Source organism: Nycticebus coucang, chromosome 18, assembly GCF_027406575.1.
Source record: "Nycticebus coucang isolate mNycCou1 chromosome 18, mNycCou1.pri, whole genome shotgun sequence".
NCBI lineage: Eukaryota > Metazoa > Chordata > Mammalia > Primates > Lorisidae > Nycticebus > Nycticebus coucang.
Window position 1 is genome coordinate 5,438,682 of NC_069797.1, and position 72,089 is coordinate 5,510,770.

General features: G+C 43.9%; 1 pseudogene; it reads left to right on the plus strand.

Moving 5' to 3' along the window:
- Positions 1 to 9,360: 9,360 nt before the first annotated feature.
- LOC128570250 (laminin subunit alpha-1-like) lies at positions 9,361 to 40,812 on the plus strand (annotated as a pseudogene).
- The last annotated feature ends 31,277 nt before the right edge of the window (positions 40,813 to 72,089 follow it).

Below are 72,089 nucleotides of genomic sequence, written 5' to 3' on the forward strand. Positions count from 1 at the left end.
CTTTTAGTGACCTAAAAACAAATCTCTTTTGCGGATGAGGAGGGAAGGACAATTTTTCACTTATGAATCATGTGTGTACACATGCATATGCACATTTTTGTGTATAAAATGCGATAGTGTATCTGTGTAAACGGATACACATGGGTGTATCTGGTCCGTCTCTCAGCGCGCGCACACACACATACACACATACACACACACACACTACCACCTGCCGTAAAAAGTACTAGCTTGCCTCCTGTTAATTCAGAATTACTGATGCTTTGGAAAATGGCTGAGGGTTTAAGTGTGGACTTTAAGCAGCTTATCAAGTAAACATTTGGTAGGAGTGATAAGCTGATTAAAACATATTCTGTTTATTAAAGGAGATTCTCTTTGGTCTTAAACTAGAAAACCAGGAGTGAGCTACCACACCTGGCCCTATTTTCCTTTTTTTTAATGACAGTTTCAAGGAAAGAAAAATGTTTTCTGTGATGCAAAAAGAAAACAATTTTAGACCCTATCTCAATTACTTTACATTCTTGGAAATTACAAACAATCTTTGTTTCAACCAATTATAAAATTCCTAATAAAAGTAACGGCTGAGGGCAGCTAAGCCCCAGCTTCTACACATCATCTCACTGAGTTCTCATGATGGCCCCAGGAGGCAAGTGTTACTGTCACCCCAGTGTTACACATAGAGCTTGGTGATAACCCAGGTCCTCGGCCTGGCAGAATCAGGTCTAACTTCTACCTTGCCTGACTCCATGTTCTTAATCCCTTAGAGACTATAGTCTCATAGGCCATACAAATTAGTAAAATTTGCTTTCTGTATTCTGCATAGTTGGGTCCTAAAGTGAATAGAGGGTCTTCTCAGTATAGACTCTGGAAAAATCTGTGGTTTGACAGCCAATTCCACTGCTTTTAAAAATACAGCATCAGGCCTGGCATGGTGGCTCATGCCTGTAATCCTATCACTCTGGGAGGCCAAGGCAGGTCATTCGCTTGAGCTCAAGCAACTTGAAACTCTTGCGCTCAAGCGGTCTCCTTGCCTCAGCCTTCCCAGTAGCTGGGACTACGGGTGCCCACTACAACGTCCAGCTATTTTTAGAGATGAGGCCTCACTCAGGCCTTACTCAGGCGACTGTGAGCTACGACACCACAGCACTCTACCAAGAGAGACAAAGTAAGACTCTGTCTCAAGAAAAATAAGTAAAATTGCCGCACCCTCGGCATCAAGCCGCAGCGAGGTGGCGCTGTCCGCGTTGTAAAACGCATGGGTAGGTGGTCTGTGCTCCCCGGAGCGAAGCCCCCAGCACCCCTAGTATGCGACAGCAGCGCAGAAGTTGCCTAGCATGCTGTTTGTTGAACGTAATTGCTTAAGGTGCGGCATAAAAGCCTAAGAAACCTTTGCTCTGAAACCTGTCTGTTCAGTTGAATGCCTGATTGTCTTGAGAGACTAAGAATAAACATAATGACTTACTGATCCATAATTAAACATAGCAAAGAATGCCTGTGAAGACTCAATGTCTCCAGGGGGGAACGATGTAAGAGCACGTTCCTATCATAAATGTCAGTGAATTGAGACAGTGCATTGAGACAATGCAGGAGCAGCAAACAAGATGTTCCATCAGCTCAAAGCAACCTCCAACCTCCAACTTTTGGGCTTAAGTGATTCTCTTGCCACAGCCTCCCAAGTAGTTGGGACTACAGGAGCCCGCCACAATGCCCCGCTTTTTTTTTTTTTTTCCATTGTAGTTGTCATTGCTGTTTTTTTTAGCTGACCAGGGCTGGGCTTGAACCTACCATCTTGGTATTTGGGGCCAGCACCCTACCCGCTGAGCCACAGGGACTAGAAATGGGGTCTTGCTCTAGCTCAGGCTAGTCTCAAACTCCTGAGCTCAGGCAATCGACCTGATTTGGCCTTCCACAGTGCTAAGATTACTAGCACAGTGAGTCACTGTGCCCTGTACCAGTATATATTTATTTTTTTGGACAGTCTTAACTCTGTTGACCTGGATTGAGTGACATGACAACTGGATCAAAAAAATAGCCAGGCATTGTGGCAGGCACCTGTAGTCCCAGCTACCTGGGAAGCAAGAGAATCGCTAAGCCCAAGAGTTTGAGTTTGCTGTGAGCTGTGATGTTATAACACTCTACTGAGGGCAACATAGTGAGACTCTGTTTCCAAAGAAAAAAAAAAAAGAAAGAAATTACATTAACCTTGTGTTCAAAATGTAAATGCGATTGTATATTATGAACAGAAATTTTAAAAGTGGCAGCGCCTGTGGCTCAAGGAGTAGAGCGCCGGTCCCATATGCCGTAGGTGGCGGGTTCAAACCCAGCCCCGGCCAAAAACCACAAGAAAAAAAAAAAAAAGAAGAAATTTTAAAAGTAAAATCTTTTACCAAACTTGAGAAGGAGGTTGAGTTGAGTCCTAGTTGGGTGTCCGGAAGGGACAGCGGGATGGCCAGGGAAGTAGAGGGAGGACAAGGAGCTCCCGATAGAATCCCATGTTTGGGGTTCATAGCCCAGAGGAGAAAGGTGACCATGATAAAGTGTGAACAGGGAGCTGGTGAGTCTGGTTAACACTGCGTGATTTAAACACAGTTCTTCATTTTATTAGCTCAAAACTGGGGATGAAATTTAAGAAGAAATGTCAGTGAGAAAGTGCAATAAGCAAAGTGGAAAAAAAGACCAAGCTGGCTAAAAACACACTCTTACTCTCCATCATGGATGGTGCTAAGTCTTGCTGGAAAACTTTCCATATTGCGATTCTCCATATTAAGCTATTGATTCAGTAGATGGGTCAGAAGTGATAAAGAAAGCTGTTTCCTAGGCAACTTTTTAGTAGGCTAACCTAAAAGAGAACATTTCCACCCCCTTCTCTTTAAATAGGTATTGCATCGGAACTGAGTAAGTTGAGAAATACAGCAAACATTTCAAAAGAACGCTGATAAAATTACCAGGCAGACCAATGAATCACTCTCGATACATAGAGCAATTCCTGAAGGTAAGTAGAAAGGAGTTTATGGATCTAACAATGTCTTCTCCTTGTAAGAGCACCACACAGGAGCACAGGCAGGCCTGCCTCAGGCAGTCCAACCAGAGTCCCCACTGGAAAATCAGACCAAGACTGATAAAGGTTTTATCTGTAAAGGAATATGATTGAGAAGTGAAGATCACCGGGTCTTTCTTTTTAAATAACTTCAGAACATTTACACTGACATAGTAGAATATTAGAACAGAGACTTTATAGAGCCATCTTAATTGATTATTTTTGAAATGAGCTTGACATAGTACTTCGATAAAAGAAGAGGCATCCAAAAACATGAGTAAGGAAGGAAGCCAGATTGCCCTTTACCTGCCTGAAGAGAAAATGCCAGATTTATTATACATGTAGTAAGTGGAAGAATTCTGACTTGGTCATCTTCCTTCATGAGGCAATCAAACATTCTGAAATAGGCCCACCCATCACCTTCATATTGATGGTTTGGTAATGCAGTATTCATTAGCATTTTAAGTAGAATAGTTTTTTAAGTGTAATACGAATGATTTGTGCTGCAGTTCATTATTTATACCACTTCAAACTTCTCCTTGGTTCTTCCTACGCATTTTTTGAAAGTCTTAACAAGGTGCAGAAGCTCTGCTCCCAGGTGTGCCTGCTAAGTTTCTGACATAGTCTGAGCGTGTCCAGCAGAGATGTGCTGGGAGCCCTGGAATTATCTCTTACTTTGAATCAATAGAGGATTTTCTGATCTGGAAGTGCATTTTTCCTTTCCTTTTTTTTTAAAGGATAATATGGTGTAGATCTCTATATATTTTTGAGATAGAGCCTCACTCTGTTGCCTCAGGCTAGAGTGCTGTGGTATCGTAGCTCACAGCAACCTCAAACTCTTGGGCTCAAGCAGTCATTTTACCTCAGCCTCCCAAATAGCTGCATCTACAGAATCCTGCCATGATACTCAGCTAAGTTTTCTATTTTTAGTAGAGATGGGGTCTTTCTCTTTGGCTCGTCTTGAACTCCTGAGTTCAAGCAATCCACCTGCCTCAGCCTCCCAGAATGCTAGGATTACAGGTGTGAGCCAGTGTGCCTGACCTAATATTTTAATTAAACAATTTAATTACTTTTCATTTGGAGATAATTTCACACTTTAAGAAAAATTGCAAGGAGGATAAAAAGGCCATTTTGTATACCCTTTATCTGGCTTCTTCTATTGTTAATGTTTCACCTTATTTGTGATAAAACACTTTAAAAATTAATAGTGCTTTAAAAAAAATCCTTACCCAGATTTTTTTAGTACAGCTGATTCCAGTTTACCTTGAATGGGTATTTAGTCTTTGTTCTGCTATTATTTCTGCATCCAGTTGATGCTGTGGGCAAAGGCCAGTCCTCTATCCTAAGTCCTTCTTGACTGCAGACTTTCTTACAAAGCTTTCTTAACCAAATATGAATTGAGGTGGAGAATGTGTTTAATTGTGGCAACAAGGGGTGATAAAAGAAAACAAGTAAAGAAATTTAGCTTATTAATATATAAGACACCAAGCGTGGGGTTATTAGCCCATACTTTTCATGATCTCATTGTATATTGAAATCATATTCCAAAGAATTGGGATCAAAAATTATTTAATTTAGGCCAAGTGTGGTGGCTCACTCCTGTAATTCCAACACTCTGGGAGGCTGAGACGGGTGTATGGCCTGAGCTCACAAGTTCAAGACCAGCCTGAGCCAGAGCAAGACCCCGTCTCTAAAAATAGCCGGGCATTGTGGTGGCCATGTCCCAGCTACTTGGGAGGCTGAGGCAAGAGAATCACTTGAGCCCAGGAATCTGAGGTTACTGTGAGCTAAGATGCCCCAGCACTCTACCAAGGATGACAAAGTAAGACTTGGTCTTCAAAAAACAAAAAAAAAAAATATATATATATATATATATATTTAATTTGTCCCTGAAAGAGTATTGAATCCAAATAAGTGACTGAAGCACAAATCCCAATCAATGGAGGCTTTTCAAGCCCAAGTTGAAGACATGCCTGGGACAAACACAGACCACCTCTAGATTTGTGGCTATTTTTCCAAAGTGGAATTTGGAGTTTTCAGGATTTAAAGGGGAGTAGGGCATTAAAAAAAAGTGGGGAGGGGGCAGCTGTAGTGAGACAAAGTAGTCACATTCTTGTGACACCCAGGAATATGTACCTTTTACACAGGACAAGGGAGCTATGAGAAGAGGGAGGGAGTGAAGGAAGCCTCGGTTCCACACATGTCCTTGCTCTAGAGCAGGCCGGTTTTGAGAATGATTTCTCCAGACAAAGATCAGGATAGAAAGAAGAAAAAGTTTATTTTACTTTATGTAGACAGGAAAAATAGCCAACACAGTGAAAGACAGAGAGATATTGTTGGCTGAGATAACCAGGAATTCTGGCTTTTTCTTCAGTTGTTGTAAAGCGGGTGAAGAAGATTTATGGCTGTAGCTGAATCCGCAGGCTGCTGTGGACCCAGCATCGGCTCCGTCCCTCTTCCTAGTGGCAGGCCCCCAGCAGAGGGAAGGACAGGTTTGTCAGTGGTGGTTGTGATCTTAGTAATTCTGCCCCAGAGGTAGTGGTAGGGGGTTTTTGGTGGGTTTTTTTGTTTGTTTTTTTGAGTAGGAGCTCACAGCTAAGCTGTCTGTCCAGGAGCTGTTTGAAGCTGTAAAACAGAATTTCTAAAGTAGTTTCAAGTCAGTAGGTCTAAAAATGCACATTTCTTTTCTTTCTGTTTAGCTCTTCCCAGATGTTGTGAAAACAGAGACAACCCCCCCACCCTGTGCCTGTCAGCAAGGGAGAGCGGGAGGGGCATGGGTAATATGATTGATCCCTTACTGAGAAACTATGAGTTAGATAATTTTCTGTTATTGATATTTTTCTGTTAATTTTAGTAAGAATGTTAATTTCAGGAAGCAAGTCTGATCCTTCTTCTCTCTGGTCTTCTCCCTGTGCAGATAAACTTGTAATTCATTTTTAGCACAGAATCAAACAGACTTTAGTTGTAGGGGCTGGTGGGGAGGTGACATTGAGGTTTTTATTTTCTTTTACAAAGAAGTAGTAGAGCGTGTTATATGCAGGTGTATTTCCATGGAAAACAAGAAGCTCTGTAGACCATTGACCACTGCCCAAAAGAAAAAAAAGCAAAGAAGGCTCAGTTTGTATTCAACAATCAGTAAACTACCATAACATATTTTTCTGTAAAGTTGTATTTGTCACATTTTTATTCTTTTCCCTGTGTGTAATCAGCAGAGTGCTCACGTATATATTTATTTTAGATGTGGGACACCAAGGAGCCAGAACTAAAGAGCTGGCCACATCTGTAAACAGGAGCGCTGTGAGCACGCTGGCAGATGTGGCAGGGGGTTGAGCTGGAAGCTGCTCGACACGTCGACTGGCCTGTCCCGGGGTCAACGCCACATTGCGAGAGACAAACAAGCTCCTGCATGACTCGAACCTGACCAGTACGTCAGTGTCCTTCCTTGGAGGGTCTTTTGGGGGTTTTTATTGAGACAGAGTCTCGCTGTGTCACCATGGGTGTTAGAATGCTGTGGGGTCATAGTTCATGACAACCTCAAACTCCTGGGCTTAAGCGATCCTCTAACCTCAGATTCCTGAGTAGTTGAACTACAGGTGCCCACCATATCTCCTGTCTAATTTTTCTGGTTTTGGTAGCTAGGTCTCAACTCTTGCTCAGGCTGCTCTTGAACTCCTGAGCTCTAGCCATCCACCCGCCTCTACAGTGCTGGGATTACAGGCATGAGCCACCACGGCACCTGGCCCTTCCTCGCAGTTTTTAAATCTGCATCGCGCTCACTCAACATGCAACGGGGCCTTGCTCATAACCGTCCTTAAAAGGAAAAATGTGCTAACATATGATTAGCATTTATAAAGAAGAGCCTTGGGTAAATGCATGCTACTGGTGCATTTTTCAAATATTTACCAATAATTCACAGAATGATTATTAGGATATTCTGTTTTCCTGGTGCATTAGTGATGAACAGTTCACTATCTTGTTTCTCCCCCTCTCCTCCTTCCCTTTCACCCCTTGCCCTGTTGCATTTGCCAGCTCTGTTAGTGGAAAGAAAAAAGATGTGGAAACACAAGCCAACCTTCTATTTGATCAGTTGAAACCTTTGAATATTTTAGAAGAGAATCTGAACAGAAACCTTTCCGAAATTAAACTGCTGATCAGCCAGGCCCGGAAACAAACAGCTTCTGTGAGTCGGGGCCCCGGGCTCTCTGTATCCCTGGCTCTTGGCAGCCTGGCTGGGTCGCGCCCCATCCCCAGAATTCCTGCACACCAGGTCCTAGTAACCCCAGGTCCTCACAGCCTCATCTTGGTGTATTTAAACCAGTGACCCAACTCATTTTCTTTGAGATTTGCTTTTTATTAGCATGTTTCCAAACATCATCAGCCAAGACACCTCCATGTCTTTATGGAGAGCTATTGGTAGGCCTAGATTTACGGCTACATCAGCCTCGAGGGAACAGAACGCGGTGATACAAGTGTTACCGACCCTCTGAGTTTCATTGGTTTTATATGGTGCTGCTTCTTCATTCTACCAACTTAGTTTTAATAATCACAATACTCTTCAGAACGTCTGTGCGGCTTTGGCCTCGTCCTCTAAAGGAGTCTGAGGAGACAGTTTGTAGACCCACAAATGTCGTACAAATCCAGGTCACTAAATTCGTAAGCCGCTGGGCATCTGGAGAAGTTCAAAGCTCAGGAGAGTTTTTACAGCCACCCTTAGGACATGTGCTGGCTGTGTTCTGGGGGAGGGGATTTTCTGGGCGTTCTGTGACCCCTCCTCACTGCCCTCACTATCAGAAAAGAAATGTGGGTTTCCATGACCTCTGGCTTCCATTTGCTTCAGTTACAGTGGCAAAAACAAACAAATGTCAGCCCAAAGGATGGCTCTGAATGCAAAAGTTAATGCCAACTTAGAATCTTTAAGGTTAATGTAAGATACATATGCAAATCATTACTAATCCAAGAAATAATGTGGCAAGTGCAGTAATTGTTCTATAAATATTTGTCAAATGAGCCTCTCAATTTACCAGATGATCATCAAATATCCTCTTTGTTCAGGTGGAAAGATTTCAAGGTGATAAGTTCCTTGTCCTTAAAGAATTAAATCTCATGTGAGTGAGACAGTTTCCTATGATACCCTATTAAAAGAGGATTTTCCCATATGTAAACATGTTACCAAACAAAATCCATTCTTACCATCATCTGATTGCTCACTTTTTGAAACACAAAGTAGTGTGCATTATCAAGAGAAGCAGCCTGCCCCACATGGAAAATTCATTATAGGATAGCACTTTGGACCTGCTGCTTGCTGTGTGTGTCACTGAATAATCCTGACACAGTCTCTGTCCGCAGACATGGCAACTTTAATCTGTAGAAAGAAAAGGGAAGTGTCAGATTATTCAGTGACACACACATCATTCTTCCCATTGAAAGTTCTTTTTATGATTCTTTGTGACCCTTACATTTGTAAACATTGTCTCACTGAGTGTAAAGGAAATGAGCTCAAATCAAAAGCCACCATCAAAAACAAGTAAATCCCCTGGAACAGCCAAGGTTCTGGATATAAACAATTCAACACTCATGTTCGTTGGAGGACTAGGAGGACAAATCAAGGTAACGTTCTGAAAGTTGATCTGAACAGGACCGATTGGCTGACTTTACCCATCTACAAAATTAATATTTTAAATTGTTGAGTAGGTCTCAGGCAGATGAAGATTTTTCTACTTCTATTGTTTTGCTTTGTAACAACTCACCTGCAGACCTAGGCTGGTGCTTGTTCAATGATGTAATCAATGACAGGAAGCCAATGGCTCATTTTGTTGTTTTGGGTTTCTTTTCTAATGGCAAAACAGGAAATTCAATATTCCGTGTTAATTTCTATAAAGTTTCTTTAGCTAATGGTTGACTGATACTGATTGGTGCTTAGCAAAGGGGCCTACCATGTTTATTTCATCTGTTAACCCTCCCCTGTTAAATGCAGTTGAGCTCCTTGGACCTGGAATCGTGTAGGGGACCCTCAGCAGACCAACCACATCCCCCGGGTCTCTGTTTCCTCATATGTAAAAGAAGCTTTCTCCAGCAGTAACCAAGATGATCCTTAAGATCCTGTCTAGTTCCTGTTCATTCTAAAATCCCACTTCATAACTAAAAGGAAATCCAGTGATTACAAACTGGCCGTTTTTCTGAATGTTACTCTCTCAAAATTTAAATTTGTTCCATTTGCGTTCTCAGGGAGTTTTGTGCTCTGGGAGTATTTTTTTCACTTCATCAAGTAAACTAAATGTAGCTTATGTGTTTGTTTCCTTACATCAGAAATCTCCTGTCGTGAAGGTAACCATTTCAGAGACTGCATGGGAGAAGCTTTCTTAAATGGAAAATCCATCAGCCTGTGGAACCACCTAGAAAGGGAGGGTAAATGTCACGGCTGCTTTGGAAGGTGAGATGTCACCACAATTTTACACGTGATGTGTCATTTGTTAACATCTGAGGGCTGTGGAAAAAACTTAATGCACATCAGAGGGTTTGTGCTATTGTTTATTTTATTGCAAAGGATATGAAATAGATTATCTCTTGGGCATAATTTTTAACTCTTTAAAAAGAAGTGCTCTTTTTGCTGCATCTTGTATGTGTACCATATGCTTTGTTTGTGGATCATAAACTCTAAAAGCTTCAGACTTTTCTTCAAACAACCTCTGTCTCAATGAGCCACAGTTAAATTGTGGGGAAATCACTGTACATTTTTGTTTTGAAAATACCTCCAAGAGGCTCGGTGCTTATGGCTCAAGCAGCTAAGGCGCCGGCCACATATATCTGAGCTGGCAGGTTTGAATCCAGCCTGGGCCCACCAAACAACAAGGATGGCTGCAACCAAAAAATAGCTAGGCATTGTGGAGGGCACCTGCAGTCCTAGCTACTTGGGAGGTGGAGGCAAGAGAATCGCTTGAGCCCGGGAGTTGGAGGTTGCTGTGAGTTGTGAGGCCACGGCACTCTACCCAGGGCGATAGCTTGAGATTGTCTCAAAAAAAAAAAAAAGAAAAAAAAAAACACTATTCCTCCAAGAATGAGGGGTATGTGTGTACACAATTTTTACAGATAAATACTTTCCTATTACTAACCAAGTTGTATAATTCTAGAAATGAAATGCATTTGTAAGTGGAGAACAACATCTTTTTGCACATATTAATATAATAGGAGGCATTTAATAACTCAATCTCACCAAGCTCAATACCTGCCCTGTTATTTTGTAATAAAGTAGCTATAGTCCCTTAAGTAAGTAAGGTCTGCTTTCTAGCACTGTAATAATTAAGACAATAAATTGTCTTTTGCTATTAGAGAATTGTGACATCTAAGTTCTCTCATCTAAGGGGCTGCTCTGTTCAGATAAATATCTGTAATGAACAGCAAGTGTGACAAGATCAGTTAAAAGCAACTTGAGTTGGCTCACACCTGTAATCCTAGCACTCTGGGAGGCCAAGTGGATGGATCACCTGAGCTCAGGAGTTGGAGATCAGCCCAAGCAGCAGGGAGACCTCATTTCTACTAAAAATAGAAAAACTGCCGGGCATTTTAAGCCCAAGAGTTTGAGGTTGCTGTGAGCTGTGATGCCACAGCACTCTACTGAGGGGGACATAGTGAGACTCTGTCTCTTTTTTCTTACACAGAGTTCCTACCAAGGAACTCTCCAGCAATTTAGTAATTGTAATGTGAAAAATGCCCCAACCCCACCCTATAGCCTTCTGATTTCATGATTGTTTTTAAGCACCAAAGGAGTTAAGAAAAGCATCATCTTTCCCTGCTGCAGCCCTTTTAATTAAAGGATTTGTTCTGTAGAATTTGGATTCAGTCCAAAGGCCACACTTAAGGATCTAGAAGGCCACAAGCTTCCCTAAGGTTGCAGGTTTCCCACCCCTGCTGAAACCTCACGGTTAGAAAGGAAAATTGTTAACAGCAGTTTCCTAATCAGAACATTTTAATGTTTCTAATCTGGAAAATGTCCCCCTACTTTAGCTGTTACAATGTCCCCTATTTTCATTGTCATCTTCAGGGTTATTTTGAATCCCCTGACCTCCAGTTACAGCCCTGAGTGAAGGTGATGGTTGCTGGCTCTTTTTGTCTTTTGTTGGAAGGAGGAAGTCAGTTTTCTGTGTGGTCAGTTTTGTTCTCATTGAGACACCTGCCCCACAGATTCCCACCCACCCAGGACCTTTGACTGATGAGGAGGAGGAGGAGGGAGCCTGACATGCTGTGTCCTCCTGATAACACACGGCCTGGCTTGTGGATAGAGGGCAGCTGTCACACTCAGCTGGTGGACCACAGAGACTTATCAGCTCAAGAAAACTAGGGCTTCATAAACCATTTGACACATTTTTATCACAGCGGTTAACATAGCCTTTCTGGCGTTATCTCAGTTACCGTGCCAAAACATTTACATTCTACATTTACCAAGTTTCGCAAATAACCCTGTAAGATGCACCACAGGTGTGATCCCACCGATCCCCCTCCCTCTACCCACCCCCGCCTTCCCACTTCCCCCTATTGTTAAGTTGTAGCTGGGTTATAGCTTTCATGTGAGAGTCCCAAATTAGTTTCATAGTAGGGCTGTGTACATTGGGTACTTTTTCTTCCATTCTTGGGATACTTTACTAAGAAGAATATGTTCCAGCTCCATCCATGTAAACATGAAAGAGGTAAAGTCTCCATCTTTCTTTAAGGCTGCATAGTATTCCATGGTATACATATACCACAATTTATTAATCCATTCGTGGATCGATGGGCACTTGGGCTTTTTCCATGACTTAGCTATTATGAATTGGGCTGCAATAAACATTCTGGTACAAATATCTTTGTTATGTTGTGATTTTTGGTCTTCTGGGTATATGCCCAGCACAGGAATTACAGGATTGATGTGTCAAATGGTTTATGAAGCGAGTGTATGATGCCCCATGATCATATCAATGTATACAGTTATGATTTAATAAAAAAAAATACATCCAAGAACCAGGTCTTTGGAAAAAAACAACAAAATGTACAAAGGTCTCTTTAAAATTACAGAGATTACTAAAAAAAAAATTAAAGAATAAAGTAGAAATAAGAAAAAAAAAAAGAAAACTAGGGCTTGGTGAATTGCACTTTTCTGCAGACTGAACAAGTCAGCAGGCTATTCTTGTGCTTATTGGCCAACATTTCCAGTAATTGGTATTTGTAAAGAATACCAGTTTGGTAGGACATGAATAGATAGCCTATAATAGATATCCTGATCACGAATGTTTTGGAAGCACTAAGTTAAAAAATTAAACTTTTTTTGCTGCAAGGCTATCTGAGCCTGTATTTATCATTGGTGTGCTAATATGCATGGTAACCCAGTCCTGAGGATAAGGTGGAGTTGCAGAATTTTCCAAATGAATCGACCCTGAACCCTTTTTTAAAAGGAGCATGCAGAAAATACTTTAGCAGGTACTGATATAGACACAGATGGGGGGCTTTGAGTCTGTTTGTGAATGGATTGAGCTGTCTTCATTATAAACCCCACTCCCTTCCCCTGACCTTAGGCAAAAACTTTAGAAGGAATAACAACCTAATTTTAATAATAATTCACTTTGGCTGACTGTGATTAGAATTCATTTTGCATTTTTCCTCTTTGTGTAATTTACCATTATGAAATCATGAGGGTGCTCCATTGATATCCTTTAGATTTTTTAAAAATTTATGAGTGGGGCAGCGCCTGTGGCTCAATGGGCAAGGCGCTGGCCCCATATAAGGAGGGTGGCCGGTTCAAACCCAGCCCTGTCAAACCGCAACAAAAAAATAGCCGGGTGTTGTGGAGGGCACCTGTAGTTCCAGCTACTCGGGAGGCTGAGGCAAGAGAATCACCTAAGCACAGGAGTTGGAAGTTGTTGTGAGCTGAGATGCCACAGCACTCAACTGAGGTTGACAAAGTGAGACTCTGTCTCTAACAAAAAAAAAAAAAAAAAAAGTTTATGAGTGTTAACCCATAAGTGTAACTCACATAGCAAGTCAACATGCTGATTTCTTTTTTATTCCTCCTTGACTACATTTTTACACTTCTTTATGTGGGATCACTGTTTATAATTGTGAACAATCCCTTAAATTCTAAAAGGATATTATAAAATTAATCACTAATTCTAACAGTTCTCATTAAAATGAATATAGAAAAACTTTTTTATTTAGTTAATGGGCACAATTCTTGCATTACTTAAGAGTGGCTGTGGTGACAGTGTTGGCCACCAGCTGACCTTGGACCAGGGCCTTTTCTTAGGCACTGGCTGAGTCTATATCAGCCACACAGTCTGTCTCCTGGGATAGCTCATGGTTAGGGAAATGGCCTGTATACAAAAAGCAGCTGTGAGGGGCTGTGCCAAGGTGTGTGAAGGGCAGCAGAGGCAGCAGCCTGAACACAAGGCCCAGGATTATCTCACACCCCACATCACCCCCACACACTTGCTCTAAGGTCAACACAGGATTATCTGAATCTCAGGAATGACAAGCTGGAGATTAGGGAGGGCTGGTGAGTCCTCCAGACTCACAGGACTGATAGCTGGGTTTGCTGACTATGTGGCTCCCACATGTGCCCTCAGAATAATGGGGACATTTCCAAATTCAAGAGCAGAGCTATCCACAAAGTGCTGTCTTGTGTCCCTCAACTGGGCACAAGGCTGGAGCCATCTTCCTATGGCCCCCTTGGGTACAGGCCCCGGGGCTAACTGGAGACTCATATGAGCCTCTGGTCATAGAACAAAATCCTGCAGTAGCCCCTGAGAACCCGGGGACGTGGGGAGGCCCCAGAAACATGACACTGCCCCCAGGGGAACGAGCCTGCAGACAGTCTCATCAGTCATCATTTTATGTGAATTCATCCTGCACAGCTGCCTGGCTTGAACAGGCCCTGTTGAGGGAAGGGCTCAGGACTCACCTTCCTGAGAAAAGATTGCTTTCAGGGTCTGGAAGAGCAGGTGTCTGCACAGGGACAAGACAGATATCCAGAGTTTTCTTTGAAACTTCAGTTTCTTGGGGTGTGTCTGTGGCAAGGCATGTAATCTTTGAGGTGGCTCAGCTTTTAATAGGCCTGATGAAGGGAGTGTAGGGAGGAGCTCGGAACACAGCAGAGTCAGAAGAGCTCATGTAGTGTGAGCATCTGCTGGGGGCCAGGCACCGGTTCAAGAACTTTATGTATTCTAACTCATGCATAGCACTCCCAGAGAGGTTCTATTATTAGAAATTTTACAGATGAAGAGAATGGGACACTGGTTAAGTAATTTTTCTGAGTTCTCACAGCTAGTAAATTGGGAAACTGGGATTTGAACTCCAGGCATCTGGTTCTGGAGTCTGTGACTGCAGCCAAAGGTTTTAGCACAAAAACTTCAGAATCAAACCACACTGTTTTAAGAATTTATGCAGAGTGCATTTCCTGGGAATTACACCTCCTAAAAGAGATCACATGATGGAAGTTTTTGAAAAAGCAAGAATGCAGGTAGCTGTAAATGTGAAACCTCAGGCTTACAAAGCACTGCTGTTCTTTATTTTGTTTTGTTTCCTCAGCTTGGGGACTCTTTCTTCTCACTGGATGTCCTGTCTTGCTGGGACATGAGGCACTGGGTTTGGTTGTTACACCTTCACTTAGGGAGAAGGTGAATTCTTACCCCCAAACCATCCTAATCCAGATTTTACTCTCAAGCCCTATGTTACAGTCCAAAAAATTATTTTTAAAACATAACTATGTTGTGTCCCAGATGAATTACTCTAAATGAACAGTGAGTCCAGTCAGCCTTTTGAAGTATAGGAGGAAGACCAGGGAACACACTTAACTGAGCATTGCCCTGGCCCTCCCGTGCAGGTCTGGTGTGGAACATGCTTACCTGAGCAGTGCCCTGGCCCTCGGTGCAGGTCTGGTGTGGAACACGCTTACCTGAGCTGTGCCCTGGCCCTCCGGTGCAGCTCTGGTGTGGAACACACTTATCTGAGCAGTGCCCTGGCCCTCCGGTGCAGGTCTGTGTAAGCCATACGTTCACCCCACAAAGTAAAGCAGGTCTTTAAACTCATCAGGCAGATTTTTGAGGATATCTATGATTTTTTCTTGTTTTCTTTTGAGACAGAGTCTCACTATCTTGTCCTTGGTAGAGTGCTGTGGCGTCACACTCAAACTCTTGCCTCAGCCTCCCGAGTATCTGGGACTTCAGGCGCCGCCACAACACCCGGCCATTTTGTTGTTGTTGCAGTTGTCATTGCTGTCCAGCTGGCCCAGGCCGAGTTCAAAACCGCCAATGTCGGTGTATGTGGCTGGTGACGTAACCACTGCACTACGGGTGCAAAGCCTCAGTGATTTTTTTAATGATCCTTCTGGTACATGTTTGTTTTCCATATAATACTATTTTACCTGATGTATTAGTTAAAACCAGCAGAGGGTGGCTGGGCGTGGTGGCTCCCACCTACAATTCTAGCACTCCGGTAGGCTGAGGTGGGAGGATCCCTTGAGCTTAGGAGTTCAAGACCAGCCTGAATAAGAAGAAACCCTGCCTTTTCTAAAAATAGAAAAATTAGCCAGGCATGATGGCAGAAGCCAGTAGTCACAGCTACTGGAGAGGCTGAGGCAGGAGGATCACTTAAGTACAGGAGTTTGAGATTGTAGGCTAAAGTATTTCCAGGGCAATCTAGCTTGGGGAAAGAGTGAGTCTCTGTCTCTAAATAAATAAATGAAGTGAGTTAAAAAATAAAATGGCACAAGATGATAAATGCCAATATAAAAATTGTTCTGTTGAGGGCACTGGAATTAAGAAAAGATAGTTACATTGAAGAAAACTAGAACAAACAAACAAATCTAAATAAGTAGAAATATTTATAGCATTATCCTCCTGTGAAAAACTTTCTTCTTACTAGAGTGAACACTGCCTACATTAACTTGCTTTTCCTTATAAAGCAACTGGCTTAAACTCAGGCAAGCATGTGATAGTAGACCTTCTGTAAGTTGACCACTCAAGGGGCTGCATCAAACACGTCAACATACGGAGGTGGTCAACATAAAGACCTAGGCCTGTTATACATTGAGTACCTGTGATGCATGTCTGGTGTATGAAAATTAGGGCAACTTAAGGGAGTGGTCAGTGTAGGGAGGTGGTGGACCACAGGACATGCACCACATGTACATATCAGTATAGTAGGCCTAGTTTCTTATGGTGACCACCTCTGTATGTTGACCAATTTGTTACACTCCCTTGAGTGGTCAACTTCAAGAGGTTCTAGTGTATGCTGGTTTACCTAATTAATGTGATCAAAGTATTAATGTTATCAATTTATGACTAATAGCTCTACCGTAAATTTTGTGAGGGAGAAATCAATAAACCTATTGTTTGTTCTCTTAACTGTCTTGAAAATGGATTGTATCTTGTCTCTTCTGCTTTGCAGCTCCCAGAATGAAGACTCTTCCTTCCATTTTGATGGGAGTGGGTACTCTTTTGTGGAGAAGACGCTTCGGGCGACTGTGACTCAGATAATAATGCTCTTCAGTACCTTTTCACCCAATGGACTTCTTCTCTACCTGGCTTCCAATGGCACAGTAAGAGTCTGGGCACAAAGCCCTCCCATGTACACACGTTTGTATTGCTATGAATTTACTTTTGTTTAGTGAGGATTTTCTAATTAAATCATACATTTGTACGCCATGCAAGTTTATGAACATATACTAATATATAGGTATGTATGTCATACAATATCCCCATTTTGCATCATTTATTTATTATGTTAATATGAATTTACTGTAGAACAGAGCTTCTCAACCTTCCTAATGCTGCAAACCTTTAATACAGTCCCAAGGGGTCTCAACCCATAGGTTGAGAACCACTGCTATAGAACCTTTGGGACTGGGCGGCACCTGTGGCTCAAAGGAGTAGGACGCCAGCCCCATATACCAGAGGTAGCAGGTTCAAACCCAGCCCTGGCCAAAAAAAAAAAAAGAAAGAAAAAGAACCTTTGGGTCGTATAAAAGAGCACCAAGTGGAAACCAGTCTTCCAGTCATTACACATATCAGTTAAACATTTGTTATTAAGTTTTGAGTTCAAATAATATATTTTGTTCTATGTTCACTGCAACCACAGGGACCTTATTTAAATTGCACTCATAGGAATGTCATGATCCCAGCTTCCTCTCATGTGCTGGTAATTTCCATCTCTCCGTCTTCTACTTTTATTTTTTAGGACTGGCCCATTTATCAGTCTGAATAAAAAAGATCCAAAGAGATTCCACTTCTCTTATGAAAATTATAGATTTTCATAGCAATGAGGATGGTTTCATTCTTATTTGCATAGATTTTCATAGCAACAAGAGTGGTTTCATTCTTATTTGTGTAAATTTTCATAGCAACGAAGATGGTTTCATTCTTATTTGTGTAGATTTTCATAGCAACTAGGATGTTTTCATTCTTATTTGTGTAGTATTCCAGAAAACCTTCATGGACATTTTTAGTTTTATAGCATAGACGTCTGGTGATGGGGCCAGATCCAGTTTTCTGAGTTTGATTTTGGGTTTCTGCCATTCCTGACTTGAAGGGAAAGGGACACGTGGGATCCAGATATAGCCATGGGGAAATGTGTTCTTTTCTTTACAGAAAGACTATATCCATCGAGTTGGTCCACAGCAGAGTGAAAGTTACTGTTTACCTGGGTTCGGGACCCCTTGCTCTTATTACAGACAGATGTTACAGCAACATGACCTGGTACAAAATTGCCTTTCAGCGAAACCGGAAACAAGGTAGGTGCCCAAATGGATTTGGCTGCTGCCCGTCAAATTCTTCTAAAAGCAGCAATCCTTATTCTACTTTAGTTTCCTAGGCATTCTTAAATAATATTCTAATTGAAAGCCATTGTCTTTGGTATATTAAGCAACAAAATTCACAGTTTGCGGGAGGAATAGTATAATAATTAGCTGTGGTTTCCAATTACATTTTTTTGTTGTTGTTGTAGTTTTTGTCTGGGGCCGTGTTTGAACCAGCCACCTCCAGTATATGGGGCCAGGACCTACTCCTTGAGCCACAGGCGCAGCCCCCACGTACATTATTTAACATTAAATGCTGAATTGAGATCAAACATTGAATCCATTCTGTTTTCTTCCACACCCGTACTGCTGTCATTTATCAACGTGTATATTGGATTTATTGACTTTGGTCAAGAAGATTTTTCACTTGTCTTTTAATAGCCCAGAACATCAGCTGGTCAAATTTGCAGAATTTAAAAGTTGATGTCTTCGTAAATGAACTTTGTCAGCAGATGTGTGCATTTTACTTTAATATAGAAAGTGATTTTCATTTCATTGCCTCTTCCTTTCAACCTCCTTTTTGGTCTCCTAGCAGTCATCACGTACAACACTAGTTACAAAGAGACTAAGCAAGGCGAGACTCTGGGAGTATCTTCTGACCGCAATCATCTAGATAAGGATCCCATTTATGTGGGTGGATTGCCTCGGTCAAGAGTTGTAAGGTATGATGTTAAACTGCAGCACTTCTGTGTCCCTCATTTCTACAACAGAGTGAGACCCTGTCTCAAAAAACACCAAAGGAACAAACAGAAAAAAATTTAATCTCTCCCAGTTCCATTTTGACATCGAGGTGTTGTCAGGGCTTTGTCCCTTGGAGGACCGTGGGAGAGAACCCACTCCACCCTCCTGGCTTCTGGTGGCTTCAAGGGATCTTCAGCCTGTGGATGACGTTCTCTTTGTGGCTTCACCTCTGTGCCACTGTCCCTCTGTGTCTAGATTTCCCCTTTGATAAGGACCCCAGTCATCCCCAGTCATCCTGGATCAGGACCTACCCTAATTCCCTCATTTTTAACTTGAGTAACTCCTCAAAGACCCTTTTACCAAATAAGATCACAATCTCAGGTTGTGAGGGAATTAAGAGGCCAAAACTGCAACATCTTTTGAGAGGACACCATTCAATTCAATTCAATTCAGTTCAGACTCATAACCCATCATGCTTTTATTCAAAGTACTCTACACCATATTAATTGGCAAATAAAGCAAGCCTTTTGCAAAAACATTAATTATTTTATATTCATTGCCATTAGAATATCCTTTTTTTGTTGTTGCTGTTGTTGAAATAGAGTCTTATTCTGTTGCCCCAGCTAGAGTGCTGTGGCATCAGCCTTGTTCACAGCAACCTCAAAGACCCAGGATCAAGTGAACCTGTCACCTCAGCCTCTTGAGTAGCTGGACTGCAGGTGCTGCTACAATGCTCAGCTAGGTTTTCTATTTTTAGTAGAGACAGAGGTCTCGCTCTTGCTTAGTTGGTCTCCAACTCCTGACCTCAAACAATCCACCTACCTCAGCCTCCAGAGTGTTAGGATTACAGGAGCCTGGCTGACCAGTAGAACATCTAAATATTGTTTAAGGTGCAATATTTGGGGACCACACTTGTCATACTCCACTCCCTATCTGGACATTTTATTTTATTTTTATTTTTGTAGAAACAGAGTCTCACTTTATTGCCCTCGGTAGAGTGCCGTGGTGTTACATGGCTCACAGCAACCTCCAACTCCTGGACTTAGGCGATTCTCTTGCCTCAGTCTCCCGAGTAGCTGAAACTACAGGCACCCGCCACAACTCCTGGCTATTTTTCTGTTGTTGTTGCAGTTTGGCCAGGGGCTGGTTTGAACCCGCCACCCTCAGTATATGGGGCCAGAACCCTACCCTCTGAGCCACAGGAACAGCCCCTGGACATTTTAAAGTAGTAGAATCTCTCTCTCTCTCTCTTTTTTTTTTTTTTTTTTCCTTAGACAAGGTCTTACTCTGTTGCCTGGACTAGAGTACAGTGGCATCAGCCTAGCTCACTGAAAACTCAAACTCTTGGATTCAGATGAGCTTAGGAGCCTCAGCCTCCTAAGTAGCTGGAATAACAGACATGCATCACCGTGCCGCCTACTTTTTTTTCCTTTTTGTAGAGATGGGGGTCTAACTATTGCCCAGTCTGGGGTTGAAGTCCTGGGTACAAGGAATCCTCTTACCTTGACCTTCTAAACTGCTGAGAGCCACCCATGAGCTGCCATGGCCAGTACAGATTAACAGAACAGTATAATTTCTTTCTTTCTTTTTTTATTTTTTTTTGAGATAGAGTCTCACTATGTTGTCCTCACTACCGAGGCATCACAGCTCACAGCAACCTCAAACTCTTGGGCTTAAGCGATTCTGTTGCCTCAGCCTCCCAAGTAGCTGGGACTACCGGCGCCTGCCACAACGCCCAGCTATTTTTTTGTTGTGGTTGTTTAGTTGGCCCGGGCTGCCACTCTCGGTGTATGTGGCTGTGCCATAACCACTGTGGTATCGGCGCTGAGTCAGAAAGTATAATTTCATTACAGGAAAAAAGTAATCCTGCTTTCCGCAAACTTCTCTGGATTCCCCTTTTGTGAGCTAGAATGAATAATGTACGTGGAAGTTTAAAGTCCAGCATCGAGAGCCCGGATGAAATGGGGCAGGGGAGAGACAAGGAATCCTTTGTAACAGTGATTCACATTTAGCTTTGTGACTTTAATGATTTACCTAAACCCATTTGTCATTTGTGTAAGTCTAGCAATCAAGGCAAGATAGCTTCCGGGGAGTAGAGTCATCAAATGTCCAATCTGGATCACCCAGCCCAGTGGCTTCCAAATTATCCATGGCAGTGCCTTGTCTTTAGACCCAGTTCTTTTACAAAAGGCCGATGTGTGACACAGAGGAGCAGCCATACAGTGGCCGTGAGCAGCCCAGGGTCCACTTCCCACTGTGCCCCTCCCCTCTGCCAGGCATCTGGAAAAGGGCTCAGGAGAAACAGTTTGCAACCACAGTCACTTCCTGGTCTTAGACGCGAATACTGGAAACCTCTGGGGAGCTGGTCACTTGCCAAGTCAGAGCCAGGACTGTGGATGTCTCTGAATCCCACCCCAGGTGTCATTCCCTGTTCCTTCTGTGGTTAGTTTAGCCTCGTGAGAGGTGGCTACAAGGAATCAACATCCGAGTCTTCATCAGTGTCACGTGCGTCTGTACTTTGCCCACACGGCACAGGGTAGACACTGGAGAAAAGGAAAGGAGTTCAGACCCCAGACGTTCATGTTAGAAGACACCTGAGTATCTTCGTGGCCCAACTCCTTATTTACGTTGGAAGAAACAAAGATCCAGAAAGGTTGAAATTTGCCCCACATCATGCAGTTGCTTAAAGGTCCCCAGCTGATTATTTAACATAGACAGAAAAAAAAAAAAAAGAGCTGTCATTGTAAGAGAAAACCACCTCACTTCAAAGCTTTCTTGTACCTAGCTGATGCGTGAAGTTTGGAGATGGTCAGCGGTCTCCGTGTTTGGAAATGAGAGCCTGACCCCGGCCAGGCATGGGGCAACTTCTGGAAAGAAACATATGCTTTTGACTTGGAGGCTAAGAAATAGGGTCTTGGGCAATCTCAGACTTTCCCAAATGCAATTATTTCCTTTAGGACAGACTTCATGGGTGCATAGTATGGACAGAAACTCGTGACGTCTTTAGCCTCTGATCCTAGCACCCCTTACACCTATCCTCATGAGAGGCAAATGTTCTATTCTACATGATAACTGGATTATAACCTGTGGGCTATAATTTCCTTATGACAATGTATTGCCTTTATTATAATTGGACTGTATTTTCATGAGTTTATTTAAATTGTCACAACTTAAAGTGAGTTCCTCTTAAAATATAAAATGTATTTGTTTGTAGGCAGCCATCAAAGTGGCCACATTCACTGGTCTAACTAAGCCCTTTCTCTAGTCCTTAGGAGAGTATTCCTTTGACCTGAAGTTCTCACCATCAATACCATTATTAAAGAGAGGCCTAGACGTTTCTGCTGCATGGCCCATGGAAACAGATTTTTTTATAAATATAGGTCCTTTTTTATTCCTTCTTTCAAAAGTGGCATTATGAAATCCAAATTTCCTTATGATTTTTCTCACATCCTGCCCTGCAGGGAAGGAATCACCAGCAAAAGCTATGTGGGCTGTATCAAGAACCTGGAAATATATTTTTTTTATATTACTTTTTTTTTTTTATTGTTGGGGATTCATTGAGGGTACAATAAGCCAGGTTACACTGATTGCATTTGTTAGGTAAAGTCCCTCTTACAATCATGTCTTGCCCCCAGAAGGTGTGGCACACACCAATCCCCACCCCTCTCCCTCCTTCCCTCTCTCTGTTTTTCCTCCCCACAATGACCTTAATTGTCATTAATTGTCCTCATATCAAAATTAAGTACATAGGATTCATGCTTCTCCATTCTTGTGATGCTTTACTAAGAATAATGTCTTCCGAGGCGGAGCATGATGGCGGACAGGACGGACGTGTAGCCCACCTCTCCCAAGCCACCAGGTGAGGAAAGGCAGTCTGGACCTTCCCTGTGTGTGGATTATTGGAGTGGACAGACAGCTGGAGAAGCCCAGCGAACTGGCAGTTTGCTATATATGAGGGGTAATTTAAAATCACACACTCTGTTGTAGAGAATCTTCCCTGCTCGGCCGTGCCGGCCAGCAGGCCCCTCCCCAACGGAGGTCAGCAGCTTGTAAATGCTGACAAAATCCAATTGACAAGTAATTAATCCTGAACTGAGGGAGGCATCCGAAAGGAGAGCCACTCAAAACCACAGGGAGCTGGGCAAACTGCTGGACAATTGAAGGGAAGGGATCCTGCCTGGGAAACAGACATTTTGAACTACCCAAAAGGGCAGGCACCTTTCCCCCAGGTGTTGGAGGGGGCTGGCAGTTCAGACTGTGCAGCGAACTGGTGGCCGCCCATCCAAAACTCTGAACCATAAAACTCAGAATAAATCCCACAAGCGCTCCAACCACGGAACGGCTTGAAGCCCAGGACCGGCTTTGGCTTCTGGGGCCGCGGAGCAACTGAAGTCGCAGGAACCAGCTACAGGAGACACCGTGGGAACTCAGCACCACTCCCCTTATGGCCAATTGCAGTCGCCAGTTTGCAGGGGAACCTGGGAGCAGAGTGGAGGAACTTAGGAAGCGTGGACACCTGCACTGAGTGGGAGAGTCGGTCGCAAGTGCTGTCCCGAGGAGAACAGCTGAGGTTGCACAATTCTTAGGCGACAAACTTTTACAGAAACTCCAAAATGGCGATCGGCCATGGAAGGTGGTTACCATGGTAACAGTATAAACTATAAACCAGGTATAAGTCTCAAAACCACTCTCAGAGCCACCTCGTGTCCAGAAAGTATATTGCAGTATGAATATATTCCTACGAAAGTTGATCCCTACAGCAGACATATAGACATTTATAGGTATATTTCTACCACAAGAATATTTTTGCAGTTGGTGCCTTTTTTTTTTTTTTTTGGTTTTCATGGGTTTTTTTTTTTTGCTGTTGTTTTCTTTTTGTCTGATTTTTCCTCACCATTTTCTTAGAGGAGATTTCGATAATTTTTTATTATTACATTTTATATAGATACATTTTTTATTTCTATGTCTTCTAATTTTAATTTCTTCTTTCTTCTCACTTAACATTCCTTCTAACACCACTTTTTTCTCTTTTTTTTCCTTTCTTTCAATTATTTTACGATTATCACTGTTTTTATTGCAGTTGTTCTTATATTGCTGTTGTCGTGGCTATTGCTTGTATGTTTATGTGTTTCCGTCTATCTCTGTATCTATGGGCCCATGTGCCTGGTAACCTTTGTATCTGTTTATTTGTTCATTTGGACTCAATGAGCTTGGTGTTATGACCTGTAACCCTGAGCTCCTAACACCCCCCCTCCTCTCTCACTCCATGATCTGGAGACCTGCCCCCTCAGGAGTCCAGATTCTTGGCTGAACTCTCAAGAGGTATAGACAGGACCTGGACTGCAGCTGGCCAGTGCTGACACTGTAGCAAAGGAGCAAGAAGACAACGGTCGGCTGAGAGGGAATTAGACTGGAGCGGTGGTGCCCCGAGGTGCAGAGCAACAGCCATCTTCAGCAATAACAAGGCCCACCCCCAGATATCCCATAGCCTCTCCTCCTGTCTTCCTGGGCAACCAGATGAGGCCGAGCATCTTCTCAGATGGCAACCACCATGGAACGGACCTGGGACTGAAACACAGGCCCCGTGAGTAAAGGGTTTTCCTGAGACGGTACCGACCTGGGTGGAACACGGGGACTAGAAAACACACCCGCAGAGCCGGGAAACTCCTAGGGTAGGGCTGATCCAGAGAACTGCTCTACTGAGCCTAAGACGCACCTGGCCCTTAGGGGATCACCAGCCCATAGACAAAGGAGGTCAAGAGGCTACAGCCAACAACTGATCGTGCTGCGAATACAAACCCGCAGGACTAAAGACAGGGCCTGAGACACAGGTTCTGGGAACTCAAATCAGCCTCTGCTCTGCAGAGGAATCTGGCAAAGTCAGAAACAAACTCCCACAGGGTTGTTCCCTTCACCCAGTAACATAAACTAAGGGTGGGGCTGGAACTGAGTGAACACCTCCAGCCTCCATCAAGTGCCCGAGGTTGACAGGCCACACCACTCCCTACTGGATAAAGACAGAGAATAGTGGCCTAGTCGAGCAGACACAGAATACCCTGTGACTTAGGCAGGTGCAAACCCCTGGAGTATCTGCTTACTGCAGACAACTGACTGGGTCACAGCCCTGTGCGGCTAGCAGAGACTGGGTGTGACAGAGCTACAAGGAGGGGAAGGAGGCATCATTCTTCCCAGACTGATCTATTTACTGGTGGCTCTTCCTGACTCCACGCAGCACTGGAGCAAGCCTTTTAGAGCAGCCACCAGACCCCTGTGACCCAGTTCCCAGGGACTTCTTGAACTCTCCCACCCGAGGAGCTGCTGACTGAGAAAATTAACTTGGACTTTTTGAACTGAGTCACTCACCTGGGGACTATCCAGGTGGTGCCCTGGGTGTGTGGTTGTAGGAACGTTTGATTTTCCTTTTCCATTTGTTGCCTGTGGTGGGTGGGGTGACTTAATTGCTGGTATTTCTCCACAGCTGAGACTTCAACCCAGAGTAACTGTTTCACTAGGGTCACATAGAAACCAGCTGAAAACAAGTCAGAACCACTTAGCCCCTCTACACCAAACAGGGCCCCAGTTTCTCAGGCCACAGCACTGTACGGGTCCTCGACAAAACACTAGAGGAAAATCAAAGGGAGTAAAACAATCATGGGGCAGAATCAGCAGAAAAACACTGGTAACATGAATAACCAGAATAGATCAACCCCCCCAAGGAAAGATACGGCAGATGTAATTGAAGATCCCATTCACAAACAACTGGCTGAGATGTCAGAAATCGAATTCAGAATTTGGATGGCAAACAAGATTAACAAAATGAAATTAGGAATTCGTGGAGAAATTCAAAAGCTGTCTCAAGAATTTAATGAATTTAAAGACAAAACCACAAAAGACTTAGACACACTGAAACAAGAATTTGCAGCCCTCAAAGATATGAAAAATACAGTGGAATCCCTTAGTAACAGAATGGACCAAGCAGAAGAAAGGATCTCTGACATCGAAGATAAAGCATTTGAACGCTCCCAAACTCTCAAAGAGGAAGAGAAATGGAGAGCAAAAATGGATCACTCACTCAGAGAGCTCTGGGATAACTCGAAGAAGGCAAATATCCGTCTCATAGGAATTCCTGAAACAGATGAAGTGGCCTCACTGGGCGCAGAGGCCCTTCTGCATGAAATTATGAAAGAGAATTTTCCAGACATGCCTAGAGAACCTGAAATTCAGATAGCAGATAGCTTCAGAACCCCAGCACGACTCAACCCCAATAAGACATCCCCCAGGCATATCATAATTAACTTCACTAAAGTTAATATGAAGGAGAAAATTCTCAAAGCTGCCAGGAGAAAGAAATCTATTACCTTCAAAGGGAAGAACATTAGAATGACTGCAGATCTCTCTGCTGAAACTTTTCAAGCCAGAAGAGGGTGGTCATCAACGTTTAATCTCCTCAAGCAAAATAACTTTCAACCCCGGATCTTGTACCCAGCTAAACTGAGTTTCATTTACGACGGAGAAATTAAATACTTTAATGACATACATATGCTAAAGAAATTTGCCATAACCAAACCAGCTCTTCAGGATATTCTCAGACCTATCCTCCATAATAACCAACCCAATTCTCTACTACAAAAGTAAACTCACTCAGAAACTTCTGATCAAACTCTAACTTCCACAATGGCAAAAGGATTAAAAATGCCCACTGGACTTTCAAAAAACTCAATACCCCAAATTTCACCAAACTTATCAATGCTCTCCATTAATGTGAATGGCTTAAACTGCCCTCTAAAGAGACATAGGTTAGCTGACTGGATACAAAAACTCAGGCCAGACATTTGTTGCATACAAGAGTCACATCTTAACTTAAAAGACAAATACAGACTCAGGGTGAAAGGATGGTCATCCATAATTCAGGCAAATGGTATCCAGAAAAAAGCAGGAGTTGCAATTTTATTTGCGGACACAAAAGGCTTTAAACCAACAAAAGTAAGGAAGGACAAAAATGGTCACTTCATATTTGTTAAGAGTAAGACTCAATATGATGAGATTTCAATTATTAATATCTATGCACCCAACCAGAATGCACCTCAATTTATAAGAGAAGCTCTAACAGACATGAGCAACTTGATTTCCTCCAACTCTATAATAGTCGGAGATTTTAACACTCCTTTGGAAGTGATGGATCGATCCTCCAACACAAAGCTGAGTAAAGAAATTCTAGATTTAAATCTAACCATCCAGCATTTAGATTTAGCTGACATCTACAGAACATTTCATCCCAACAAAACTGAATACACATACTTCTCAGCAGCCCACGGAACTTACTCCAAAATCGATCACATCTTAGGTCACAAGTCTAACCTCAGCAATTTTAAAGGAAAAGAAATTATTCCATGCATCTTCTCGGACCATCATGGAATAAGACTTGAGATGAGTAACAACAGGAATCTGCATACACATACAAAAACATGGAAGTTAAATAACCTTATGCTGAATGATAGCTGGGTCAGAGATGAGATCAAGAAGGAAATTGCCAAATTTCCGGAACAAAACGACAATGAAGACACGAACTATCAGAACCTCTGGGACACAGCAAAGGCAGTTCTATGAGGGAAATTTATAGCACTGCAAGCCTTCCTCAGGAGAATGGAAAAAGAGGAAGTAAGCAACTTAATGGGACATCTCAAGAGACTGGAAATGGAAGAACAATCCAACCCCAAATCCAGTAAAAGAAAAGAAATAACCAAAATCAGAGCAGAACTAAATGAAATTGAAAACAAAAGAATAATACAACAGATCAATAAATCAAAAAGCTGGTTTTTTGAAAAGGTCAACAAAATAGATAAACCTTTGGCCAACCTAATCAGGAAAAAAAGAGTAAAATCTCTAATCTCATCAATCAGAAATAACAAAGATGAAATAACAACAGACTCCTCAGAAATCCAAAAAATCCTTAATGAATATTACAAGAAACTATACTCTCAGAAATACGAAAATTTGAAGGAAATCGACCGTTACTTGGAAACACGTCACCTTCCAAGATTTAATCAAAAACAAGTGGAAATGTTGAACAGGCCCATATCAAGTTCAGAAATATCATCAACCATACAAAATCTCCCCAAAAAGAAAAGCCCGGGACCAGATGGTTTCACGTCAGAATTCTACCAAACCTTTAAAGAGGAATTAGTACCTATACTACTCAACCTGTTCGAAAAGGTAGAAAAAGAAGGAAGACTACCCAACAGATTCTATGAAGCAAATATCACCCTGATCCCCAAACCAGGAAAAGACCCAACAAGAAAAGAAAATTATAGACCAATATCACTAATGAATATAGATGCAAAAATATTCAACAAGATTCTAACAAACAGAATCCAGCAACATATCAAACAAATCATACATCATGACCAAGTCGGTTTTATCCCAGGGTCTCAAGGCTGGTTCAATATACATAAATCTTTAAAGGTAATCCAGCACATAAACAAATTAAAAAACAAAGACCATATGATTCTCTCAATCGATGCAGAAAAAGCTTTTGATAACATCCAACATCCATTCATGATTAGAACACTAAAGAAAATTGGTATAGAAGGGACATTTCTTAAACTGATAGAGGCCATCTACAGCAAACCCACAGCCAATATCATATTGAATGGAGTTAAATTGGAATCATTTCCACTTAGATCTGGAACCAGACAAGGCTGCCCATTGTCTCCATTGCTCTTTAACATTGTAATGGAAGTTTTAGCCACCGCAATTAGGGAAGAAAAGGCGATCAAGGGTATCCACATAGGGTCAGAAGAGATCAAACTTTCACTCTTCGCAGATGATATGATTGTATATCTGGAAAATATTAGGGACTCTACTACAAAACTCTAGAAGTGATTAAGGAATACAGCAGTGTCTCAGGTTACAAAATCAACATTCATAAATCGGTAGCCTTTATATATACCAACAATAGTCAAGTTGAAAAAACAATTAAGGACTCTATCCCATTCACAGTTGTGCCAAAGAAGATGAAATACTTGGGAGTTTATCTAAGAAAGGACGTGAAAGATCTATATAAGGAGAACTCTGAAAGTCTAAGAAAAGAGATAGCTGAGAATGTTAACAAATGGAAAAATATACCATGCTCATGGTTGGGAAGAATCAACATTGTTAAAATGTCCATACTACCCAAAGCAATATATAATTTCAACGCAATCCCCATTGAAGCTCCACTGTCATACTTTAAAGATCTTGAAAAAAATAATTCTTCGTTTTATATGGAATCAGAAAAAACCTCGAATAGCCAAGACATTACTCAAAAATAAAAACAAAGCAGGAGGAATCACGCTACCAGACCTCAGACTATACTACAAATCGATAGTGATCAAAACAGCATGCTACTGGCACAAAAACAGAGAAGTAGATGTCTAAAACAGAATAGAGAACAAAGAGATGAATCCACCTACTTACCGGTATTTAATCCTTGACAAGCCAATTAAAAACATTCAGTGGGGAAAAGATTCCCTATTTAACAAATGGTGCTGGGTGAACTGGCTGGCAACCTGTAGAAGACTGAAACTGGACCCACACCTCTCACCATTAACCAAGATAGACTCTCACTGGATTAAAGATTTAAACCTAAGACATGAAATTATAAAAATACTAGAAGAGAGTGTAGGGAAAACCCTTGAAGAAATTGGGTTGGGCGAGTTTTTTATGAGAAAGACCCCCCGGGCAATTGAAGCTGCTTCAAAAATACACTATTGGGACTTGATCAAACTAAAAAGCTTCTGCACAGCCAAGAACACAGTAAGTAAAGCAAGCAAACAGCCTTCAGAATGGGAGAAGATATTTGCAGGTTATGTCTCCGACAAGGGTTTAGTAACCAGAATCCACAGAGAACTCAAACGCATTAGCAAGAAAAGAACAAGGGATCCCATCGCAGGCTGGGCAAGGGACTTGAAGAGAAACTTCTCTGAAGAAGAAAGGCGCATGGCCTTCAGACATATGAAAAAATGCTCATCATCTTTAATCATCAGAGAAATGCAAATCAAAACTACTTTGAGATGTCATCTAACTTCAGTGAGACTAGCCTATATCACAAAATCCCAAGACCAGAGATGTTGGCGTGGATGTGGAGAAAAGGGAACACTTTTGCACTGCTGGTGGGAATGCAAATTAATACATTCCTTTTGGAAAGAGATATGGAGAACACTTAAAGATCTAAAAATAGATCTGCCATTCAATCCTGTAATCCCCCTACTGGCCATATACCCAGAAGACCAAAAATCACACCATAACAAAGATATTTGTATCAGAATATTTATTGCAGCCCTATTCATAATTGCTAAGTCATGGAAAAAGCCCAAGTGCCCATCGATCCACGAATGGATCAATAAATTGTGGTATATGTACCCCATGGAATATTATGCAGCCTTAAAAAAGATGGAGACTTTACCTCTTTCATGTTTACATGGATGGAGCTGGAACATATTCTTCTTAGTAAAGTGTCTCAAGAATGGAAGAAAAAGTACCCAATGTACTCACCCTTATTATGAAACTAATGTAGGACCTTCACATGAAAGCTATATCCCAGTTATAACCTAAGAATAGGGAGAAAGGGGAAAGGGAGGGGAGGGAGGGGGGAGGGAGGCAGAAGAAGGGGGACTAATGGGATTACACCTGCGGTGCATCTTACAAGGGTATATGTGAATCCTAGTAAATGTGGAATGTAATGGTCTTGGCAAAATAACTAAGAAAATGCTACAAAAGCTATGTTAACTAATGTGATGATAATGTGTCAAACGATATATGAACCAAGTGTATGGTGCCCCATGATCATACTAATGTACACAGCTATGGTTTAATTAAAAAAAATAAATAAAGAAAATAAAAAAAAAGAATAATGTCTTCCACTTCCATCCAGGTTAATATGAAGGATGTAAAGTCTCCATTTTTTTTAATAGCTAAATAGTACTCCATGGTATACATATACCACAGCTTGTTAATCCATTCCTGGGTTGGTGGGCATTTATAATAATAATAAAAGAGAGAAGTAGATATTGTAATATTTTATATTATTTTTATTATAAACTACTCAGTGAGCACCAAATATTTATTGTTTTACCTACAGAGAAAGTGAAAAGAATGAGGTGTTAATCATTCATGCAGAATGAATTCATAAAGTCATTCTCATTGTAATATATTTCCATTAAAATGAAAAGGTCTATTAATTTCGTTGAGCCTTCTTCTAGGTATTAGGTTTAGAAAGTAGAATGAACTACTTGGCATTGAAATTAATAGCATGTAGTACATCTAGGATTAACAATATGAAAATTTGTTGAAATTTTTATTTTTCCTTTTCTTATCTCCTATTATCTCATTTTTACATTGAGATGCTATATTAGAATAAAAATTTCATGCTTTCCAATTTGCATTTTTCCTCCTAAGTTTGTGATAAATTCAATTTTCTCTATTAGAACAATCGGAGCACTAAGTATAGTTAATAAAATAATAAATATGTAGAATATAAATTACATTTAATTTTTTTAATTTAATTTTTTTTAATTTTAGATTTAAAGGGTACAATTAGGTTACATTATTTGCATTTGTTAGGTAAAGTCCAGGTTGTAGTTGTGCCCCTCCTCCAGGGCATAATATACGCTTACATTGTGCCTGTTACGCGAGAGCACACCAATCTCCCTCCATACTCCCCCCACCATCCCTTTCCTCCCCCTCACTTGAGTTTAATTGTGTTTTTCTCTCATGTGCTCGTGTATTTGTTCATCTACGGATTTCATATCAGTATTAAGTACATTTGGATACTTGCTTTTCCATTCTTGTGATACTTTATTAGGGAGAATGTTCTCTGACTCTATCCAGAATAATTTCCATTTTAAATTAATATTATATATATAATATGCCTTTAATGCTAATAACATTATGCTAAATTCAACTTAATTTTTCTTAATCATAAAATACTTTGAGGTATATAATTATTATTAATATCAAGGTCATTATAATTAATATTTTATGCATTAAAATACCAATTACAGCTTGATTAACTGAAATAAAGATGAGGAAAAGTCCATTTAGAAGCTAAAATCCAAATTATAATCACATTGATTACAATATTGTACAGTGATTTAAATGTAAGTTTATCATACTATTACTCAATATTTAAGAATACATTTATTATGTAACAGAAAAAAAAAAGAACCTGGAAATATCCAGGTCGACCTTTGATTTACTCAGAAATTCCTATGGAGTGAGAAAAGGTTGTATGTTGGAGGTAGGAAACATTTAATTGATGTTGGAATGAGTTTTTATAAATATCCACTGATGTAGCAAAATAATAACATAAAAAAATCTAAACCAGTGGGGTGGATAGAATGGAGAAAATGGGGAAGCCCAGTGGCAATGGGGAGTCGGCCTGTGGCTGGAAACTCACGGCTCCTCTTATCCCCTCTGACCAGCCCATCTGAAGTGTTAGCCTCTTAAGAGGCAGCTATGTTGAGTTGCCATCCAAGTCTTTGACCCCAGAATCGGAATTGCTGGCCATATTTGCCACCAAGAACAGCAGTGGCATCATCCTGGCTGCCCTTGGCAGGGACGTGGAGCTTCAGGGTCCTGGGCAGGCCCACGTGGTGAGTAGTTCCCCTGCCGCCCGGCTGCATGCTCCTAAACTTTTGGTGTGTTCCTGGTTGTTCATGAGTATGTATTTTTAATAAGTAAAAGTTACATCGCTGAGTGCCGTTCCCTTATGAATCAGTGATGTCCTGTGCTGTGCAATCCATCCTTCTTGTCCAGTGACTTAGGAAAAGACACTTGCCATCCACCTATAATTTTTGTGAAAACACGTTCGGCAAGCACACACTGAGTTGTCCTCCATGCGTCATGGTCCTTAGTTTTCATTCTAAGGTGAAACAGCAGTCCTTCAGTGCTGTTCAGATCTTCAGTCTACTGCTCTAAGGCAGGGTTTTCTTCATCTGCTATAGTAGTGATTTTCAACCAGAGTACTGTGAAAAATTTTAAAGATAATGAATTAAATTATTTCCCAAAGAAGTTTAAAACACAGTGAGTATATTCTCTTTCTTTACTTTTCTTTTGATCAACATAATTTCAGTATGCCGTGGAAGTTTAACTATAGGTTCAAGTATGACATGAGATAAAAAAAGGTTGAAACACATTGCTTGAACAATTTGAAAGGATCGAAAGAGCAGCAAGGGGCGGCACCTGTGGCTCCATGGGTAGAGTGCCGGCCCCATATACGAGGGTGGCGGGTTTGAACCCAACTCCGGCCAAACTGCAACAAAAAAATAACTGGGCTTTTGATGGGTGCCTGTACTTCCAGCTACCCGGGAGGCTGAGGCAAGAGAATCACCTATGCCCAGGAGTTGGAGGTTGCTGTGAGCTGTGACACCATGGTGCTCTAGTGAGGGCAATAAAGTGAGACTCTTTCTCTAAAAAAAAAAAAAAAGAGCAGCAAGAGAGTCATAGCCTGTGATGAGCACATTGAGCAAGCGCCAGGAGAGGAGCGAGGACAGGGTTTCATGTTCATGTTGCCATATTTCTATTCCATTTTAGGAGCGTAGGTGATACTTACCTTACCCTCTGCTCAAACTTGCACCTGTCACATGATTTGGAGAAACTTAGAGATTGCTAGTGTATTGTGTTAACGAAGTGGAGCCTGTCTTAACCGCAGTGTACTGGGGACCTTCTTTACTGTACAGACACTTTACAGACATTGCTGCATAAGGATTATAGCCACCTGCAAGGCAGATGCTGATGCTTACATTTTGTTGAGGAAGAAATGGATTCAGAGAGCCCAGTTTATGTGCCCAAGGTCACACAGCTGTTGTGACATCTGTTTATAGACGCCAAGCATGTCACAAGCCACTTGGCGAAGAAGGGCTGATAAGGACTAACATTGGTTTGGGACTCCATTGATCATTTCATTTTAAAATATTTTTTCAGTTCTTCTTTAAAAAGTTGAACTGAAAAACTTTTTTTTTTGTTTTGAGACAGTTTCAGCTGTCACCCTGGGTAGAGTGCTGTGGCATCACAGCTCACAGCAACCTTGAACTTGGGCTCAAGTGATCCTCGTGCCTCAGTTTTTCTATTTTAGTAGAGACGGGGTCTCGCCTTTTGCTCAGGCTTGTCTCGAACTCATGAGCTCAAGCAATCCCCCCACCTCAGCCTCCTAGAGTGCTAGGATTACAGGCATGAGCCACCACAACCAGCCTGAAATTTATATAAAATTAATCATTGTAGAGTAAATAAGTCAGTAGCATTTAGCACACCCACGGTGCCACAAGGCCACCTTCTCTGTTTATTTCTAAACATTTTCATCACCCAAAATAGCAGTCTGGGACCATTAAGCAGTCACTCCCTGTGCCCCTCTCTCCCCACCCCTGCGTTTTGTCTCTAAGGATGAATTTGCCTATTCTGGATGTTCCATATGAATAGAGTCACACCACGTGTGATCGTGTCGTTCACCTAGCCCGTCTTTGAGTATGCCCACACTGTCATATGTAAGGTCTTAATTCTTCATTCTTTTTTTTTTGGCTGGGGCTGGGTCTGAACCCGCCACCTCCAGCATATGGGGCCAGCACCCTACTCCTTTGAGCCACAGGCGCCACCCAGATCTTCGTTCCTTTTTCTGGCTGACTAGTATCCCACTGTGTGAACCTCTCACAGTTTATCATTTGCTTCCTTGATACATGGGATTATTTCTGCTTTTTGACTATTATGACTAATGCTGCCAGGAAGTGTTTGAGGCCCTGTTTTCAAGTCTTCTGAGTGCATACCTAGGAGAAGAGCTGTTCGTCATATGGTAATTGTATATTTGACTTTTGGAAGACCTGCCAGACTGTTTCTGAGCCAGCAAAAACAGAGTAGTATCGTCCAGTAGTAACAAGGGTATTGTGAAACACCCCCATTCCAGTTCTTCTGGTGGCATTATGAATTGTTATACCTATTTTCAATATGGCAAAATGATTTTAAGAGCTTTATACATTGTCAAACTTTAGTTCCACTTTTAGAAATGTTAGAAACAATTTCATGGGCAAAAAAATTCAAATATTCATGTGGATGATAATAAACAATTATTAAATTGAAACTACTTTAAATGTTATTGATTAAAGTGACAAATTTATAATCTGTCTACTTATTGTACATAATGTAGCAATAAAGAATCCCTGTGATGGCAATGCAGACATGGAAACATGTGGTGGTATGTGTAGTGGTAACAGCATAAGGCAGAATATAAATTACATGAAGGGATTAGAAAGTAACACGATAAATTTAAAATAGTTGTGTTCAATGATGAGAGTCTTAAGGAATTGCTTGATTGATGTTAATATTCCCATGTTACCTTGGTAAGATGGAAATTTTTTAAATCCTATACTAACGAGCTTTTTTCTGGCTAATTCTCTGCACACTCCTGCCCCCAGCCCTTCTCCATTCTGCTGATTCAGGGCCATGTTGAGGTTCACATCAGTCTTGGGGACTGGTCCAGCCTGAGGAAAGCCCTCCTACACTCTCCCACAGGCACCTACAGCGATGGACAGCCGCATTCCATCTCCTTGTAGGAATCGGAGGTACTGTCCCCACAGCAAGGCGTGTGTCATGAGGGGGTGGGGACCTCACCAGGGCTTCCAGCAGAAACATTGTCCTGGCACCCTGTGCAGTTAAATGACTGGCATGATTAGCATTCCAAATAGTTGTAGAAGCCAAACCTTGCCAGACAGCTCCTTATGAGATGTTTGTGCTATTTCTATAATTGAACAACTTTATCCTTGCCCTTTTTTGAAACTCAATATAAATTATATTGGATTAATTCTGTGGCAAAGAGCATTGTGGTATCAATAAATAGTATTATATCAATAGTAAATAGTACAGTAGTAAGTAGGTTATGTCAACATTCCTGTATATTTCCCTCCAGAACTCTAGAGCAAACATTTTAAAAGTATACTGGACATTTTCATCATAGGTGAAGAGGTAAAATTATACTGTTCTCAAAAAAGCAGTCAAATTCAATGATTTTTGTTAACATTGCACTCATTACTAAAGAATTTTCAGTTGTAAGTTTTAATCTTTAAGATTCACCTTTTGTTCTGACATGTCATATTAAAATTTGTCTTCCAGGAACTTTTATTATTCAGTAAGAACTTTGCTGGGATTGTGTGTTAAAATGGGCCATTGATTTATTATAGTTAAAGATTTTCGTTTATTTTCTCCTTTGATCTTTTAGAATTATCACTGTTAAATTGGCTGAGACCAATCCTGTGGAAATGAACTTGGGTCCATTAGCAGAAAGCAGGACTATAAATGTGTCCAACCTGTACATAGGGGGCATTCCTGAGGGTGAGGGGACCTTGGTGCTCAGAATGAGAAGCTCGTTCATTCCATGGCTGCATCAGAAATCTGATCTTTAACCTGGAGTAAGTGAAACTGTGCTCTCTGCATGTTTTTGCATTTTCTGACCTTCAACAGTGAGTGCTAACGCTAACCTGCAGTCTAATTTTGTTGTTTGAGATTGCCTAAAATTTTAAAAGTTCCTGAAGAACATACGAACCCCGTTTGTCTATCATAGAAATCCCCACAAATGGACTTTATTGGATTCAAATGATTGACAGGTACAGTCACCTTACTTTCAAATAAAAGATGGAATCTTAGCTCCACACACAATTATCCATAAATAGCTGGGGTTAAATATATTTTTGATAAGCACTTAAAAGAAGATAGATTTTGTAATACAAATTTCTGAATTGTTTTTACAATTAGGCTACTAGCAGCTTCAGATTATTAATGGTTCCCCTGAAAGCAATTACTGTATAATTAAGAACTGGAAGCCTCCATCCCATGTGTGGTGGGCTTGTGATGATTCATTCCTCCTTGCTGACCCTCTGCCCACGGTCAGCGTGCTGAGCAGACCCAACACATGCTCTGCCCTGCAGGGCCATTGTCTGCTTGGGGGAAACTGGATGTGAGCTGATGAGATTGGGATCTCTCCCGCCGGACCACTGACTTGCCACTCGATCTTTAGCAAGGACTTGGATCTTTCAAGATCACAGCATCTTTCCCCATGAAATTACCTCTTACGGGTCCCTGAACCGGGCAAGAATACAAATGTATTCATGGATTTCAACATGATTACAATGTTGGAGCCTTGGTTTAGCTATTTCTATAGACTTATATTTAGTCACCTGTTGTCTATTTATTCTTTCCCTCACTGGAGAGTCATCTTCATGCTCCTTAAAGCTGTGAGGCTGTGGACTCCACATCTCTTGTGGTTCCCAGGCATGTCCAGGAAAGTGCCACAGGGTCACATGCAGGTGCAGGACTTGGTGCTGGAGCTGCGTAGTGAAGGGGCGTGTGACGAGGGAAGCCCACAACCTCCCTTGAGGGGACATCAGTGTTCAGCTGAGGTCACTATGCAGACAGGTAGAAACCAGAGCATGAACGTGGCCATAGGGCAGCCCAGTGAAGGCTGCAGGAAGTGTGTCAGCTCCGGAGCGGCTCTCGCAGGGCGCACAGGAAGGGCCTGGGGTAGCGTTTCAAGAAGCATCAAACAAGAAAGTACCGGGTGTCCCAAAAGTCACCATGCATAGGAAAAATGGAAAATCATAGCTAAATATACCTTTGTTTAGAAAATGTTCATTACAAAATTTTACAAAAAGGTGGCCAACATGTAGAGAATATTTTGTAAATATTTTGTAAAATTGTGTAATGAACATTTTATGAATAAAGATGCATTCAGCTATAATTTCCTTTTTTTTATGTTTGATGACTTTTGGGACATCCCTGTGTATAACATGATCTATCCAGACTCTCAGGCATGCTGAAGGATGGTCACTCTGATCACTCCAAGAGAAACAGATTCATTGTTTCTTATGGATTTTAATTGTACACTAATTACATGACACAGTTTCTGGTTTGTGATATCCTAATTTTGAAACTCTCCCTTGTTTGTGCCTAGACTTTTGGATTTCACCAGTGCAGTTAGCTCTGAACAAGCGGACTTGGACACCTGCTTGCTTGCATAAAGGCCTAAGCTGGCTTTTCTTGGCGAGGACGGGGAGCACATACACCAGGGCTGGTGAGTTCGAATCCAGCCCGGGCCTGCCAAACAACAATGACAGCTACAACAACAAAATAGCCAGGTGTTGTGGTGGGCGCCTGTAGTTCCAGCTACTTGGGAGGCTGAGGCAAGTGAATCACTAAAGTCCAAGAGTTTGAGGTTGCTGTGAGATATGACGCCACAGCACTCTACCCAGGGCGACAGCTTGAGACTCTACCTCAAAAAAAAAAAAGAATGCAATGACAACTTGACCAGTTTGGCACAAATGCCTTAATTATCATCCTGTCACTAAGGCAGCAGCACTTTTAAGCACCACTGGTTTTACAATGAATAGTACAAGTGTCAATATGGTGACATGGGCAAACAGCATAGGGAGTACTACCCAGCATTAAAGTAGTTTTAACCTTGCAGGCCACTGAAAATCACGTCTAGGGCTTCCCTTACCTGTCCACAGATACCGCTGACTTATGTGCTTCCTATATATCAGACCTTGTGACTTCTGACTCCACTTAAAACTTAAATTTGGTATTCACATTAGCGTTTTACTTCTTTATAAAACTATGTTTTTCTCTCTGAAACTTTGAAGTCAGAAAAATTTCTTTCCCAATGATCTGGGTGTTGCTGAGTTTGATGTGTTGTTCTTCTGGTCAAAATAATGCTTGAGTCCTAACACCTCATAGAATTGTTCTTTTATTAATTTATGCATCTTCCAACTCTCAGTTTTACAAACAGAATGTTAGCCTTATTCAAAGTGGGTTTTATCCCTCTTTTAATTCCCACAAAATGGGGAGAGTCTCATCTCCCAGGCACGCAGGGTGGCAGAGCTCTCCTGTATCTCTGGTCCCTTGAAAGCAGATGTGGCTTAAAACAGTTTGGTGGAAACACTTCAGACATTTATTAATAAGTATAAATAAATGTTCTCTGAGCTTAAGAGAAACGTTATTACCTCAGAATGAAAAATTTCTCTTAAATTTCTAAAGAGAACGATTTCTAAACGGCCAAGGACACACTGCTTCTCAGGATCACACAGATGAATTCTCCAAGGAATTGAATAAAAAGATTTCAGCATTCCCATTTTTCAGTCTCAAGTGCATTAACAACAGTTCCTTAATTGTAAAATGGAAGTCCCACAAAACCGTATTTTACTAAAAAGACAGACTTAATTTCAGAAAATACATAAACAAAAACCATTTCTTACACACTCCATGAATGCTCTTGACAGTGCTAAAACCACCCCATGGTGCAAATGGACAGGTAACTCATTTGTGCAGTTAAGAATATATAGAGGACCCATGATTGCATGTACACAGCTATGAAAAAATATATATATTTTAAACTCATAATAATAAAAAGTGACTATTATATTGAAAAAAGAAGAAGAATATATAAAGGAAACACAGGATTCTTGAGACAAGTCAGGAGCTTACACAAGATTTACACAGAACAACAGGCGGGAGGCAGTAGCGTGCCTGTTGGTTTGGGAATTTTAAAATGATCTAGTTAGGGATCTGAGCTAAAGAAGGGACCAGAAGGATCTCAGGCTTGAAGAGAACATCAACCCAGATGAAAGAGCCAGTTTTGTAATGAAATTTGTGACTTCATAGCCAAAAGAGCACAGATCTCATCATCGCTTTGGTTTTCAGGTTTTTGATCAACTAATGATTAATTTTCCTACAGTACTAACAGTCCTAGAGTTTTTCAGGTGGCAGAATTTAGTTTAATAGGTTCAGAAAATAATTTGATCTTATATTTTACAGAGTTATTAAGTATAGGAAGGATTAACTGAAATATTGAGTTAAACTTTCTTGTAATTTAGAGGGAAGTTGTCTATGGTGATCATGATTTAAGGTATTGAAAAAATTCTTACAAATGGCAAGGTGGTCTTCTTTGGGATACAGAGAAGAAAGTAAGTTGAATGTTTAAAGGCATCTCTCTCTTTGCCTCTTCCACCATAGGATGTGGGGATCTCCTGAGGAGATTATCTTTCTTTTTTTTAAAAGTTTCTCCCAGGGGCGGCGCCTGTGGCTCAGTGAGTGGGGCGCCGGCCCCATATGCCGAGGGTGGCAGATTCAAGCCCAGCCCCGGCCAAACTGCAACAAAAAAATAGCCGGGCGTTGTGGCAGACGCCTGTAGTCCCAGCTGCTCGGGAGGCTGAGGCAAGAGAATTGCGTAAGCTCAAGAGTTAGAGGTTGCTGTGAGCTGTGTGATGCCAGGGCACTCTACCTGAGGGCGGTATGTGAGACTCTGTCTCTACAAAAAAAAAAAAAAAAAAGTTTCTCCCAGACTAAACTGTAATCTGATGACCTAGAATTACAAATAAGACATGCCCATTCAAAAGAGTAACTCTTTTTTGGAACTTGTCACAATCTGGGCAAAGCATAAATAGTCTTACAAAGTTCTTAGAATGCAGATAACATGTCTAGCACCTTAAGAAAAAAATTAAACATCTAAAATAGTAAATCACCTGTAGTGTTTTATCTAATTTACAGAATTGTATGACGTGCCTGAGTAAGAGATAAGAAAACAAAGCCCCCCAAGGCTCTCTGTATAACCAGGGAAACAGCACACACATGTATATGTAGAAACCCTGAGTTGCCAAAGCAGGACAGGCAAAGTTGCAGATTTATGCCAAAAATTCCAAAGTGGGGGAAAAAATTAACTCCTAGATATCTCTAGGCCTTCTAGCTCCCTGCTGCATGGTTTTTTGCTCTTCAAAGTGAACACACTTCTGCAGAGATGCAGTGGCTTCTGCCTCGGGGTGAAGACGGCCCACAAGGTCATAATCCTTGTCTTCCAATCCTCCGTCCTTGTGTTTGGTCAACCAGCCTCTGAAGACATTCTGACTCAATGAATGGAAAGATGGCTTTGGGGCTCAATATGTACAATTTTCCTCGTTCTATTCTTTTGAGAAATGTCAACATAGAGAAGGCAACTAGAAAGGAGCTGCAAAGCAACAAGTCTGAGTAACTACCTACAGTACAGGTGGGCCTGGTGCTGGACAAGGAGACGCAGATGCCCCGATCTGTCCTGGACAGGCAGACGCAGACGCCCCATTCTGTCCTGGCACACAGGTATGATGGCAAAGCATGGCCTTCTCAGGGCCAGAGAACACAACTGGCCTTCACCCAGGCTTTCTCCCAGCTGCTGCTCTCCCTTACAACACTGAAAGAAATAGCTATCGCAGTTTTTGTCCTTAAAGGAACATATTAGAGGTCATCATGAAGACAGGCATACAAAGTCCCCAGGGTACCGACTGCTAAAAGTGAGATATGTACTCTGTGACCTAATCACATCCAACTAATAATAATGTGGAAACAGAGCTGTTCTTGTTTGAGACTTCAGTGGGCAGGATCTTCGAGAAGCTCTATCAAAAGAGTAAGAACTATGCCTGTCCCTGCAACATGGGGGACCCACACTAAAGCATTACATTGACACCTATTATTTTATTCTTTTGGCATCCTGATTATCAAGAGTAAAAACATAAAAAGCACTCTCCAATTTTCCATTGATGTACTCTAATTTGATATCTTGGTGAATAACGGCCTTCAAAGGAATTTCCATGCTGAATCAGCTAATGAGTTAATGGAGCTTTCTTTTATAACAAATGGTAGTTCAAAGTACCTGTAAGTGTGGCCGTGACACCTCAAGGGTAGGTTCATCTTCTTCTGGATCAAATTCGTTGCTGTCACTAGGAGGGAGAGTTCTGAATATATTGCAAGATACCTAAAAATAAACAAGCAGCAGAGTTAGCTGGAAGCATCTTCTGGACAGCTTTACATAAGGTCCTGAGGAGCCAGCTAATGGGAACACAGGTAATGGCATGAGGGGCACCCTCAACTGGAATAAGGGCCCCTCGCTCCAGGCTTTGCCACCAGGATCACCTGGAGGCCAGGTGGGAAGGGAGCAAAGCAGCCCCTCCTGCTGTCTTGAATGCTGCATGTCTTGTCTCTATTTGGCCCTTTCCACCTTAAGTCCTCATGATTCTCTACCTTCCATCAAAGCCTGCTCTTGCTTGCTTACCTGTCAAGCCTGCTTATAATTAGCCAATTTCCACTAAGATAAAAGTAACTGCAAGGGGCTTCATGTCCTTCCCTTCTCAGGCTTATTCACAATTTGCAAATTTATGGTTGAACTAATGGTGAAATTTTAGATATTCACAAAAATGAATCAGGAGAGATATTTTAGAACCTTTCTATTACCCTTAAAAATATTCCTGATCTGTCCTCAATAAGTTCATTTACAAAATGGCAGGCCACGATGCCCAGGGTAAGATTATGTTTGTGATATAAACCTCTATAGGCCAGGGCTCTAGGCATTCCGTTACCGTAGGCATCAAATTACATGCCACAACAGCCATGACTGGTAACTCTTCTAACTATGTGATAGAGAGATGAGGATTCATTACATTATCTACTATTTCTGTCTACTTATGACAAGATTTCTATAATAAAATGCTTATTTTTAAAATGTTGTTAGGCCAGGCGTGGTAGCTCATGCCTATAATCCTAGCACTTGGGAGGCCGAGGCAGGTGGATTGCCTGAGCTCACAGGTTCGAGACCAGACTGAGCCAGAGTGAGACCTCATCTCTAAAAATAGCTGGGTGTTAGCCGGGTGTTGCGGCCGGCGCCTGTAGTCCCAGCTACTCGGAGGCTGAGGCAGGAGAATCGCCTAAGCCCAGGAGTTGGAGGTTGCTGTGAGCTGTGTGACGCCACGGCACTCTACCGAGGGTAATAAAGTGAAACTCTGTCTCTACAAAAAAAAAAAAAATAGCTGGGTGTTGCAGGGGGTACCTGTAGTCCCAGTACTTGGAAGGCTGAGCCAAGAAGATGGCTTGAGCCCAAGAGTCTGAGGTTGCTGTGAGCTGTGACACCATGGCACTCTACTGAGGACAACAAAGTAAGACTGTCTAAATACATACATAAATGAATAAATAAATTGTCATTGATATTAGGGTGCCTTTTCGATTTGTTTCCTGCCGTACTTACTAATAACCCAACTTCTCCTAATGTCCTCAGGTCTAAAGAATAAAACAAGCAGGGCAGGAGGAGAGTGTGCAGAGAAGTAGAGAAAGGCAAAGGAGGGAGACACTGGCACGAGAAGCCTTTGATGGACTTTCATGTAATGTGGAAAATACGAGCTATAATATGTTTCTCTCAAAGAGGAAAGAAAAAAGGCTTTGGGGGCTCCAGACAATCTACATCTGTTTATTCATCCAACAAATACTTATTGTCTATTCTATGTACACATTATTCTAAACAATGAGAAAACGGTAGTGAACAAAGCAGGTAAAAATCCATGTCCTCGGCTTGGCGCCCGTAACTCATTGAGTAGGGCACCAGCCACATGCACCGAAGGGGGTAGGTTTGAGCCCAGCCCCGGCCTGCTAAACAAAAATGACAACTGCAACCAAAAAATAGCCAGGCGCCTGTAGTCCCAGCTACTAGGGAGGCTAAGGCCAGAGAGTTGCATAAGCCCAGGAGTTAGAGGTTGCTGTGAGCTGTGACACCACAGCACTCTATCCAGGGCAACATACTGAGACTCTGTCTCAAAAAAAAAAAAAAATCCATGTCCTCAGGGATGTATTCTAGTTAAAGCTATAGTTATCCCCATTTCCCTGGCTATGGAAACCGAGCTCAGATGTGTAAGGAAAAAGACTCAATTTTAACTGCAATGGGAAGTCATTAGTGGATCTTACACAGGGAAGTCACGTGATCTGAGATCTATACAGAATAGACAGGAAAGGGACAAATTAGAAGGCCGAGTGGAAAGGGATGGTTTGGACTACAATGGTGGTAGGGAAGACAAATAGATGGATTCAAAACACATGCGTTCTGGAGACGGCACTTGCCGCTCGCTGGCTTGGAAAAGACGGAAACATCATGGACGAGTCACAGATCCGAGGCCATTTACTGAACATGGAGATTACAGAGGACGGGAACCTCTGTTTGCTGTTTTGGTGGACAGATGCAGAGACCAACTTAGAGATGGATTAAAGGAGTAACAGCTAAGAAGTAATCAGACTGGACTCTGGACTTCTGAGTTGCACAGGTCATATCTGGAGATTCATCAGGATATAGATGATACTGAAAACCATGGGACTAATGGATCACCTTGGAAAGGAATAAACAGAAAGATTAGAGGTTCTTGGCACCCAACATTTAGTAATTAAGTAGAAGAGCCAAGAAGAGAAAATGAAAAGGAGCAGGGGGTCGAAGAAAAGAATTAGAGTTTGCAGTCTCAGGAGCTAAATGAGAAGAGTCTTTAAGATGAAAGAAGGGTCAAGAGTAACAAAAGCTGCTCAGAGGTTGACAAAGATGAGCACAGTACAGTATCTGTATCTAACACAGCACAGTAGTGGACTGGGCGGCCTTATCAAGTGTGTGCTGTTAATATCCCAATTTACCACCAAGGACACAGAGATCTCCACAGTATTCTAGAAGAGCAGGTAAACCAACCCTTTTGCTCTTTAATTTAGATGACAGAAAAAAAAGATCCTAGAATATGTTTTTGCTATGGCTAATGACAGCATGCACAATTCTATTTTCTCTTCCAAAGATAATTAGAAATTATATTGATGAAGAAACTAGCTACTTTTCAGATAACCATCAACCCATGACTTTTCTTCAACCAGCCAGCCATACCGCAATCCATTAAGTCAAAGGTCCTTTAATTATGCAACTTTGAATCTTCATTAAATTATACATGTATGTCAAAAACTCATTGAACTTTCATCCCAACTAAGTTACTTATATTTACCATACTCTTTAACAAGTGTTGTTTTTCCTCTCCAAAGACATAAAAGTAAACCATGAAAGGAAAAGAAAGGCCTCTCTATAGTAAAAAATCTGGGTAAACAGAAACTTTTGCTCCTTTCTATTTTCTGACATACAAACTCTCTTCCAGTGTCTGCCACATGCTGCACAACTATCTGTTTGTATATTTGTCTCTCCCCACTAATCAAGAAATAATCAAGAATAGGCAACACATTTGTTTTCCTAGAACGTACTGTGTTCAAAAAATATTCAAAAATAGAAGTTTGGCTATATTAATAAAGCTGTGTACTATGGTTTTTCTTTAATCAAAATTCAGTTGCTGTTTTTGTTTGTTCGTTTGTTTGTTTTTTGAGACAGAATCTCAAGCTGTTGCCCTGGGTAGAGTGTCGTGGCATCATAGTTTACAGCAACCTCCAACTCTTGGGCTCAAGCGATACTCTTCCCTCAGTTTTTCTATTTTTAGTAGAGACGGGGTCTCAATTTTTACTCAAGCTGGTCTCGAACCTGTAAGCTCAAGCTATCCACCGGCCTCGGCCTCTCAGAGCGTTAGGATTACAGACATGAGCCACTGCACCTGGCCCAGTCAATACTCAATTTAAAGTTTTCTGGGTGATTTAAATAAATCTAGGTTATTTATCAGGATGTTTAACTTTGTGTATGTTTCTACTCCTCTGATCTTATCAGTTTCATGACTCAGTTACCATATCAAAAGAAGGCCAAGTTGGGTCAATAAACCAAACAGCAGATCATTCTAAAAACACCCACATCTCATTTAGCTATATACTGACATTTCTTCAAATTTACCTTTCTGACATGCTTTTTGTTTACTTCTAAACATTCACCAAACACATGTCTATCGGGTTAGATAATTCAGAGCTGACTTGACTGGTTAAGTATTTCTCCCATACACAGGGAAAGAATGGCAAACCATATCAAGTGTCACGGAAATAGCCAAGCCTTTGACCCAGCCTGATATATAGTAGCTAATTAATAAAAACATTAACGAATAAACCATTACTTCCATCCTTGAGAATCTACCCTCAGAAAAAACTAATCCAAGACAAGACTGAAAAAGCAACTTAAAATTGTTACTTTCAACGTTCTCCAAAAAGTGTAAAATAGGACACAGCATCTATGGCCAGCATTAGAGAGGAACATCAACTCAGTGGAGTGTGGCGCAGCATTAGAGATAGCAGTCAGTTCCTTTTGCCCTCAGTAGACGTGGTGTGGTAAGCACGCTAGAGAGGCTGCTACTGGCGTGAGTTTTTCAGACCTGGGGTTGGTGCAGACTGTTGGATCTGGGCTCAAGGAGTCCAGGCTGATAGGCTGAGCCTGGTCATGCCCAGCTGGGATATCCCAGAGGAACAGGAATTGAAATGCTTCATGGAAACACCACTCTGGCCTTCAAGTTCTGTCACAGTCATAGTTGTAGCCAACTCCAGAACTACACTGGGTACTTACATAGCCTACCGGGTGGTGAAGAAGGTACCTGCTGGGCACCATGACTGGGATGCAGCAGCCTGCAGATTCCGGGAGTAGTTACTGGCTCAGCAGCATCAAATCTACAAGCTTTGAAATAAGGGCGGCATCTCGGTCTCAGCTGCCTCCAAGCTGTTGGCCAAAAGGGCGCATCTTTACAAAGACATGGAGCTGTTGCCGGCCTCTACTATGTGGATAGTGAAGGGAACTGGACCTCAGGGAGACACCTTCTCTCTGAGTTCTGGCTTTGTATATGCTTATGGGGTCATGGATCAAGGTTACTCCTATGATCTGACCCATTGAGCCATCTACCAAACCAACAGAGATGCCTGCTCAGGAGGTTTGATTGACCTCTTATCACACGCAAAATGATGGCTGGGTCCGAGTCTTCAGTGACAATGTAATGGCTCTACAGTCTGAAGGAGGGTGGATGTGGCTGCTTGCATTTCCTGGGGAGAATGTCACTGGCAATATGGATACAGCATCCCATTTTATCTATAGAGGAGGGTTCCTCAATTGTATTGATACTTACCTTTTAAAGCTCTAGAACACTGACCCCTATGTTTTCCCAGTTGGTAATGAGCTGCTGCAGAGGTTTGGTTTACTTTCTTGTAAATTAACATTACACTAATATTTGACCCAAAATAAAAGGAAAAAAAAAAAAAGATAACAGTCATATGGAAGCACAAAAAGTCTATAAATAAAGATTTAGATGGGGAGGCGAGAGAATACTATGTGATTATAACTATAAATAACGTATGCGGGTACCAAAAGGAAGCAAGAAGGCCACGGACAACAAGCCAGGGAGGTCGCTGTTGCTACGTGTTTCCCTTAGGACACACCAAGTAAGTCTTACATCTTTAGAAAGCACATGCTAGAGACACACAGTATGTGAGATAACGCTTCTCATTTCAAGATGAAAATGGACTCTTGAATCTGTTTATATTAATACTATTATTGCTGTTTGGAGAGAGTTAAAAATCAGAGCCTCCCACAATACCTAAGCTTAGTTCATGAATGAATGATTTAAGAACTGAATGAACAGACCAGTTTAACTATACAGTTGAGGTCCAAAATCATGAATTTAAAATCTGGTCATCCATCAGTGAGAGGAGGACATCTCTAAAATCCCCTGAATTATCTTCAACAGATAAGAGGGCTGGTTGCCTTCATCAGATTTTCAAAACACTTTCCAAATCTAAAAATGGTTAAAAAACACTACTTTAAATAGTAAATTTATTTCTATTAAATCTTCCATCATCACTGGCAGTCACTTTTGAGTTTATAGCCTAGGCTTAAATGGAGTATTAAACAGGTAATGGCCACAAGTAACCCCTGCCCTAATTCCCCACCACGTGGTAGTTTAGTGAAGCATACAAGGGACAGATCAAAACACATTTGAATATTTCCAATCTCACAAACTGCCTCTCTTATATATTAAAATACAAGGCTTTAGCTCTAAGCCTTCATTTTATTCAATCTGAAATGAATTATCAAAAATGAACAAAAGGAAATTTTAAAATATATTAGAAGGATTTATTTATCAACTGTTTATTTTAAACTACACTGGTGTCAGTGCAAAGAAAAAAAAATAAGAAACAAATATCTTCGAGGCAGTCTGAACCATTTTCCTTGCAAAGATACTGAATATTGGGGTCAAACAAAGGGCTTTAAGTCACAGTTGTAACCCAAAAAGTGGCTGGAAGGACAGAGCAAGACTGAGGGAATGGGAGGAAGGGTATCAAAACCTGGATAATGCCTCTTCAAAGACAGAAAGCCGGGGGTTAGGCCTCTGTTGTGTGGACGGCCTGATAATCAGATCACGTCCGAGACTGTCTCAGCCAGCCCCTCATCTAACCAGTGAGGAGCCTGAGGTGCTGCTAGTTTCTCAAGGTAAGGAATCGCCACGCCAGGCACCGAGGGTTCTCAGGGCTCCTTCTCTGAGACACCACAACCGAAGAAAAAGGATGGACTCGACTCTTTCTCTCATTTTCCTCTAATTTCTCCCATTCTCATTTCTTTTTATCATTTTTATTACTCTCTAGTTTCCTCCTCTCTCCCTTCCCATCATCCACTCAAAGGCACTTGCAGGCGCGGTTTTCCGACCTGGATGGCGTCTGGGTCTAAACAAGCTGATGACCTTCCTCGGCATTGATAAGGCACTGTAACAATCTCCTCACCCCCACTGTGGCTCGGACCCCCAGCACCAAACACATAGATTCCCGTGATGTTTTCCCCTCTCTGGTGTTCTCTTCTCCACATCTCTTCCTTCTTGCCTCTCCCAGTTAGATTTTGAGACCCTCAAAAACTCCTTAATCATCCCTGAACCGCTTGGCATCTAATATAAAATAAATAAAAACTGCTATGTGGGGTGGCTCACACCTATAATTCTAGTACTCTAAAAGTCCAAGGCAGGAGGATTGCTTGAGGTCAGGAGTTTGAGACCAGCCTGAGGAAGAGTTATTAGCTAGGCGTGTTGGCATGTACCCAGAGCGCCGGCTACTTGGGAGGCTAAGACAGGAGGATCCCTGGTGCCCAAGAGTTTGAGGTTGTAGTGAGCTATGATAACACCACTGTACTCTAGCCAGAGCGACAGAGCAAGACTCTGTCTCCAAAAAAAGTGAAAATATTAAAATTTTTTTTAAAAATAGAAATAACTATGGTGGTCAAATAAAAGACCAGACCAGACACAAGTTAAATGTGAATGGACTGGTGATGTAAAGAAATGACAAATAATTTCTTGGGTATAATCCTGTCCCACAAAGTATCTGGGACAATGTTAGACTAAAAAAGTATTCATTAGCTAAAATTCAAATGTAACTAGAACTAGGTGCCTGTATTTTATTTGCTAACTCTGACAACCCCAAAACAATACTAATAATAATTAAGACCCTCCACTAAAGAGTCTCAAACAATGATTTTCAACCAGTGTGCCATAAAAGGATCTTAGGAGTAATATGAAAATTGTTTTTCAAAAGAAGTTCAAAGCACAATAAATACATTCTTTTTTCACTCTTTTCCTTTTCTTTCTTTCTTTTTTTTTTATTTTGAGACAGAGTCTCACTCTGTCCCCCTCAGTAGAGTGCCGTGCTGTCATAGCAACCTCAAACTCCCAGCCTTAAGCGATTCTCTTGCCTCAGCCTCCAGCGTAGCTGGGACTACAGGTGCCCGCCACAATGCCTGGCTATTTTTTTGTTGTAGTTGTCATTGTTTAGCAGGCCTGGGCCAGATTCAAAACCACCAGCCCCGGTGTATGTGGCGGGCACCCTAATCACTGAGCTACAGGCGATGAGTCATTTTCACTCTTTTTCTTGTTCAACATAATTTAAATGTGCTATGGAAATTTAACTATAGGTTCAAGTATGCTCTGAGATAAAAAAAAAAAAGTTGAAAAATACTGATCTAGAACTTCCTGGCTGTTTACTCTGAGGGGCTGGCTGCTGTGTTATTTTTCAGTACTTTAATTAACTGCTGACTAAGTTTAACTATGGCACAAAAAAAATAAATTTCATATTCTTGGCCTAATGTGACAGAGCAGACTACAAAGTTTCCAAGTTCATGGCCCAATAAGCAAAAAAGGAAGAAGTGTTTAGATTAAACAAGTTATTACTTTTTGACTTGCAATAGCAAAATACATCTGTTACATTTTTAAACATTTAAATTACTACAGAAAAAATAATTCACCATTCCCTACCCCTTTATCTCCATAGAAACCATGAATTTACGCCACAGTTTCCACAGACATTTCTTTGTTGTTAAGGAAATGATAGGCACGTTAAGAAAGAACAGAGTGGCCAGAACCCAGTAGTTCCTCACTAAATACATGGATTAAGATTAAGACAGAAAAAAAAAAAGGACAACAATACAGTGAGAGTTATTTTTATAAAAAATTAATAAGTATTTTGAATTTCCTTTAGTTATGTATGTGTTGAGGCATGTAGTGTGAGCAGGGGACCAGGACCACTTGAACTACAGTTTAACACACTGACTTAATTCATCTTTCCTATGCTTTAGAATATACCTTCTAGATAGTAAAGTATCATCTCTCTTCAAGAAAAGTAGATCAACTAGTTCACCTCAAGCATATTTTCCCCTTTTTGCCTGTGATGCTATACACTTTCATATAATTAGGCGATACTACAAGCTTATCAATTCTAAGTACAAAAATAATGGCATTAGGATGGGTGTGGTGGCTCACACCTGTAATCCTAGTACTCTGGGAGGCTGAGGCAGGTGATCACCTGAGTTCAGGAGTTTGAGAACAGCCTGAGCAACAGCAAGACCCCATCTCTAAAAATAGCCAGGCATTATTTATAATTTAAATTACTACAGTTGGGTGCCTGCAGTCCCAGCTACTCAGGAGGTTGAGGCAAGAGAATCACTTGAGTCCAAAAGTTTAAGGTTGCTGTAAGCTATGACACCATGGCACTCTACCAAGGGCGGCAAAGTGAGACTCTGTCTAAACCAGGTGTCCTCAAACTTTTTAAACAGGGGGCCAATTCACTGTCCCTCAGACCGTTGGAGGGCTGGACTATAGTTTAAAAAAACACAAAACTATGAACAAATTCCTATGCACACTGCACATATCTTATTTTGAAGTAAAAAACAAAATGGGAACAAATACAATTCAACACCGCTTCATGTGGCCTGTGGGCCGCAGTTTGAGGACGCCTGGCTAAACAAACAAAAAAACAAAATAATGGCATCAGAGTTTTAAAATGAATTTCTTGAGATTACATCTAAAAGATACATTTTCAGGCGGCACCTGGGGCTCAAAGGAGTGGGGCGCCGGCCCCATATGCTAGAGGTTGCGGGTTCAAACCCAGTCCCGGCCAAAAACTGCAAAAAAAAAAAAAAAAAATTAAAAGATACATTTTCTAACAAAAAAGGACCATAGGAGTTCTTTCATCATTTGTATGATGTTTTAAAAAGAACATTCAAATAAATCAAAAGGTACCATTATTTCTCAAGTACTATTTACATTAAGACCTAATACAAGTAACAATTTCAATGATATCCCTGAGTTTTCTCATCTAGTTCACTCATGTTTTAAAAAGAAACCAAAATAAGTTAATCAAGCATTTACAACCAGAGCGAGGACCCCGCAAATGCAGAGTTGACACTAGGTCACCAGGTATCATTCCCATAACACGCTGTTACAAAAGAGGAATCCAAGTACATGTGGTAAAACTAGGTCTTCATCAACATCAACGATGAGTGCCACTTTAAAAAAATAATTATACCTGAAATAAAAAATAGAACATAAGCAAGATCTACTTTAAATCTCTCAGACACTTGAACACATAGTGGTATTTTCAGACACAGTAGAATGTATATGAAATATTCAACTCCAGGAATAAAAACCAATATTCTAACAAAATGTGCTCACATAAAAATAATTAATAAAAAAATGTGTATCTCATTACTTTTGTTAACACTAAATTAAAAAAAAAAATTTTTTTTTCAGGCAGAGCTTCAAGCTGTCGTCCGGGTAGGGTGCTGTGGCATCACAGCTCACAGCAACCTCCAACTCCTGGGCTCAAGCCATTCTCCTGCCTCCATATCCCAAGTAGCTGGGACTACAGGCACCTGCACAATACCTGGCTATATTTGGGTTGTAGCCATCATTGTTGTTTGGTAGGCCTGGGCTGGATTTGAACTCCCCAGCTCAGGTGTATGTGGTTGGCGCCTTACGCACTTGAGCCACAGGTGTGGAGCCTAAATTTAAAAATTATTAATGGTCCCAATGATAACCTTTCAAAACTGATCCTCAGTCCCTTTGAATTAAATACAGGTAAATAAGCAGTGATAAATAAGAACAGAAAGAATGATACCAAAGCATTTGTAATTATGCTCAAGGGCCTGAAAATCAGAACAGATAAATATCTTTTAAGCTGATGGATGCTTTGATCAGGAAACAAATGGCAAAAAGAAGAAAAATAATATATATATTTTTTGAGACAGAGTCTTACTATGTCACCCTCGGTAGAGTATCGTGGCTCACAGCAACCTCAAAGTCTTGGGCTTAAGTGGTTCTCCTGCCTCAGCCTCCCAAGTAGCTGGGTCTACAGGTGCCCCCCACAACGCCCAGCTATTTTTTTGTTATAGTTGTCAATGTTGTTTATTAGGCCCTGGCCAGGTTCAAACCTGCCAGCCCTGTGTATGTGGCCGACACCCTACCCACTGATCTACGGGTACTGAGGCAAATGGCAAAATTTTTAAGCTTTCATTAACACTTAACTTAATTTCACTGTCAACTTGTTCATTCAATAATTTGTTTCTAAAGCCAAACTATGTCTTTTAATTACCACAATAAATCTACTATAGTTTCCACTTCAAACGAAGTATAAAGTGAATTTTTCTACGTGAGTGAACATAGCTATTTAAGTTATCTGAACTTGTGAAACCATTAAAATCCCTTATTCTGGGTGGTGTCTGTGGCTAAGTGGGTAGGGCACCAGCCACACATACCAAAGGTGGCAGGTTCAAACCCGGCCCTAGCCAAACTGCAACAAAAAAATAGCTGGGCATTGTGGTGGGCTCCTGTAGTCCCAGCTACTTACTTGGAGGCTGACGCAAGAGAATCGCTTAAACCCAGGAGCTGGAGGTTGCTGTGAGCTGTGTGATGCCATGGCACTCTACCAAGGGCGATAAAGTGAGACTCCGTCTCTACAAAAAAAAAAAAAAAAATCCCTTATTCTAGCATAAACACATGCCCTCAGCACCTAATTCTAAGGAGCATGTACACCAGAACCTCCATAGCTCATCATCTCCCTACACTTACCACCTCCTTAAACTGACCTCACTATCATAGGCCAGACGTGCACCACACGTACATATCCACACAGGGGGCCTCATGTTGACCACCTCTGTGTGTGGACCAGTTTGTTGCAGTTCCTTACAGGGCTTCTACTGTATTTAAATTTAAATCAGTTTGATAATTTCCTAGATTATGGGCCATCCACAGTAGTTTTAACTTTATTCTCTAACATATTAAACATATAACTGTCATTGTTATATAATCTTATCAATACAATTATAATTTTCAGGCAAGAATTTTCAGAAGTTATTATTCCAAACATATGACTCCTTGAGCTCAAACAATCCCCACAAAAGCCTTGTTTGGCATGACCGTGGGTCTCAGCAGCACAATGAAGATCGTCTGAGACTCCATAATGTGTAGGTGTGACCAAGCCGCTATGGCAAGGTTGTCCACACCTTGATCATCCAACCTCCTTTGTGTACAAAGCTTTCCTTCAAGGAAACATTCACTGAACCAAACACAGGGCACTGTTTACATGTGACGAAGAAGCATGTACTTATGACAGTTATGAGCTTGTTTTACAACACCTGGAAATCTAGAAGAGGAAAATTTGAAAGGAGATTTCAAGAGTGATTACAACCAAATTATTGTTACCCATTCACTGCCATACTTTAAATCTGTATTAGAAGCCTTTCTAGTAACTTTTCTAGTAAACCCAATTTCTGAAATGAGGCAGAAGGAACATCTTAAAATGGTAAAAAGCCTAATAGGCAACTTAAGAAAAGGAATAACAAAAATGTTTAAAAACTTAGACTGGGGCGGCACCTGTGGCTCAAAGGAGTAGGGTGCCGACCCCATATGCCAGAGATGGCGGGTTCAAATCCTGCCCCGGCCAAAAGCTGCAAAAAAAGAAAAAAAAAAACTTAAACTGCTCCAGTTAGAAGTTTTAAATATACAGCCAATATTGCAAAGATAAATATTAAAGCAATAGAAATCTTGGGCATGTACTATTTTCCTAACACACAAGGAAGACACTTATTACTTCTACTTCTTTCATTATGTATTTCTTTTTCCCTCTACTGAAAATACTCACCGTACAGATTTACACAGTCAAAAAAAAAAATGTTCTCATTGTTACTACTGCAACGGCTGTTGGTAGTAATAAGAGCTTTTAGTTGGTAACTGTTCTGATGAATTTATATAAGGTATCTGCAGGGGTGGGAGACCCATGGCCTTCTGATTTCTAGATTGTTCTTTTTTAAGCACCAAAGGAAGAAAGAAGAGCTTCTTCTTTCTCTGCTGCACCCCCTTTTTAATATAAAAGGACTAGTTGTATAAAATCGGGATTCAGTCAAAAGGCCTCACTTCAGGACCTACAAGGCCACAGGTTTCCACCCCACTAGGTTTCTAAAAGATCAGAGCATTCTCAAGGAAGAAGGGAATTGTCCAAGAGACATCAAGAATAGAGAATCCGGAGACTTAAGAATTTTGTCGGGCGGCGCCTGTGGCTCAACGTGTAGGGCGCCGGTCCCATATGCCGGAGGTGGCGGGTTCAAGCCCAGCCCCGGCCAAAAGAAAAAAAAAAAAAAGAATTTTGTCACTAGGCAGTGCCCGTAGCTCAGTGGGTAGGGCGCTGGCCACATACACCCAGGCTGGCTATGCAACAATGACAACTCCAACGAAAAAATAGCTGGATGTCGTGGCAGGTGCCTGTAGTTCCAGCTACTTGGGAGGATGAGGTAAGAGAACAGCTTAAGGCCAAGAGTTTGAGTATGCTGAGAGCTGTGATGTCACAGCACTCTACTGAGGATGACATAGTGAGACTCTGTCTCAAAAAAAAAAATGAATTTTGTCACAAAAAAAAGGAAGGAAAGGAGGGAGGGGGAGAGAAAGGGAGGGAGGGGCGGACGGGAAAGGGAAAGGAGAAGAGAATCAACAGAATTAGAATAGAGATAAAATGAAAATACAGATAGGGTTCTGAGGACTATATAAGCATTTCATTATAAGGGGACAGAAAGGAGAAACTAAGTGAAAGAAAGACTTTTATCTTTTGTTCCACTCCCCTTGACCTGTGGGATGTTCATCAGAAGACAAGAGACACCCCAAAGACAGAAAAAGAGAAAAAGAAAAGAGATCGGGGAAGGGGCTGGAGACAAGGATTTTATAAAAGGAAGATTACTGAGCGAGCTGTCCCTCTCCATTTGAGAAAATTAATAAAAGAATTGACAATAGCTACAAATTGGAAGCAACCTATTATGTATATAATGGGATATTATTAATAAATAGCCATGAAAAAGATCAACTATAGCTCTTCACCCTAAGTTGCATGCCTCTCACACACATTACTGAGTGAAAGAAAATAGACCCTTTCTCCAAAAAATAAAAATAAAAAATACATACACTGTTCGATTTCCATTTATGTAAAGTTCAAAATCAGGTAAAACCAATTAATGGCATTATCAGGATAGTGTTAGCAGAGAGGATGCATACCCAGAAACTCTGTGCTCTTAACCACAGGGCCATATTCAGTCGTATTTTATTTTATTTTGGAGACAGAGTCTGAGATTATCGCTCTCAGTAGAGTGCCGTAGTGTCACAGCTCACAGCAACCTCCAGTTCTTGGACTTAGGCGATTCTCTTGCCTCAGTCTCCTAAGTAGCTGGGACTATAGGCACCTGCCACAACAGCCGGCTATTTGTTGTTGTTGTTGTTGTTGTTCTTGTTGCTGTTTGGCCAGGGCGAAGTTCAAACCCGCCACCCTTGGTATATGGGGCCGGCGCCCTACCCACTGAGCCACAGGTGCCACCCTCAGTCGTATTTTAAATGGGGACCCTAACTAAGTGGGCTTCCCTGTTGTGGGGCTGGCTGAGCAAATTCCTTACCACCATCACCCTTTCAGGCTCCCCACCCTCAAACTCCCCTTTGTCTTCTCCCCAGAGAGAATCCTCTGCCTCCTGGCTAGAGAGCATAAGGGCATATAGGAGCAGAATGGGTTGGGGCTCTCCTATTAATGTAGTCCACTACTTTCTGAAAGACCCCCACTATCTCTGACGTGACTGATGCCCCCAAGTGCAGATTCCCTCAGGCTTAGCTTCTCTGGAGAGTTAGCCTTCAGTCTTTTGCTGGGATTTGAGAGAATCAGTTATGTGGCTACCTGATTTGGGGAAAAGGAAATTGGATAGGGAATTCTAGCTACTTCTTACGCAGACTTCAAAAGCACATCTGTCTTAGCCCCAGCACCCCCTGGAGCTGTGTGTGAGCCGGCTGGTTCCGACTTCCCTGCTGAGGCTTCCAGTCTACCTGCTGGACTGACTAGGCCAAAGCTTTCAGAAGAGACATCTGGTCGACCAACAGGCGCTAAGGTGACAAGATCCCCGGTCTAAGGTCGGCCACGGACGTCTGGTCATCCGCGGGGCACTGTGGAGACCCAAGTTTCCTAACACCCACATGTGCTCTACGTGGGTGTCATGCATGCCTGCCTGCCTGGCAGGAGAACCTGGGGTGCTCATTCTTAGCTAGCTCCCGTGTTTTATATGCAGGTGCGGGGTCCAGGGGAGGGGGGATGTTACGAGGGAAGGAGAGAAAGAAAAGGGAGAGGGAGGGGAGGACGGAGGGATGTGTGTCGCAGCATCTCGTTTAGTAGTTCATAGGCGTCATGAAAATATGTTAGAGCACTAGTGTGAGATGCGCAATGAGAGAAACAAGAGATAAAAGAAGAAAAAAGAAACCCCGAAAGTGGTGCCTTGGGACACGCAGTCAGAACAAATCAGCAACCTGCAGACACAGAAGACCGGCCCTCTCCGCAGCCAATTTGAGGCCAATAAGAGGTCAGGAGCTGGGGTCTAGGCGGGGAGTTTGTTCAGTTCACAACCGCGTGTGCCTGCAAGTGGGCACAGCCCCTGTCTCAAGGATTAGGGCGCCGGCGCCATATTATACCGTGGGTGTTAGTTCAAGCACTGACTCCGCCAGAACTGGAAAGCAAACAAAGAAACCCATTTTCGGGAGCTCAACTCAGTGAGCTGAAGCGATCCGCCCACCTAGACCTCCCAAAGTGCTACGATTACAGGCCTGAGCAGCCTCACCTCGCCCAGCCTAATTCGATTTAATTAAGTATCCTTCTCCCACACCTGGTTTCACTGTATCTGGAGAGATGTATGTGTGGGGGGGAAGCTATTGTTAAGTATAGAAGATAACGGGGGCGGGGCCTGTGGCTCAGTGAGCAAGGCGCCGGCCCCATATGCGGAGGGTGGTGTGTTCAACCCTAGGCCAGGCCGAACTGCAACAAAAAAGTAGCCGGGCGTTGTGGCGGCCGCCTGTAGTCCCAGCTACTCGGGAGACCGAGGCAGGATAATCGCCTAAACCCAGGAGATGGAGGTTGCTGTGAGCTGTGTGACGCCACGGCACTCTACCGAGGGCAATAAAGTGAAACTCTGTCTCTACAAAAAGGAAAAAGAATACAGTTAACAGGTGGCGACTGTGGGTGAAAGGAGTAGGTTGCCGGCCCCATATACAGAGGAGGTGGGTGGCGAGAAAAACTGCCCCCTCCTCAAAATCATTTAGTTGAAAGAGTTCGCCTGCGAGCACCCCCGCCCTCCCCCCGCATATATCGGAGGTGGCGAGTTTAAACCAAGCCCCAGCAAAAAACTGGAAAGAAAAAAAACAAGAAACAACGAAGGAAGGAAGGGAGGGATGGAGGGAAGGAGAAAGGATGGGACGGACGGAAGGAAGGAAGGAAGGAAGGAAGGAAGGAAGGAAGGAAGGAAGGAAGGAAGGAAGGAAGGAAGGAAGGAAGGAAGGAAGGAAGGAAGGAAGGAAGGAAGGAAGGAAGGAAGGAAGGAAGGAAGGAAGGAAGGAAGGAAGGAAGGAAGGAAGGAAGGAAGGAAGGAAGGAAGGAAGATGAAAGAGTAAAAGTAGTTCAGTGCCTGTTCCTCAGAGGAGTAGGGCAGCGGCCACAAGAACCAGAGGCGGCGGGTTGAAACCGGGCCCCAGTCAAACACTGCAGAAGAAGGAAAATATTTAATAAATAAATAGATAAATAAATAGGCTGGCGTGGGGTGGGGGGGTGGTGCATAGCACAGTGGTTAAGGCACCAACCACATCCAGCGAGGAGGGTGGCAGATTCCAGACTTGTGTGACAAGTTAAACAGCAATGACAACGGCAACAAATCAAAAATACCCCGGCGCTGTGTAGGACTCATGCAGTCCCAGGTAGTTGGGAGGCTGAGGCCAGACAATCGTTAACGCCCAAGAGTTGGAGGTTCTTGAGAGCTGTGACACCACACCACGGCAGTCTACGGAGGGTGACTCAGTGAACGTGTGCCTCACCAAAAAAAAAAAAAGAAAAATATCAAATGGACCAAAAAATAAATTGATAAATGTTAAAATAAATCTACTAAAGAAGTAAATAGACACGTAGCACAGTTCCTGGAACAGAAACCCTTCCTCTCCCCCAACCCCCGCTATCCAATCCAGAAAAAAACTTCAGTAATGAATTAAGCGTTTTTTATTTTTTTCTTTTTAGAGACATAGTGTCACTTTATGCCCTTCGGGTAGAGTGCCATGGCATCACACAGCTCACAGCAACTTCCAACTCCTGGGCTTAAGCGATTCTCTTCCCTCAGCCTCCCGAGTAGCTGGGAGGACAGGAGCCCGCCACCATGCCCAGCTATTTTTCGTTGCAGTTCAGCCAGGGCCGGGTTTGAACCCGCCACCCTCGGTATGTGGGGACGGCGCCTTGCCCACTGAGCCACTGGCGCCGCCCCCTTAGTTAAGTTTTCGACCTTTATTTCTGATCTGTTCCGTTTTACAGAAGACCTAAGCAGCCAAGCACAGAGGCGCTGACCTGACCTGACCTGACTGGAGCCCAGGTTGAAGGGAAGAACACCTAGGATCTGTCCCCGCCCATCTCCGCACCGCCTCCCCACTGGGCTTTGAGAGGACGGATCTGTCCCCGGGGAACAGCTCCATACACACCCAAAGAAGTTACGGGGTCGGGGGCGGTTGATCTCCACTCTAATGCTAGCATTCTGGGAGGCCGAGGCCGGTGGAGACAGGAGACGACCGCCCCACACCCCACCATAGTCCCAGCTGTTCAGGAGTCTGAAGCAAAAGCATCCCTGGAGCTCAAGAATTCGAGAGTGCTGTGACTTGTGAATGGCGCCACTCCGCTCTTCCCAGTGAAGGTGGACTGAGGGTGTATGGCCAAAAAATATATAAGTAAATAAATATATAATCCCACACAAATATACTGTCCTAGCTTGTTGTGTAGACCTGAATGAAGAAGAGTTTGTTTTTTTTTGTTTGTTTTTTTTTTTTAATAGGAACGACACACCCCCTAGGCTCACGCGCTGCTGAGTTCGCTCTTGAGCTCTAGTAGTTACACAGGAGGCAAGCAGTGCCTATTGTCAGAGCAACCGTTTCAGAATAAAGGGAGAGTGAGAACGAGGGGGGAGAGAGACGGAGAGGCGGGAGAAGGGAGGGATAGAGGGAGAGAGAGAGAGAGAGAGGGAGAGAGAGAGAGAGAAGACGAACACGATAGAAGGAACACGAGGTTTGGAGCAGCGAGGCGAGTCTCAGAGCCTCAGTGGAACCACAACTTATACAAGGTCGCCACCTGCTGGACTGAGTTGGGCAAAGCAGGCAGAAGAGAGATCTGGTCGACCAACAGGCGCTAAGGTGACAAGATCCACGCTCTAAGGTCGGCCACGGACGTCTGCTCATCCGCGGGGCACTGTGGAGACCCAAGTTTCCTAACACCCACATGTGCTCTACGTGGGTGTCATGCATGCCTGCCTGCCTGGCAGGAGAACCCGGCGTGCTCATTCTTAGCTAGCTCCCGTGTTTCATATGCAGGTGCGGGGGCCAGGGGAGGGGGCATTAGGGGAGAGGGAGTGGAGGACGGAGGGATGTGTGTCGCAGCATCTCCTTTAGTCGTTCATAGACGTCAGGATCATGTGTTCCAGCACAAGTGTGAGATGTGCAATGAGAGAAACAAGGGATAAAAGAAGAAAAAAGAAACCCCGAAAGTGGTGCCTTGGGACACGCAGTCAGAACAAGTCAGCAACCTGCAGACAAGGAGGACCGGCCTTCTCCGCAGCCAATTGGAGGCCGACAAGAGGTCAGGAGCTGGGGCCTCAGCGGGGGTTTTGCTCAGTTCAGAAACGCGTGGGCCCCCTATTATACCCGGGGGGTTGGTTCAAGCCCGGACTCCTCCAGAACTGGAAAGCAACAAACAATCCCATTTTCGGGAGCTCAACTCAGTGAGCTGAAGCGATACGCCCACCTAGACCTCCCAAAGTGCTACGATTACAGGCCTGAGCCGCCTCACCTCGCCCAGCCTAATTCTATTTAGTTAAATATCCTTCACCCACACCTGGTTTCACTGTATCTGGAGAGATGTATGTGTGTGGGGGAAGCTATTGTTAAGTATAGAAGATAACGGGGGCGGGGCCTGTGGCTCAGTGAGCAAGGCGCCGGCCCCATATACGGAGGGTGGTGTGTTCAACCCCAGGCCCGGCCGAACTGCAACGAAAATGTAGCCGGGCGTTGTGGCGGCCGCCTGTAGTCCCAGCTACTCGGGAGACCGAGGCAGGATAATGGCCTAAGCCCAGGAGATGGAGGTTGCTGTGAGCTGCGTGATGCCTCGGCACTCTACCGAGGGCAATAAAGTGAAACTCTGTCTCTACAAAAAGGAAAAAGAATACAAGTTAAAGGGTGGCGCCTGTGGGTGAAGGAGTAGGGTGCCGGCCCCATATACAGAGGAGGTGGGTGGCGAGAAAAACTGCCCCCTCCTCAAAATCATTTAGTTGAAAGAGTTCGCCTGCGGGCACCCCCGCCCTCCCCCCGCATATTTCGGAGGTGGCGGGTTCAAACCAAGCCCTGGCAAAAAACTGGAAAGAAAAAAAACAAGAAAGAACGAAGGAAGGAAGGGAGGGATGGAGGGAAGGAGAAAGGATGGGACGGAACGATGGAAGGAAGGAAGGAAGAAAGGAAAGAAGGAAGGAAGGAAGAAAGGAAGGAAGGAAGGTTGGAAGATGAAAGAGTAATAGTAGTTCAGTGCCTGTTCCTCAGAGGAGTAGGGCACCGGCCCCAAGTACCAAAGGCGGCGGGTTGAAACCGGGCCCCAGTCAAACACCGCAGAAGAAGGAAAATATTTAATAAATAAATAGATAAATAAATAGGCTGGCTTGGGGTGGGGGGGTGGTGCATATCACAGTGGTTAAGGCACCAACCACATCCACCCAGGAGGCTGGCGGATTCCAGACCTGTCTGACAACCTAAACAACAATGACAACTGCAACAAAGCAAAAATACCCCAGCGCTGTGGCGGTCTCATGCAGTCCCAGGTACTTGGGAGGCTGAGGCTAGACAATCGTTAACGCCCAAGAGTTGGAGGTTCTTGAGAGCTGTGACACCACACCACGGCAGTCTACGGAGGGTGACTAAGTGAAGGTCTGCCTCAGCAAAAAAAAAAAAAAAAAAAAATCAAATCGACCAAAAAATAAATTAATTAATGTAAAAATCAATCTAAAAAAAGAAGTGAATAGAGGGGCGGCGCCTGTGGCTCAGTGAGTAGGGTGCCGGCCCCATATGCCGAGGGTGGTGGTTTCAGACCCAGCCCCGGCCAAACTGCAACAGAAAAATAGCCGGGCATTTTGGCGGGCGCCTGTAGTTCCAGCTGCTCAGGAGGCTGAGGCAAGAGAATCGCGGAAGCCCAGGAGTTAAAGGTTGCTGTGAGCCGTGTGACGCCACGGCACTCTACACGAGGGCGGTACAGTGAGACTCTGTCTCTACCAAAAAAAATAAATAAATAAATAAATAAATAAATAAAAATAAATAAATAAAAAAAAGAAGTAAATAGACACGTAGCACAGTTCCTGAAAGAGAAACCCTTCCTCTCCCCCAACCCCCGCTTTCCAATCCAGAAAGAAACTTCAGTAATGAATTAAGTGTTTTTTTGTTTGTTTGTTTGTTTTTTTTTTTTTTTTGTAGAGACAGAGTGTCACTTTATGCCCTTCGGGTAGAGTGCCATGGCATCACACAGCTCACAGCAACTTCCAACTCCTAGGCTTAAGCGATTCTCTTGCCTCAGCCTCCCGAGTAGCTGGGACGACAGGAGCCCGACACCATGCCCAGCTATTTTTGGTTGCAGTTCAGCCGAGGCCGGGTTTGAACCCGCCACCCTCGGTATGTGGGGCCGGAGCCTTACCGACTGAGCCACAGGCGCCGCCCCCTCAGTTAAGTTTTCGACCTTTTTTTCTGATCTGTTCCGTTTTACAGAAGAGCAAAGCTGCCAAGAACAGAGGCGCTGAACTGGCCAGACCTGACCTGACCGGAGCCCAGGTTGAAGGGAAGAACTCCTAGGATCAGTCCCCGCCCTTCTCCTCACCGCCTCCCCACTGGGCTTTGAGAGGACGGAGCTGCCCCCGCGGAACAGCTCCATACACACAAAAAAAAGTTACGGGGTGGGGGGCGGTTGATATCCACTCTAATGCTACCGTTCTGGGAGGCCGAGGCTGGTGGAGACAGGAGTCGACCGCCCCACACCCCACCATAGTCCCACCTGTTCGGGAGTCTGAAGCAAAAGCATCCCAGGAGCTCAAGAATTTGAGCGTGCTGTGACTTGTGAATGGCGCCGCTCCGCTCTTCCCAGTGAAGGTAGACTGAGGGTGTATGGCCAAAAAATATATAAATAAATAAATATATAATCCCACACACTTATACTGTCCTAGCTTGTTGTGTAGACCTGAATGAAGAAGAGTTTGTTTCTTTGTTTTTTTTTTATAGGAATGACACACCCCCTAGGCTCACACGCTGCCGAGTTCGCTCTTGAGCTCTAGTAGTTACACAGGAGGCAAGCAGTGCGTATTGTCAGAGCAACCGTTTCTGAATAAAGGGAGAGTGAGAACGAAGGGGGAGAGAGACGGAGAGGCGGGAGAAAGGGAAGGAGAGAGGGAGAGAAAGAGAGAGAGGGAGAGAGAGAGAGAAGAGGAACACGAAAGAAGGAACACGGGGTTTGGAGGAGCGAGGCGAGTCTCAGAGCCTCAGTGGAACCACAACTTATACAAGGCCGCCACCTGCTGGACTCAGTAGGCCAAAGCACGCAGAAGAGACATCTGGTCGACCAACAGGCGCTAAGGTGACAAGATCCGCGCTCTAAGGTCGGCCACGGACGTCTGGTCATCCGCGGGGCACTGTGGAGACCCAAGTTTCCTAACTCCCACATGTGCTCTACGTGGGAGACATGCATGCCTGCCTGCCTGGCAGGAGAACCCGGCGTGCTCATTCTTAGCTGGCTCCCGTGTTTCATATGCAGGTGCGGGGGCCAGGGGAGAGAGGATGTTACGAGGGAAGGAGAGAAAGAAAGGGGAGAGGGAGTGGAGGACGGAGAGATGTGTGTCGCAGCATCTCCTTTAGTCGTTCATAGGCGTCACGATCATGTGTTCGAGCACAAGTGAGACATGTGCAATGAGAGAAACAAGGGATAAATGAAAAAAAAAGAAACCCCGAAACTGGTGCCTTGTGACACGCAGTCAGAACAAGTCAGCAACCTGCAGACGCGGAGGACCGGCCCTCTCCGCAGCCAATTGGAGGCCGAAAAGAGGTCAGGAGCTGGGGCCTCAGCGGGGTTTTTGCTCAGTTCAGAAACGCGTGTGCCCCTGGCTCAAGGATTAGGGCGCCGGCCCCATATTATACCGTGGGTATTGGTTCAAGCCCGGACTCTGCCAGAACTGGAAAGCAAACAAACAAACCCATTTTCCGGAGCTCAACTCAGTGAGCTGAAACGATCCGCCCACCTAGACCTCCCAAAGTGCTACGATTACCGGCCTGAGCCGCCTCACCTCGCCCAGCCTACTTCGATTTAGTTAAATATCCTTCTCCCACACCTGGTTTCACTGTATCTGGAGAGATGTATGTGTGTGGGGGAAGCTATTGTTAAGTATAGAAGATAACGGGGGCGGGGCCTGTGGCTCAGTGAGCAAGGCGCCGGCCCCATATACGGAGGGTGGTGTGTTCAACCCCAGGCCCGGCCGAACTGCAACGAAAATGTAGCCGGGCGTTGTGGCGGCCGCCTGTAGTCCCAGCTACTCGGGAGACCGAGGCAGGATAATGGCCTAAGCCCAGAAGATGGAGGTTGCTGTGAGGTGTGTGACGCCACGGCACTCTACCGAGGGCAATACAGTGAAACTCTGTCTCTACAAAAAGGAAAAAGAATACAAGTTAACGGGTGGCGCCTGAGGGTGAAGGACTAGGGTGCTGGCACCATATGCAGTGGAGGTGGGTGGCGAGAAAAACTGCCCCCTCCTCAAAATCATTTAGTTGAAAGAGTTCGCCTGCGGGCACCCCCGCCCTCCCCCCGCATATTTCGGAGGTGGCGGGTTCAAACCAAGCCCTGGCAAAAAACTGGAAAGAAAAAAAAACAAGAAAGAACGAAGGAAGGAAGGGAGGGATGGAGGGAAGGAGAAAGGCTGGGACGGAACGATGGAAGGAAGGAAGGAAGGAAGAAAGGTAGGAAGGAAGGTTGGAAGATGAAAGAGTAATAGTAGTTCAGTGCCTGTTCCTCAGAGGAGTAGGGCACCGGCCCCAAGTACCAAAGGCGGCGGGTTGAAACCGGGCCCCAGTCAAACACCGCAGAAGAAGGAAAATATTTAATAAATAAATAGATAAATAGGCTGGCTTGGGGTGGGGGGGTGGTGCATAGCACAGTGGTTAAGGCACCAACCACATCCACGGAGGAGCCTGGCGGATTCCAGACCTGTCTGACAACCTAAACAACAATGACAACTGCAACAAAGCAAAAATACCCCGGCGCTGTGGCGGTCTCGTGCAGTACCAGGTACTTGGGAGGCTGAGGCCAGACAATCGTTACCGCCCAAGAGTTGGAGGTTCTTGAGAGCTGAGACACCACACCAGGGCAATCTATGGAGGGTGACTCAGTGAAGGTCTGCCTCACTAAAAAAAAAAGAAATATAATCAAATGGACCAAAAAATAAATTAATAAATATTAAAATCAATCTAATAAACAAGTAAATAGACACGTAGCACAGTTCCTGGAACAGAAACCCTTCCTCTCCCCCAACTCCCGCTTTCCAATCCAGAAAAGAACTTCAGTAATGAGTTAAGTGTTTTTTTTTTTGTTGTTTGTTTTTTTGTAGAGACAGAGTGTCACTTTATGCCCTTCGTGTAGAGTGCCATGGCATCACACAGCTCACAGCAACTTCCAACTCCTGGGCTTAAGCAATTCTCTTGCCTCAGCCTCCCGAGTAGCTGGGACGACAGGAGCCCGCCACCATGCCCAGCTATTTTTTGGTTGCAGTTCAGCCGGGGCCGGGTTTCAACCCGCCACCCTCGCTCTGTGGGGCCAGCGCCTTACCGTCTGAGCCACAGGCGCCGCCCCCTCAGCTAAGTTTTCCACCTTTATTTCTGATCTGTTCCGTTTTACAGAAGAGCTAAGCAGCCAAGCACAGAGGCGCTGACCTGACCTGACCTGACCTGACCGGAGAGGAGGTTGAAGGGAAGAACTCCTAGGATCTGTCCCCGCCCTTCTCCGCACCGACTCCCCACTGGGCTTTGAGAGGACCGATCTGTCCCCAGGAACAGCTCCATACACACCCAAAGAAGTTACGGGGTCGGGGGCGGTTGATCTCCACTCTAATGCTAGAATTCTGGGAGGTCGAGGCCGGTGGAGACAGGAGACGACCGCCCCACACCCCACCATAGTCCCACCTGTTCGGGAGTCTGAAGCAAAAGCATCCCTGGAGCTCAAGAATTCGAGCGTGCTGTGACTTGTGAATGGCGCTACACCGCTCTTCCCAGTGAAGGTAGACTGAGGGTGTATGGCCAAAAAATATATAAATAAATAAATATATAATCCCACACACATATACTGTCCTAGCTGGTTGTGCAGACCTGAATGAAGAAGAGTTTTTTTTTTTTTTTTTATAGGAATGACACACCCCCTAGGCTCACACGCTGCCGAGTTCGCTCCTTAGCTCTAGTGGTTACACAGGAGGCAAGCAGTGCGTATTGTGAGAACAACCGATTCAGAAAAAAGGGAGAGTGAGAATGAGGGGGGTGAGAGAAGGAGAGGAGGTTGAAAGGGAGGGAGAGAGGGAGAGAGAGAGAGAGAGGGGGAGAGAGAGAGAGAAGACGAACACGAAAGAAGGAACACGGGGTTTGGAGGAGCCAGGCCAGTCTCACAGCCTCAGGGGAAGCACAACTTATACAAGGCCGCCACCTGCTGGACTCAGTAGGCCAAAGCACGCAGAAGAGACATCTGGTCGACCAAAAGGAGCTAAGCTGACAAGATCCCCGGTTTAAGGTCGGCCACGGACGTCTGGTCATCAGCGGGGCACTGTGGAGACCCAAGTTTCCTAACACCCACATGTGCTATACGTGGGTGTCATGCATGCCTGCCTGCCTGGCAGGAGAACCCGGCGTGCTCATTCTTAGCTAGCTCCCGTGATTCATATGCAGGTGCGGGGGCCAGGGGAGAGGGGATGTTATGAGGGAAGGAGAGAAAGAAAGGGGAGAGGGAGTAGGGGTCGGAGGGATGTGTGTCGCAGCATCTCCTTTAGTAGTTCATAGGCGTCATGATCAGGTGTTCGAGCACAAGTGTGAGATGTGCAATGAGAGAAAGAGGGATAAAAGAAGAAAAAAGAAACCCCGAAAGTGATGCCTTGGGACACGCAGTCAGAACAAGTCAGCAACCTGCAGACACGGAGGACCGGCCCTCTCCGCAGCCAATTGGAGGCCGACAAGAGGTCAGGAGCTGGGGCCTCAGCGGGGGTTTTGCTCAGTTCAGAAACTCGTGTGCCTGTGAGTGGGCGCAGCCCCTGGCTCAAGGATTAGGGCGCCGGCCCCATATTATACCGTGGGTGTTGGTTCAAGCCCGGACTCCACCATAACCGGAAAGCAAACAAACCAACCCATTTTCGGGAGCTCAACTCAGTGAGCTGAAGCGATCCGTCCACCTAGACCTCCCAAAGTGCTACAATTACAGGCCTGAGCCGCCTCATGTCGCCCAGCCTAATTCGATTTAGTTCAATATCCTTCTCCCACACCTGGTTTCACTGTATCTGGAGAGATGTATGTGTGGGGGGGAAGCTATTGTTAAGTATAGAAGATAACGGGGGCTTGGCCTGAGGCTCAGTGAGCAAGGCGCCGGCCCCACATACGGAGGGTGGTGTGTTCAAACACAGGCCCGGCTGAACTGCAACAAAAAAGTAGCCTGGCGTTGTGGCGGCCGCCTGTACTCCAAGCTACTCGGGAGACCGAGGCAGGATAATCGCCTAAGCCCAGGAGATGGAGGTTGCTGTGAGCTGTGTGACGCCACGGCACTCTACCGAGGGCAATAAAGTGAAACTCTGTCTCTACAAAAAGGAAAAAGGATACAAGTTAACGGGTGGCGCCTGTGGGTGAAAGGAGTAGGGTGCCGGCCCCATATGCAGAGGAGGTGGGTGGCGAGAAAAACTGTCCCTCCTCAAAACCATTTCGTTGAAAGAGTTCGCCTGCGAGCACCCCCGCCCTCCGCCCGCATATTTCGGAGGTGGCGGGTTCAAACCAAGCCCCGGCAAAAAACTGGAAAGAAAAAAAACAAGAAAGAACGAAGGAAGGAAGGGAGGGATGGAGGGAAGGAGAAAGGATGGGACGGAACGATGGAAGGAAGGAAGGAAGGAAGGAAGGAAGGAAGGAAGGAAGGAAGGAAGGAAGGAAGGAAGGAAGGAAGGAAGGAAGGAAGGAAAATGAAAGAGTAAAAGTGGTTCAGTGCCTGTTCCTCAGAGGAGTAAGGCACCGGCCCCAAGTACAAGAGGGGGAGGGTTGAAACCGGGCCCCAGTCAAACAACGCAGAAGAAGGAAAATGTTTAATAAATAAATAGATAAATAAATAGGCTGGCCTGGGGTGGGGGTGTGGTGCATAGCACAGTGGTTAAGGCACTAACCACATCCACCGAGGAGGCTGGCGGATTCCAGCCCTGTCTGACAACCTAAACAACAAGGACAACTGCAACGAAGCTAAAATACCCCGGCGCTGTGGGGGCTCATGCAGTCCCAGGTACTTGGGAGGCTGAGGCCAGACAATGGTTAACGGCCAAGAGTTGGAGGTTCTTGAGAGCTACCCCACACCTCGGCAATCTTCGGAGGATGACTCAGTGAAGGTCTGCCTCACCAAAAAAAAAAAAAAAAATCAAAGGGACCAAAAAATAAATTAATAAATATTAAAATCAATCTAATAAAGAAGTAAATAGACAACTAGCACAGTTCCTGGAACAGAAACCCTTCCACTCCCTCAACCCCCGCTTTCCAATCCAGAAAAAAACTTCAGTAATGAATTAAGTGTTTTTTTGTTTTTTTTTTTTTTGTAGAGACAGAGAGTCACTTTATGCCCGTCGGGTAGAGTGCCATGGCATCACACAGCTCACATCAACTTCCAACTCCTGGGCTTAAGCGATTCTCTTCCCTCAGCCTCCCGAGTAGCTGGGACGAAAGGAGCCCGCCACCATGCCCAGCTATTTTCTGGTTGCAGTTCAGCCGTGGTCGGGTTTGAACCCGCCACCCTCGGTCTGTGGGGTCGGCGCCTTACCGACTTAGCCACAGGCGCCACACCTCAGTTAAGTTTTCGACCTTTATTTCTGATCTGTTCCGTTTTACAGAAGAGCTAAGCAGCCAAGCACAGAGGCGCTGACCTGACCTGACCTGACCTGACCTGAGCCGAGGTTGAAGGGAAGAACTCCAAGGATCTGTCCCCCCCCTTCTCCCCACCGCCTCCCCCACTGGGCTTTGAGAGGACGGATCCGCCCCCGGGGAACAGCTCCATACACACCCGAAGAAGTTACGGGGTCGGGGGCGGTGATCTCCTCTCTAATGCTAGCATTCTGGGAGGCCGAGGCCGGTGGAGACAGGAGACGACCGCCCCACACCCCACCATAGTCCCACCAGTTCGGGAGTCTGAAGCAAAGGCATCCCTGGAGCTCAAGAATTCGAGCGTGCTGTGACTTGTGAATGGCACCACGCCGCTCTTCCCAGTCAAGGTGGACTGAGGGTGTATGGCAAAAAATATATAAATAAATAAATATATAATCCCACACACGTATACTGTCCTAGCTGGTTGAGTAGACCTGAATGAAGAAGAGTTTTTTTTTCTCTTTTTTTTTTTGATAGGAATGACACACCCCCTAGGCTCACAGGCTGTCCAGTTCGCTCCTGAGCTCTAGTAGTTACACAGGAGGCAAGCAGTGCGTATTGTCAGAACAACCGTTTCAGAATAAAGGGAGAGTGAGAAAGAGCGGGGAGAGAGACGGAGAGGGGAGAGAAAGGGAGGGAGAGAGGGAGAGAGAGAGAGAGAGGGAGAGAGAGAGAGAAGACGAACACGAAAGAAGGAACACGGGGTTTGGAGGAGCAAGGCGAGTCTCTGAGCCTCAGGGGAACCACAACATATACAAGGCCGCCACCTGCTGGACTGTATAGGCCAAAGCACGCAGAAGAGACATCTGGTCGACCAACAGGCGCTAAGGTGACAATATCCCCGGTTTAAGGTCGGCCACCAACGTCTGGTCATCCGCGGGGCACTGTGGAGACCCAAGTTTCCTAACACCCACATGTGCTCTACGTGGGTGTCATGCATGCCTGCCTGCCTGGCAGGACAACCCGGCGTGCTCATTCTTAGCTAGCTCCCGTGTTTCATATGCAGGTGCAGGGGGCCAGGGGAGAGGGGATGTTATGAGGGAAGGAGAGAAAGAAAGGGGAGAGGGAGTGGAGGACGGAGGGATGTGTGTCGCAGCATCTCCTTTAGTAGTTCATACGCATCATGATCATGTGTTCGAGCACAAGTGTGAGATGTGCAATGAGAGAAACAGGGATAGAAGAAGAAAAAAGAAACCCCGAAAGTGGTGCCTTGGGACACGCAGTCAGAACAAGTCAGCAACCTGCAGACATGGAGGACCGGCCCACTCCGCAGCCAATTGGAGGCCGACAAGAAGTCAGGAGCTGGGAACTCAGCGGGGGGTTTTCTCAGCTCAGAAAAGCCTGTGCCTGTGAGTGGGCGCAGCCCCTGGCTCAAGAATTAGGGCGCCGGCCCCATATTATACCGTGGGTGTTGGTTCAAGCCCGGACTCCGCCATAACCGGAAAGCAAACAAACAAACCCATTTTCAGGAGCTCAACTCAGTGAGCTGAAGCGATCCGTCCACCTAGACCTCACAAAGTGCTACGATTACAGGCCTGAGCCGCCTAACGTGGCCCAGCCTAATTCGATTTAGTTCAATATCCTCCTCCCACACCTGGTTTCACTGTATCTGGAGAGATGTATGTGTGGGGGGGAAGCTATTGTTAAGTAAAGAAGATAACGGGGGCGGGGCCTGTGGCTCAGTGAGCAAGGCGCCCGCCCCATATACGGAGGGTGGTGTGTTCAAACCCAGGCCCGGCCGAACTGCAACAAAAAAGTAGCCGGGCGTTGATGCGGCCGCCTGAAGTCCCAGCTACTCGGGAGACCGAGGCAGGATAATCGCCTAAGCCCAGGAGATGGAGGTTGCTGTGAGTGTGTGACGCCCCGGTAATCTACCGAGGGCAATAAAGTGAAACTCTGTCTCCACAAAAAGGAAATAGAATACAAGTTAACGGGTGGCGCATGTGGGTGAAAGGAGTAGGGTGCCGGCCCCATATACAGAGGAGGTGGATGGCGAGAAAAACTGCCCCCTCCTCAAAACCATTTCCTTGAAAGAGTTCGCCTGCGGGCGCCCCCGCCCTCCGCCCGCATATTTTGGAGGTGGCGGGTTCAAACCAAGCCCTGGCAAAAAACTGGAAAGAAAAAAAACAAGAAACAACGAAGGAAGGAAGGGAGGGATGGAGGGAAGGAGAAAGGATGGGACGGAACGATGGAAGGAAGGAAGGAAGGAAGGAAGGAAGGAAGGAAGGAAGGAAGGAAGGAAGGAAGGAAGGAAGGAAGGAAAATGAAAGAGTAAAAGTAGTTCAGTGCCTGTTCCTCAGAGGAGTAGGGTACCGGCCCCAAGTTCCAGAGGCGGCGGGTTGAAACCCGGCCCCAGTCAAACACCGCAGAAGAAGGAAAATATTTAATAAATAAATAGATAAATAAATAGGCTGGCGTGGCCTGGGGTGGTGGTGCATAGCACAGTGGTTAAGGCACCAACCACATCCACCAAGGAGGCTGGCGGATTCCAGCCCTGTCTGACAAGCTACACAACAATGACAACTGCAACAAAGCAAAAATACCCTGGCGCTGTGGTGGGCTCATGCAGTCCCAGGTACTTGGGAGGCTGAGGCCAGACAATCGTTCACGCCCAAGAGTTGGAGGTTCTTGAGAGCTGTGACACCACACCACGGCAATCTACGGAGGGTGACTCAGTGAACGTCTGCCTCACCAAAAAAAAAAAAAAAAAATTCAAATGAATTCAATTTTGAATTCAAAAATTCAAAAAATAATTTAATAAATGTTAAAATTGATCTAATAAAGAAGTAAATAGACACGTAGCACAGTTCCTGGAACAGAATCCCTTCCTCTCCCCCAACCCCCGCTTTCCAATCCAGAAAAAAACTTCAGTAATGAATTAAGTGGTTTTTTTTTGTTTTGTTTTTTTTGTAGAGAACGAGTGTCACTTTAAACCCTTCGGGTAGAGTGCCATGGCATCACAAAGCTCACAGAAACTTCCAGCTCCTGGGCTTAAGTGATTCTCTTGCCTCGGCGTCCCGAGTAGCTGGGACGAAAGGAGCCCGCCACCATGCTCAGCTATTTTTTGGTTGCCATTCAGCCGGGGCCGGGTTTGAACCCGCCACCCTCGGTCTGTGGGGCTGCAGCCTTGCCGACTGAGACACAGGCGCCGCCCCTCAGTTAAGTTTTCGACCTTTATTTCTGATCTGTTCCGTTTTACAGAACAGCTAAGCATCCAAGCACAGAGGCGCTGACCTCACCTGACCTGACTTGACCGGAGCCGAGGTTGAAGGGAAGAACTCCTAGGATCTGTCCCCGCCCTTCTCAGCACCGCCTCCCCACTGGGATTTGAGAGGACCGATCTGTCACCGGGAACAGCTCCATACACACCCAAAGTAGTTATAGGGTTGGGGGCGGTTGATCTCCACTCTGATGCTAGCTTTCTGGGAGGCCGAAGCCGGTGGAGACAGGAGACGACCGCCCCACACCCCAGCATAGTCCCACCTGTTCGGGATTCTGAAGCAAAAGCATCCCTGGAGCTCAAGAATTCGAGTGTGCTGTGACTTGTGAAAGGCGCCAAGCCTCTCTTCCCAGTGAAGGTGGACTGAGGGTGTATGGCCAAAAAATATATAAATAAAAAAATATATAATCCCACACACGTATACTGTCCTAGCTGGTTGTGTAGACCTGAATGAAGAAGAGTTTTTTTTTTTTTTTTGATAGGAATGACACACCCCCTAGGCCCACACACTGCGAGTTCGCTCTTTAGCTCTAGTAGTTACACAGGAGGCAAGCAGTGCGTATTGTC